The sequence below is a fragment of the Physella acuta genome, unplaced genomic scaffold (genome assembly GCF_028476545.2).
Source record: "Physella acuta isolate Inbredline_101_S28 unplaced genomic scaffold, ASM2847654v3 ptg000001l, whole genome shotgun sequence".
Lineage (NCBI taxonomy): Eukaryota > Metazoa > Mollusca > Gastropoda > Physidae > Physella > Physella acuta.
This window is the reverse complement of record NW_026731521.1, coordinates 49476-121564: the sequence shown is the minus strand read 5'-3', so window position 1 is coordinate 121564 and position 72089 is coordinate 49476. Positions and strand designations below refer to the sequence as shown.

At 34.3% G+C, this 72089-nt stretch overlaps 2 protein-coding genes across 2 annotated transcripts; one reads left to right on the top strand and one right to left on the bottom strand.

Annotated features, from left to right (window-relative positions):
* Positions 1 to 26466: 26466 nt before the first annotated feature.
* LOC131947469 (uncharacterized) lies at positions 26467 to 61352 on the top strand. Its single transcript, XM_059312375.1, has 11 exons — positions 26467 to 26585; positions 37883 to 37959; positions 41111 to 41153; positions 42205 to 42281; positions 45428 to 45470; positions 46526 to 46602; positions 49753 to 49795; positions 50841 to 50917; positions 54809 to 54851; positions 55039 to 55179; positions 58383 to 61352. Exons 1-11 carry the CDS (start codon positions 26583 to 26585, stop codon positions 59532 to 59534), a joined length of 1776 nt encoding a protein of 591 aa, XP_059168358.1. The 5' UTR covers positions 26467 to 26582; the 3' UTR covers positions 59535 to 61352.
* Positions 61353 to 66235: 4883 nt separating this feature from the next.
* LOC131939177 (uncharacterized) lies at positions 66236 to 68827 on the bottom strand. The gene is made up of 3 exons (XM_059297755.1): positions 68794 to 68827; positions 68069 to 68216; positions 66236 to 67841 (listed from the first exon to the last, which is right to left on the bottom strand). Exons 2-3 carry the CDS (start codon positions 68168 to 68170, stop codon positions 66684 to 66686), a joined length of 1260 nt encoding a protein of 419 aa, XP_059153738.1. The 5' UTR covers positions 68171 to 68216; positions 68794 to 68827; the 3' UTR covers positions 66236 to 66683.
* Positions 68828 to 72089: the final 3262 nt, after the last annotated feature.

Sequence of the window (72089 nt, the reverse complement as noted above, 5' to 3'; positions counted from 1 at the left end):
CTCTTAGCAGGTAAGCTGTAACTTATTTATATGAGATCCAATGGTGTCTGAAACAGTTTTCAATCGGTAAATGAGATATATCATGTAATATCAACAACTATAAAAATTACGCAGAATTAGAGGGGTTAAAATGTAGTTTTTAATAGTACCAAGTATATTACTATACGAGCCCTTTTTATTATGGAATGTATGAAGTGGAAAGCTACTATATTTGGGCGAAAACAGCTTTTTTTTTCGGCCGTTTGACATACTTAAATTAGTGCTCAGTTTCGTTCTAAGACTGATATTCCTAATTCCAATGAGCAGTATTATAAATATAAAATTAAAATATACGTGACAAGATACATTTTTTGTACATTAAATACAATATTCACTCTATTTTTGAAGTAGAGCTACATGAACAAATGTTTTTAAAATCTGCCTATTGTTCTTTAAGGCGCACATACGGCCAGAATCATTAAAAAAAACGTGTTTTTCGAATACCGTTAAATAGTTAATGGTACGTCATTTAGAATGCATTTTTCTATCAGTCCGTATGCATTAATTAGACTTGGGTTACGTAGTTTTTTAGTTATTAGGATATAAAGAGGGTAGGGGTAGTCCGTCAGAATGTCAAAAACGTGGAAAATTACGGACGGCAAGCCGTTTTCAACACTCGGTATCGAAACGATATATAAGAATAAGTATAAAGAATAAATGCTCCTTATTGAATAAGAATAATTAGCTACTCCCTAGAAAGGTTACTTCCGATTAAATATTATTGTATTATGAATTACAACAATTTTTCATTCAACTTTTGACGTATTATCTGTCGTTACTATTTTGATCTACCGAAATTTGCTAAAACTAACCCTAGTATAGAAATTGGGTATTCTAGAAAAAAAGCCATAGATTATAATCATTATAATGCAAACAACAGGGCAGGCTAGCTAGATTCCCAATACAATTATAAAATCATCAAAAAGTTTGTTTACATTTGGTAACCAGGTGGACACACCCACAAAGTCAAAATTACAAAAATATTATACACTGATTCAGACTCATTATAAACAAGGATACATAGGAAATATTGTTTTTAGAGGTGATTCTGAAGTTGAAGAAGGTTGCAAATGAAATTGATCTAAATCAAGACATAAAAATCAAGTTAATCAACTATAAAACTATTTTATTGCACTCATGGCTCATTTCTGTAACTGTTTAGAAATGAACTAGCCAGTGCAATTATAATTGTACTAATACAGACTCTAACAGTAAGTCTACTTGCTCCTAACCACCTCAGATAGCTGTAGGTAATTTAATTGTAAACAATATAAAAACAGATGAAATCCACTTGCGATGCAAAGCGTAGGTGCGGACGGATCAGAATATGTCTTTTTGTTATGGATGGACTTAAATTAAGTAAAAACGCCAAAGCTAGTTGGCATACACATATAGAACACATAATAATTACCATCCTGCAGTCATAGAAGCTCTCTAAGACCATTCTGAAGAAGACATTTCGAAGAAATAGAAATATGCTAATAAAGTGTCTGGTTAGCTACACCCAAAGCCAGAATGAGTCACTCAACAACATCAACATGATAAGGAACTGATTCCCAAATAAAAGGAATCATTCTTTAATATTAGGAGACTTATGTAGCAATGGCAGCAGCTATCTTTAATAATAAAACAATAAACTGGTGGCTTGCTTAGGATGAGAGACATTCATCTAATGACACCTGCGAATCCTCTCAACTGTCATGTTAAAAAAATTAACCAAAAAACGACATTTTTGGCTTCCAAGATTCTTTGTCAGGTCAGAAAGAAGAAGAAACTAGGTGATGATTGAAAAGAAGCTGAAAAAGAGGGCCATCCATACCAAATTGAAATGTATATGCTGATTTCATGCAAAGAAAATAACCTTTTTAGTACGCAAAAAGTTGTCGAAAAAATGACAAATTTGCAAATGTTCTTCCAGTTTTTTACAACTATTGTTAGATTGTGGTAAATTTTGTGTACATATTCCCTGATGTATGGACTATAATCCAAAATGTTTTATACTTTCTTAGATATGAAGGGCTATGTTTTTCCATTTTCTCAAACTTTTAGCCCATTTTTTAAAAATGTGTCATGGACTAATCATAATGGTTAGCAACATGAGACTGGTTCAAACTATTGCCATACATGTGTTTTAGATGGATGGAAAGTATAGCTGTGTACTTAATACTTTGGTTTAGACTTGTCCTACAGTTAGGTCATATTTTGTATTGTGGATGGTTTAATTTTTTTTATTTTAAATTTTAAAGAAATCTTTATACATAGCACAAACTTATGACACTATATTTTCCATATAATGGAACATGTAAGCTATACTTTTACCAAATTTGGCATCTGTAGTTCTAATAGTCTTTTTTTAATTAATCTTTTTAGAAAGAAATGAAACTATGTCCTGGCCGTATGTACCCACTTAATTAAATTAATTACTTTTTGTTTAAAAGTTAAGCTAAATTTACATTTTTTTTTTCTTTTAAGCGAACCTGATTTTCTTTTAAACAAAAAAGTCAGTCTTTTATCGCTTCTCATCATACAATAATAAGCTAATATAACTTGCTCTAGAAAACACTTGAGCAAGACTGTCATTCTTTATTGCTAGTTGTATAGATTGTGTTTCAGCGACAAAGGATTTATTTTTCCTTCTTTTGTTAGAACGATTAGTACTGTTAGAACGATTAGTACTGTTAGAACGATCAGTACTGACATATCCCCTAATGTAGTCCTTAGAAAGTAAACCCACTTCTTCTAGCTTTTGGTCTACAGATGTACTTTTACTGCTAAAATGTTGAAGAACTTTTTGCCAAAGTTCGTCATCACCTTCTAAATTGAGTCCATTAAATTTGTTGAGCTCTTTTTTCGGAATCTTAAAAACAACAATTGCATATTCTTTTTTTCCCCCCTGACTACAAAAGTGTTTTGCATATTCAAGTGTTTCTGATACATAAAACGCTTTCGAATCATCATTAGAAAAATTGCCAGTATGGGAACCTCTTTCTATGTCAATACCGAACTTAGCCATCCCCAGAGCATCACAGTGAGAGCGAGTTCCATGAAAAAAAACATAAAAATCTTTATTAACACATTTGTGTTTTTCAACAATTGTATTTGTAATAGCTAAATTAGTTATATGGATGATTTCAATGGGAACAGATTTTTTATTTTCTTCACCACAGAGTGTTTTGCACTTCACAAATTCGTTCTCTATACCACCAGTATACGATTTCAAATCAAATGGACACAATATCATACTTATACACTCAAAAATAACTTTCGCAAATTGAATAAATATCTTTGCTGTGACATCATATGCATAGAGCTGTAGTAGCTTACTCAGTTTGACAACAATGAGCTGGAAAAAAAAAATTCAGTGTAACAAAATCAAGCTTATCGGTGTATGTAATTGGTATTTACAGATCAGATGAGCTGTTAGTTGTTAGTTCAACCTAAATTTTAGCAATAATTATTATACACTTACTTAGCTAATAATATTTTTTAAAGTTTGCATGTTTTCATTTTCTGTGAATGGAGAATGTGTGAGAGCAATTATAAATAGGAAACTACTGAAATCCTAGTACTGAAACATATTAAACCAGGGGTCGGCAACCTGCGGCTCGCGAGCCGCATGCGGCTCTTTTGATGTCAAGTTGCGGCTCTTCAGCTCCATGCTCAAATATTACAGATTATTTTATTTTATTTTTAAAACTCATAAAAAATACTAGTCGGCAACACTCGGTAATGAACTATATAATAATAAATATAAACAATAAACACTCGCTAATCTATTAGAATGTTTAGTTACTCCATTTTTCAATGTACTACCTTGTTTTTTAAAACTGAGTTATTTAAATGTAAACAATGCCTGTGCTTGAATCATATTTATCGGGGCACGGGTTTACCTACACTACGACCCAGCGCGCCATAGGGCGTTCTGAATCACTCACCGTAATATCACCGTTATTCACTCACCGCCTAAGTGTCGAAGACGGAGAGTGGCGCACTTGTGAACCCGATTACACAATCGCATGGGCGTCACGTTTAGCTCCTATATCGGTTTAATCATTGAATGTCGCGGGCCGCATTATCATTATTGTAGGGTGCTCCTTAAAACTGACGTAGGCGAGTAGTGGTCGCGGGATAGCCCTGGGCGCCAAATTGCACTCTGCAGAGACGCCGGAGGACTCGCCCGTTTCGATTAAGTTATCGACTACAGTAACCCATTGTATCGAAAATGAACATGGTGCTCACGGGTAAGCCCGGGGCGCCAAATCGCCCCATGCAGGGGCGACGGAGGGAGCGCCTGATTCGATTAAGTCAACGATTATTGTTGCTTATCGTGCCTTTAGTGTATAACCTTTTTTAAAACTAACGCAGGCGTCATAGTGCTCGCAGGTGAGCCTGGGGCTCTTTGGGTTGCGCAATCGACGAGGTGCCGGCGGCTGCGCCTGTTGCAGTTTTGCCGCTGGATATAGTAGCACCCCTTACCCGCTATGTAGGACGCCGATTAAAGTATGCCAAGTGCTAACATATCCGCTCTGGAACTCTGGGCGACAAACCTTGTATTGACGAAAATCGTACCCTCGCATAAATCTTCTCGGGAGCATTCTTATTTACTCTCCAAAGTTTCATGGCACTTGGATGAACGGTGTCGAGCCGCATCCGACTTTTCTTTTTCTTTTTATACCGCACCCTCCCTGGGCGCCGCCCTTGCGAAATTAATAAACTTTTTTTTTGCAGAAACCTCTCCTGGAGTGTTATCAACTTCTCAGTTTCATGGCGATCGGATGAACGTTGTCAATCCGCAATCGACTTTTATTTTTATAAACCGAATCGCTCCCTTCCAGGGCGCCAACTTGGCGAATTAGACTTTTTTTGCAGATACCTCCCCAGGAGTATTCTCAACAACTTCCTAAAGTTTCATGTCGATCTAATGAAAGGTGTAGTAAAGAATAAAAGACAATAAGACACACACACCTATATATATATATATATATATATATATATATATATATATATATATATATATATATAATCCTAATCAAAGATCGTAATATTGAAATTAAAATGTTTGTGGCTCTTTAAAAGCTGGGAAATTTAGTAAGTTGTAACTTTTGGCTCTTCTGTCTCAAATGGTTGCCGACCCCTGTATTAAATGGATCAATGTCAAATAATATTTTCGCTTAAATTCCAAGAACAAATGGATATACATTTTATTAACAGTAGGGTAAAAAAATAATTACTTAAAATAAAATTATATATGCCAGGAGAGGTAATTTAAAAAGAAATTCAACTCACGAAAATAAAAAAAAAGTGTGAATGGTGATTCCGCGGACGTCCGTGGGGGCCTTATTGTTGGAATAATATAATAAGCATGGATTGATAATCTGCAATATGGATATTATAAACTAGCCCGTGCTTCGCCACGGTGTGGATATGGATATTACCTCAACGTCCCCGCATTGGGGCGGATATTTTTTTAGCGCACCAATCTGCGTGCGGGTGTCGGAATCCTCACTTCGCGCTTCGCGACGGTGTGGATATGGTCCCTGCATTTGGGGCGAATATTCCTTCGTTAGCCCTTTGGTGCGAATATGGATATTCGCAAAAATGAAGCTACCGTAAAAAAAAAAAATTGAGAGCCAACGCTCTCACGATCGTCCGCCCAGACATCTCTCCTCCCCGAACCCAAGGCGTAATTTAAACCGCCGCCGAACAACACGCTTTCCCGCCCGTCCGCGCCTATAGCGATGACAGAAGGAAGGACTGACACACGCTCAGCCCGCTTATATTATAGACTAGCTGCATCCCGTGCTCCGCCACGGTAAATCTTTTTTAAATGTACCAACTTGGGAACAGAACAAAACTAAACACAACACAAACGAACGCAAAAAAAAACAACGAAAAAACAAACACAACACTCATAACATAAACACAATATAAATGCAATCATAAAGGCATTTTGCTCACAGTCTAGCCCGTAACGCCAAAATCGCGCCCTTTCCGGGGATTTGCACCCCCTAAAACTTTCGATTTCCACCCCCCCCCCTCGCAAATTTTTTTCCAATGCACTTTGGCGCCCCCTAAGGTCGGCACCCGGGGACATATGCCCCCCCCCCTCGCTACGCCTCTCCTATAAAACCCGAAAGATAGAATAATAATTAGAAAACAGTATAAATAATAGGCAGTATTTAAAATATCCGTGTTTTACCTACAATATTTCACTTTATCCATTCACGCATTTTTTTCCAGTACTTTAAATTTAAAAAAATTACAATAGAGTTTCATAACTAAAACCATTGCGCACCTAATGAACGTGATGACGCGTCTATAATAGAGCTGAATAGTTGATTAAAAATTATAAGTAATAAACAGTAGGGCCTACATTCAGTGAATAAAATAAATAAAAGATTGCCTTTTATCAATCCATGCTAATTATAATTTTCTAACAATAATTTCCTCTTACACATCCGAATAATTTGCATTCACATTTTGCTAATTATATTATTGCAACACTAATTCCTTCTATGACGAACGTATATTTGCATTTACATTTTTTATTAGCGTGAGTTTAATGTATTTTTAAATTACCTCCTTTGTCAAAATTAGAAAAGAGTTAAATTAATTTGATTTTTCTACCGTACTGTTATTATCTTATTAAAATGTACCCACTTTTTCTGGGAACCTAAACGAAAATGATATTTGACATTAATCTTTTTAATACGTTTTAGCAGTTTGCGTGTATTTAATATTTTCTTGACGTTATGCGAAAGAGTAAAAACCGTGGCAATTATAAAATAGCTCTATGCCGCTATATAAACAAACCCTACTCTAATACTTATAATAAGACACTGCGGTGCACTGAAAAGCACAGCATGGTGCGAATGTTTACTTTTATGGTTCAAAAATCTATATCGATGACGGAAGGAAGGAAGGACTGACACACTACCAGCAGCGTTATATTATAGACTAGCTGCATCCCGTGCTCCGCCAGGGTAAATCTTTTTTAAATGTACCAACTTGGGAACAGAACAAAACTAAATACAACACAAACGAACGCAAAAAAAAAACACAAACGAAAAAACAAACACAACACTCATAACATAAACACAATTTAAATGCAATCATAAAGGCATATTGCTCACAGTCTAGACCGTAGCGCCAAATCGCGCCCTTTCCGGTGATTTGCACCCCCCTCAAACTTTCGATTTGCACCCCTGTCCCCCCCCCCCCGCCCTAAAACTTTCGATTTCCACCCCCCCCCCTCGCAAATTTTTTCCAACCCACTTTGGCGCCCCTTAAGGTCGGCACCCGGGGACATATGCCCCCCCCCCCCCTCGCTACGCCTCTCCTATAAAACCCGAAAGATAGAATAATAATTAGAAAACAGTATAAATAATAGGCAGTATTTAAAATACCGTGTTTTACCTACACTATTTCACTTTATCCATTCACGCATTTTTTTTCCAGTACTTTAAATTTTAAAAATTTACAAAAGAGTTTCATAACTAAAACCATTGCGCACCTAATGAACGTGATGACGCGTCTATAATAGTGCTGAATAGTTGATTAAAAATTATAAGTAATAAACAGTAGGGCCTACATTCAGTGAATAAAATAAATAAAAGATTGCCTTTTATCAATCCATGCTAATTATAATTTTCTAACAATAATTTCCTCTTACACATCCGAATAATTTGCATTCACATTTTGCTAATTATATTATTGCAACACTAATTCCTTCTATGACGAACGTATATTTGCATTCACATTTTTTATTAGCGTGAGTTTAATGTATTTTTAAATTACCTCCTTTGTCAAAATTCGAAAAAAAGAGTTAAATTAATTTGATTTTTCTACCGTACTGTTATTATGTTATTAAAATGTATCCACTTTTTCTAGGAATATTAACGAAAACTATATTTGACATTGATCCTTTTAATATGTTTTAGCAATGTGCGTGTATTTAATATTTTCTTTACGTTATGCAAAATTGTACAAACAGTGGAAATTATAAAATAGCTCTATGCCACTATATAAACAAACCCTACTCTAATACTTATAATAAGACACTGCGGTGCACTGAAAAGCACTGCGTGGTGCGAATGTTTACTTTTATGGTTCTAAAAGCTATAGCGATGACGGAAGGAAGGAAGGACTGACACACTACTTGCCCGCTTATATTATAGATACTGCGTTTTATTCGTTTTATATACTGAACGTACTCTTTACTAATTATTATTTTTAATCAATAGCTATAACAGTTTTAAAACCGCTTCTAAATCTCCTCTATGTTTACTTATTATAGGCCTACTTATGTCTTTCGGTTGTAATAGTTGTACACTAAACTGAATCAGGCGTGTCCGCCGGCGCCCGGACAGGGTTCGATTTCGCACCCTGAGCTGTCCTGTGAGCGCTAAGGTGCATACTTGCGTTTTAAAGAGTGCGATAAGCTGTGGTTAAAAAGGTTAAAATAGTCGTTCACTACATTGAAACCATGACGTACCCGGCGCCCTGACACGGTGCTATTTGGCGCCTTGCCCTTCCTGTGAGCGCTGTCGCCCGCTTTTTCTATATAAGATTTGCAATATACGGATAGTGTAACGTCAAAACGAGTGACAGACGATTGAGTGTTACAGTTTGTTTTTTGTGAGATCGGCAAACATATGAAAAGTTACGGTGACAGCATGACAACATATTGCAACTTTTTTTTATTAAAAAAAACAACAAATTCCACCTCCGCTGGATGCCCCCCCCCCCCCCCAGTGGTGGATGCACCTAAATTCATTTTAAAGAGCACCCTACACTAGGGACACTGTCATAAGGTAGATAGATAGAAATAAGACTAGACTGGTAGAGATGAACAAGGACGGTGTAAACTTGAGTTGGTATTGATGGTAGACGATTTGGTTCGAGAGTATTTGCGCGTGTTTTTAATAAAATATGTGTAGCGTAAGAATGACATGAGTGTGACGCGACAACGTTAGCGGTGACGTAAGACACAGGAGTGAAGATAGTTGGGGGTTTAGCCATTGTAGAGAAAGGACGTGTTTTATATTTTGCAGTGTAGATCTAGTTTCTTATATTAGTCGTTGATAATTAAAGTTCAAGTTAAATTTCATGATCGAGCTTATTGATATTATTGTCGTCGGAAATAAGAGTGTTCACGTCCTCATCACATGTCTATAGTTGTAGTGATAGTAATAGAGTAGTTCATCATATATAACATACATTTCCCCCCTTTCCCCCCATCACAGACACGGTGGGCCACTATATTCCATGACTAAACCAGAGGTCGCGCCTTGAGCGGTCAACTAGGGGTGTTCTGCTTCACTATTATGGAGGGTGATGAACGTGCACTTTCATACAGCACGCCATGGGGCGTCTGGGCGGTAGTGTGACCAAAATCGCACCCCAACAACTCAGATCCAAGAAATACAGCACTGGCTTTGTTTTCATTTAAATAACTCAATTTTAGAAAACAAGGTCACACTTCTAAAAATACACATTTGGTGATCATTGATAAAATCCTTATAAAATATTTAGTCACTCTGATTTGTAGGACTAGATTGCAGCAACAAGAAAACAGGTATACTTTTTTATAAACGAGGAAAGCACAATGGTATACTTTTTAACCTTCCTATTATAATTATAGTATTTATAGCTAAGCGAAAGAATGGCAAGAATTACTAGATCACAAGTTAGCTATGTTAATCCATACCTGCATTTTTTTAGTTTTATTGTGTATTAATATCATATTATTTTCTGACTGTTACAAGTACGGGTAGAAATCTGGAAACTCTGTAAAAAAAGAGAATAAATATAAGTTAATATAAAACTTTTAAAATATCAAGCATTTAAAATGCGATAAATTAAAATATGATAATAAACATGTTGGCGTTTGTAAAAACAAGTTAATAAAAAGTCTAGCGACAATTTAAGCGCAATTTCCTTATGTTATCTAAAAATAGTGATCACAAAGACGTATAATGCTGGGGTGCGTTCAAGCTAGGAGAACGATCGGTTTGTAGGTGTTTATGTAAATTTTTTTAAAAATTTGTGACCGAACGAAAGGATATTTTTGAAAACTTTCTTCGGAAATATTGTTCTAAATTATGGCAGGAATCGATTGGTAAATGTTTCAAGTCGCTAAGTGGTCTGGTTGCCGAAATATGGGCCAAAAACTGCATTTTTTCGAGTTTTTTTTTTTTTGCTTTTCCGGGAAATCCAGGAAGGTAATCCGGGAATTTTTTTAGCCCACAATCATCCTCGGAACTTGCTTAACATATTTGCTTTTGGAACTAGTCCTCGATATTGCTTCGTTGAGGAGGAGTTTCGACTTAAACCTGCGGACACATATCCATACATCCAGAAATTTCGAGGTTTTTTTGGCTTTTCCGGGAAATCCAGGAAAGAATTCCGGGATTTTTTTTGGCCCACAATCATCCTCCGAACTTGCTTAACATATTTGCTTTTGGAACTAGTCCTCGATATTGCTTCGTTGAGGAGGAGATACGACTTAAAGCTGCGGTAAAGCTGAGAACGCACATCCATTCATTCATTCATTCATTCATCCATCCATCCAGAAATGACGAGAGTTAATAATCGCAATTGTCCGTATGGAAATTGCGCTAAAAAGAAGTGTTTGCGTTAATAAAAATGCCGAATAGTGTTATTTTTGCTGTAGAGGATTAAGTATAGCTGCAGATTATTTATTAATCTTTGTCTTTTCTTTTTCGCCAATTAATAATCAAATGTTTTACAGATACGTTATTCTTGATAACATATATAGTATTTTATTTAGAACTGTTGTTTGAATATATATATATATATATATATATATATATATATATATATATATATATATATATATATATATATATATATATATATATATATATATATATATACATATATCTATATAAATCTATATGTATATCTATATATATCTATACATATCTATACATATATGTATATATATATATATATATATATATATATATATATATATATATATATATATATATATATATATATATGGTGACCGGAAAGAAGCGCAACGGAGTAAAGCGCAACGGAAAAAGCGCAAAACAAAAAGCGCAACGGAAAAAGGCGCACACGGAAAAAAGCGCACACAGAAAAAAGCGCACATAGAAAAAAGCGGAAACGGAAAAAAGCGCAAACAGAAAAAAACGCAAACAGAAAAATGCGCAAACAGAAAAATGAGCAACCAGAAAAAACAACGAAAAATGTACAAAAGAGAAATTTAGCACAAAGGCCATATGGACTAGATGACACCTTTATACATGGCTGTTAGGGCTGCTGTGAGAGTGTCGTGTTTGATCACGTGATCTACTACCATTTAAAGCGTACCGCTACAATGTGCATTCCCATCACCACGATATAGGCGATAGTTGCTTTACACAATGCTTATTATTTTCTTGGTCAATAATTATTCAACTACTATTCTCGTATAAATAAACATAAAACTATCGACATTACACGAAGTATCTTTCACATTCTCCCTAGTCCGAACTACCTAGCTTGCATACCATAATAACCCGTTGCTATGGCAAAACTTCACTCTCTTTCTTCCGCGTCATCAAACATGCATTCGTCATATCTTTCGCAACAACATTCATTCGCACCAAAATAACAATTATGTATTTATTATTTTTTTCACATCATGACTCACCTACCTACCTACCTACTACCCACCTACCTACCTACCCTCCTACACACCTACCTACATACCTACTCATTTACCCACCTACCCATTTTACCCACTTTACCTACTTACCCACCTACCCACCAAAAAAGTATCGACGAAGTTTGTTAGTTTCGTAAACTGTACGAGACATCTTTTTTTTAATGAAAATTCATTGACATCATTGACATATGTTACATATATGTTACATTTTGCGACAACCTTAATTAGTGCGTTGGTCTTGTATGAAAACTCACTTCGAACTAACTCAATTACATGCTATTTATTTTAACATTACACGGTAAGCGTCACCCAACTGTTGTGATGTGAGGACAGGTTCGACAATAAACCAAAACGAAAGTACGAAAGAGACATAGACTGCCTATTAGAGAATAGACCCCTTAACTTTTCTAACCCCACCATTTATTATACCCTACCTAACCTCTAAATTTCCTGCGCTAAATGTCACTTCCCTCCCAATCATTCCTATTCTACAGAATTGTGTGTACTGTTTATTTACATTCTTTAATCTCAATATAACTAAAATAGACTTTTGTTTGAAGGGTAATGAAAACATGTAAACAAAAGGGACGCTACTCTAAATCTATGCGAATACTTATATGTAACAATCCTAACCCCAACCAAAACATGTACTGAACAGCATAATGGACTGCATGTGGCAAGAATTTCTTCCAGGCATCTCTTTTACCGCCCCCCACCTCCAAACGAAATGGAATTTATAAAGTAAACATATACTTTTACTAGTTTCCACCCCCCCCCCCCCCCAAAAAAAAATAATTAAATGTTGAAGTTTTATAATAACATCAGGCTTTGAATTACTCCTACTCCAATGGCATCTACATTGTTAAACTGATTAACTATGTAATGTAGGGCTCAACAGGATCAATGAACTAACCTTACGCCAGACCAGTTTGAAATTTCGAGTTTTCTAGCACTGTTATTAAGCTAGCAAAATGTATGTTTGTGTGTCTGTCTGTCCTTTATGCATTACTACACCTCTCATCACATCGCCGTGAAACTTTGGGAAGTCGTTGAGAATATTCCTGGGGAGGTTTCTGCGAAAAAAAATATTTCAAATTCGCAGGGGTGGCGACCCGACAGGGCGCGATTTGTTTTTCTCTATATACGGTTTATAAAAATAAAAGTCTGTTTCGGTTACACACCGTTCATTCGTGTACCATGAAACTTTGGGGAGATGATTAGATCACTCAATAGTAGGGTTCTGCAAAAAAATATATTGTTTAATATTGCAAGGGCGGCGCCCTCGGGGGTGGGGGGCGATTTTTTTTTCTCTATACACGGTATATAAAAAATAAAACTCGGATGCGGTTCATCCGAGTGCCATGAAACTTTAGGGAGTAGATGAGAATACTCCCGAGAATATTTCTCCGAAAAAGAAAACTAAAGTTTCTTATGGGCGGAGCCATATAGAGTACAACTTTCGTCAATACACGGTTTGGCGCCCAGAGTTTTAGAGCGACTATGTTGGCACTTGGCATCCGTTAATCGAGCGTCCTGCATAGCGAGTAAGGGGTACTACTATATTTAGCGGTAAAACTACAACAGGCTTCTAAAAATAACTTTGTAAGGCGAGGAAATCCTTCTGTACAGTTCCGTCACCTTGCCAAAGATGAAAAAATAACTTTTTGAATATGAGGAGCCTACCGTAGAGTTTCGTCACTTTGCGAATGAATCAATAAGCATCTATTATTAGACAATCCAGTCAGAAATTAAGATCGAGCATCTAATAATAGACTATTAGTAACGCTAGCATGTTGCATCAGTCACACTGATGTTTAAAACACATCAAATACTTTTTTTAAGTGTTAAAGAAAAAAATCCTGTTCATTTGTGTCACTTTAGCGAATGACGAAATCTGCATCATTATTAACAGGATGCTATTTGGCACGATGGCGCCTATTAGTTTTAAGGAGCCAGGGGTCGTACGCCGCGCCTATGCGGTAGTGTAATCGGGGGAGGGGGGTGGGGGCCCTGAGAGCGCCCCTCTACGTCTCTGACACATGGGCGGTCACCGAAGTGTGTTCTACCATATTATTTCGGTGAGTAATTAATGTACACTCAATGTTTTCATGCGGTAGTGTAGGTAAACCCGTGTCCTGATATTGATGATCCAAGCGCAGGCATTGTTTACATTTAAATAACTCACTTTTAGAAAAGACGGTCACGCGTCTAAGAACATATGATTGGTAACGCGTTGGTGAAATCGTTCTAATACATTTCGTCAAACTTTCTTCTACCCCCGCGGAAACGCGCGGGGGACGGGTACGCTAGTATATATATATATATATATATATATATATATATATATATATATATATATATATATATATATATATATATATATATATATATATATATATATATATATATATATATATATATATATATATATATATATGTGTGTGTCTATTTGCCTTGTGTACATTACTACACCTTTTATCCGATCACCATGAAAAACAACTTTGCGAAGTTGTTCAGAATTCTCATGGAGAGGAATCTGCGAAAAAGAAAATGAAAATGTGCAGGGGTGGCGCTCCAGTAGGGCGCGATTTGATTCTTCTCTATAAACGGCATAAAAAATACAAGTTCATCCAATCGTATTGAAACTCTAGTGAGTCGATAAGAACACTCCATGGGAGGCTTCTGCATAAAAAATGCTTTTAATATCTCAAGGGCGGCGTTTCGGGAAGTTCTTTTTTATGTATACATGCTTTTTCACAATTTTCCTCCCTTGCATGAGAGGGTTAATGGTGTGTGTGTGTGTGTGTGTGTGTGTGTGTGTGTGTGTGTGTGAATGTGTGTGTGTGTGTGTGTGTGTGTGTGTGTGTGTGTGTGTGTGTGTGTGTGTGTGTGTGAAAACCCTCTTACGTGGTCCCTAGTTATAACAATAAAAATCATTTTGTAACCTCTCAATAGTTTGTGCTGTTTAAACCCACTTTAAGTGTTAGCAGCTATCACTAGGTCTCATAGAATCCGGTCTGCAAGGTAAAATAGTCCACATTTTACATAATATAGTAAACATTTATTAGCAGGAAATAAGCTGTTCTTGAATTTAGAAAGGGGTGTGTCTAACTAAATTGCATTCTTGATATGCCCTGATAAGTCATGTGTGCTATTAACAATATAATATAACATGACATCGAGGTTAGAAATATTAAGGTGAGAGCAGTGGTACAAATTGAGGGCCATAAATTACATAAGACATTCTATCACTGTTTGGCTGAGATTGAGATTTAAGGAGAGAAATTTTGAGGGGAGGTCAGTGGTACTGATTTATAGTGGGAATGGGTTAGAAAAAGGTGAGGCTGGGTATTATTCTATTAAGAGGTGAGTAATGTTAAGGGAAGAGCAGTGGTATTAATGTCTGATCTCTTTATTACTGGAAATTGACGGTCATAAATTACATAACATGCCACCCTTGCTTGGCTGAGATCTAAGAACAGTAATCCCTGTTACCTACAAAGAGATTAGAAGTTTTATGTTTGTTAGAGACAGGTGGGGGCTGAGTTGGTTGTATTGCCCTTTAGGGGAAATAAGCAAGCATATCATTTTAAAAATTATCTGGCTTACATCAGATGTCTTAATTATTGCTTTATTGCAGGTTAGAATTTTATTTAAATCATTGGGACATAAGCCTGTTTAGCAATTGCAACATTTTGTGAAAACGTTTCCTATACCAGTGTCATATTCAGTGGTGTATTATCTATCATATATATGTAACTAGTGTAGTTACAAAAACAACGTAATAGTGTCTGTCAACTAGGACAAGGTCGAGGCCAGAACTGAAGTGATTAATTTATAGTTATTAAGAAACTGATGCGACGTAGATGGTGTTACTAAAATAGAATTTGTCTTGTAAACTTAAAGACAAATGGACAAGCTATTAATAGAGACTTTGCAATAGGGGGGAACCGAAATAGAATAGTTTGACCATGATAGACATTGTTGACAACACCGGATGTACATGTGGGTGTGAGTGGGTATATATTATAAGGAGCGACACTTTTGGGTATGAGTGGAGACAGAAGGTGTTAGCTGGGCGAGACAGATGTATGCAGGAACAAGATCAAAGATGTGAGCAGAGAGACAGATGTATGAGGGAGCCAGACAGAAGATGTGAGAGACAGAAGATGTGCGTTTATAAACGAAGATGGAACAATTTGGGGGTTGGAATGAAGAGAGATATAGAATTTATTGAATGTAGATACAAGGATTAGTAGATTGAGATGCGGAGTGATATCGTGTGTAAACCTGATACATTGGAGGTCTGTTGAGATTCACCTAATAATCTAAACTGTGATTATTCATAAAGGAATAAAGTGTTGTAATATTGAACCGGCGGGCAGTGTGCTTCGTTATATCAGGTGGGTGGATCTGTGCCAAATGAGGTGCCTAGAGGCGGGAATTCCTAGGCCGCTGGCAAATACCTACAGACAGGAGGTTGTACATGCCCCTGTCGCATTTGCATGCCGTGAGGAAGGGGTCGCAAAAAGCCTAACAAAGAAGGTCACACATGCTGCTGCCGCACTTGGTCACATATATATCTAAATCTATATATATATATATATATATATATATATATATATATATATATATATATATATATATATATATATATATATATATATATATATATATAAAGCAAAGTGGTCAAGTGCCCGACAGGGCCCTTCCCGGCACCGCAGGCGCTTCAAATTTGGCAGGATTCATGCCTTGGGGCATAAGAACACGAAAGCTGCTGCTGGTTAGCCGCAAAGTCCACGGAGAAAGGGGGGGGGGGGGTCAAAACTGACCTCTACTGTTCGGCACTTGATATGGGCTATATCATGAAAAAAACTTGCCGAACGACCCCCATTGATATTTTTAAGGTGGTAGGAGAACGCCTAGGGGTGTCAGAAAAAAACTCGCCACATCCGGGAAAATTCTGCAAATGGGTAAAAACTGACCAGTCGTATTTCCCTATATAATCTTTGTATTTTATGGGAAAAACAAATGGTAATCTCAACACGGATTTGAAGGCACTTACCCTCTGTACATCTGGCTAATTTTTTGCATGGTCATAGGTAAATGGATATCTCGTAAGGTCAAGAATATTTGTTTTGAAATATTGATGTAATGACGCGATGACTCTTTATTTGTACGGTGATTGACTAAGAAGACAGAGAAAAAAAAACTAATGGAATTAGTTTAAAAAAACTAATAGAATTAGATTTTTAACCGAGGGGGGGGGGGAGGAGATGTCATAGCGTAGATATATAGAATTAGACTAGACTAGTAGAGGTTACTAAGGACGGTACGAACTTGACGGTAGACGATTAGGTGCGAGAGTATTGTGCGCGTGTTCAATAAAATATTTGCGACGTGAGTGTGGCGTAAGCATGACGCGACAATGTACCGATGACGTAAGACGCAGCAGTGAAGTTAGTTGGGGGTTAGCCATAGTAGAAGACGGACGTATTTCGATATTGTGTAATAGATCTATTAGTGTCTGATAATAAAGTTAATGTTATTTTCATTAATGAAGTTGTTAAAGTCGTTAATTAGTGTCTGCGGAAAGATAAGAGTGTTCCTGTCCTCCTTCACAAGCTTTTAGTTGCACTGTTAATAATAGTAGTATTCAGAATATAGATATACGAGATAAATGGCCCGTTGAGGAAGGATACAACGGGTGCTAGGTTGATAGTGTTGTCGTTTCCTCTAAATCGAAACTAAAACAAAATCACCATCTCAAATTTAATTTTAACCGGAAACGAAAAATGTCATTAAAAATAATAGATTTCTGACCAGAATCGGCATTATAACCGGAATTAAGCTTGATATTCGCGTAGTTACTGCATATTGATACTAAACATAGTCGAAGTCATACCCCTAATCCTTGCGCCTAATCTCAAACACAACATAGTACGCATTTAGGGGGTGGGGGGGGGGGGCTCCGCCCGCGCACCACCCCCACCCCACCATAAAGCACGTCTACGTCCCATTCAACGAAATATACTTTTTTTTATAGAAACCATATTTTTACCTGTGTCCGCCCCCTTTCTAAAAACTTAGTCCACCCTCACCCCCGAAAATTTCAAGATGGGGAGGCATAACTCTGAAAGAAACACTGGTTGGATTTGTAGCTCATAAAAACTAAAGGTAGAGCCTACTTTTATAATATAGACCTGTTTCCTACTTTCGACCGATAAATTTTACTCACTCAGTGTTCGTTTCAGGCTTTTTTCCGGGGGTGGGGCACTTCAATTTTTGCAGGGCCGAATTAATTTCGACGGGTCGGGGGAGGACGACACTAATAAAAGTATATATTTTCTCTATAAATTACATTACGCTTTTTTTTTGGGGGGGGGGGGGGGAAATAGACGTTCTACCGTGGGGGTGGGGGTGGGGAGTAAAGGGGCTCTTCAGGGAAAACACTTATAACAATAGACACATTACATTAATTAGGCCGTAATGTCAGTGTTTTTATTATAAATTATCGATGACGTCATTTCTTTTGAGGGGGGGGGGGGGGGCTGCAAAAACGATCTTAGGGGGGGGGGGCTTTGCCCCTTACCCGAAGAATCGCATGAAAGAAACTCTTTACGCAAACCACTTTTAAGATTAGACAAAATTGGCTTTTCAATTCAATGTTTACTCTAGAATCAATGACGTCATATTACTGTGTTCACTCTCAGGCTTTTGACTATTTTCTACTAAATGCTCTATGTGACGTCACGATTTTTACTCTGCTTGTGTTTTCTCTATAGCGTTCTTGTCAGAGAGACAGACAGCGAAACTATTAGTATAGACGAGAAAAATGGCCCGTTGAGGAAGGATACAACGGGCGCTAGGCTGATAGTGCTGTCTCTTTTCTCTAAACTAAAACCACCCCACAACCCCCCCCACACACCCCCCCCCCCCCCCCCCCACCCCCACCCCCCCCCCCCCCCCCCCCCACCCCCCGAAAAAACATGTCTCGTTGAGGAAGGATACAACGGGCGCTAGGCTGATAGTGCTGTCTCTTTTCTCTAAACTAAAACCCCCCACCCACCCCCCACACACACACACCACCCCCCCCCCCCACACACACACACACCACCCCCCACCCCCCCCCCCAAAAAAAACATGTCTCGTTGAGGAAGGATACAACGGGCGCTAGGCTAATAGTGCTGTCTCTTTCCTCTAAACTAAAACCACCCCACCCCCCCCCCCCAACACACACCACCCACCCCCCCCACCCCCACCCCCAAAAAAAACATGTCTCGTTGAGGAAGGATACAACGGGCGCTAGGCTGATAGTGCTCTCTTTTCTCTAAACTAAACCCCCCCCCCCACCCCCCACCCCCCACCCCCCACCCCCACCACCCCACCCCCCCAAAAAAACATGTCTACCGTCCCATTCAACGAAATATAATTATATACTTTTTCCAGTGTCCCCGAAAATTCTACCCCCGCCCCCGAAAATTTCAAGTACCCCCACCCCTCTCTGGGGAGGAAAAAGTCTGAAAGAAACACTGGTGTCGCGCTTAGCCACTACCCGAAGAATTGCATTAAAGAAATTGCAAGAAAAACACTTTTTAGATTAGACACATTAATTAGGCGGTAATTTTATTATAGCGTATCGATGAAGAAATTTCTTTTGAGTTGGGGAGGGGGGGGGGGGGGGCTCAGACGTTCTTAAGCAGGGATGGGGCTTCGCCCCTACCCGAAGAATTGTATGCAAGAAACTCTTCACGCAAACCATTTAGATTAGACAAAATTGCCTTTTTATTCAATGTTTACTCGAGAATCAATGACGTCATATTACTGTGTACACTCTCCGGCTTGAGATTATTTTCTACTCTATGCTAAATGTGACGACGTCATAATTCGTTTTCGTTTCACTGTGCAAGTTTTTAATTTCCTTGTGTTTTCTCTATAGCGTTCTTGTCAGATAGACAGACTTGCTTGTGTTTTCTCTAGAGCGTTCTTGTCAGATAGATACATACACAGACAGCGAAACTATTATTATAGATTAACAGCGAAACTATTATTATAGATTACATTTGACTTCATTATTTATATTTATATTAATATGTTGTTTTTTTTTTTAGATCTACTAATTTAAATCTACTATTATATTTATTCTTGTTTCCTTTTGTCGATTAAACTTTAAAAAATTAAAACAATAATTTACTACAATCGACTTTCAATTTATTTATATTTCAATGGTCAAATAAACCATGGTTTACCGTAACTCTAGTTACCGAAACTCAACAAACATTACCCGATAATATCCGACGCTAAACTAAGGTTTTACCCAAAAGTTTTTGAGATCTTTGATGTACATACATACATAGCCTTCATTTCAATTGAAATTAAAGATAAGAAGACGGCCCTCTGTCCTACTTTTATTAAACAAGACAGGTATGTATATTAAACAACAAAGTCAATACAATATACATACGAATAGACATTTTTATCAAGGGAAACTACTCTAAATTTTATTTGGAAAGATGGCCGCTGTTTTTATCTAGATCTACTAATAGTACTAAAACGATAGATTACCCAGCCAATTATAAATAATATTTTATTAAAATATACGAAAATAAACTCATATTTAAAGACATATTCATTAATTCACTCTTTCCCACATTACTAGTTTTGGCCGAATTTACGACGCTAAACTAAGGTTTTACCTAATTATTACTAACGAGCCGGCCCGCGGCATAACATACGCCGCTATTTAGTTGTTTCTAATTTTCAATAATTCATAATTTGTGAATTCGACAGTACCAACGCTGACACTGAAAATATTTCTTTAAAACACTATAAGTAGCTCGTTAAGGACCATAACCCCCCCCCTTCCTTCCCTCCCCCCCCCTCCTCCTCCCCCCCCCCCCCCCCCCCCCCCCCCCCCTCTACGTTTAAAATCGTTGGCTCTGCTTGTAAACATTTAGAGTGAACACAGCTCACTAAAACCATGTAGGGGTGGGGAGGTAGGGAGAGCGTTTGCAGCTTGTTTTCTAACGGCTCGAAGAAGAGAATTATATATATAGATTATTCAATTATATTTAGTATTTTAGTAAAATATGCAAAAATATAATCACTCATATTTAAGCCAGTGGTGTAGCTAGGATTTTTGGGCCCCTATACAAAAATTATCTGTGGGCCCCTTCGTCAGCCGTCAGGCTACATAGAGTTAAACGTAGAAATCAACTGCTACTTATGATGGAGGATTTTAAATAGTATAAATATTCTGTACGTTTTATATTTATACGTCCTGATTGTGAATTTATACTATATTATTATGTAGTTTTGTTATACCAGGGTAACAAAACAATTTGTAAGGGTTTCATCAACTCGTTACCTATTGTGTATTTTAGTCGTGTGACCTTGTTTTCTAAAACTGATATAGGTTTAGTTAAAATATTAAAATGTAATCAACGCCACTGCTATTTTTTTCGGATTTTTGTTGCAGGGGTACTACAGCTCAGACACCCTTGGGCGTGCTGTATGAAAGCATAGAGCGTACGTTAATCATCTTCTGTATTAGTGAGGTTGAATACCATTCGGCGACCATCTACGTGTCAGGGTCGTCGCGGGAAAGACTGGTTACATCACCGTAGGTAACCAGATGAACACTGGCTCGGTTTAGGCATCGAACGTAGAGACCCAACGAGTTCCCATTGTAGAATACTGGTGTGATTGGTGTCATCCGTACGTTGGGGGCGTCAAAGGCTGGGGTGAACCGGGTTACACGACCGCCGGGGTGCCGGCTGATGTGTTCTTGCAATTTGACAGCTGAATCAAGTCGTAACGCTGACCCGCTGCTACAGATACCCAATAAACAGACACCAGGTGCAAAGATAGCCACTGGGAAACTCTGGGTGGCAAAACTGCACCGCCTTACTGCTGGGGCGCCGCTCTCAGAAATAAAATAAACATTTAATAGCAGAAACCTTTCCAAAAGTCAGCGTTTCTTTCATGCACCTTTTCAAGAAAAATGTCTGGGGGAAAACCCCTTCCTTTGGAGTATTCTCTACGACTTCCCAAAGTTTCTTGGCGATTGGATGAAAACCAAAAACTTAAGCTTTAGTAACGCCATATTGATTAAAGACTAATTAGATCAACAAATGGAATGTCATTAAGGTAAGAAAAACATTTTAAAATGTTGGACTCAGCAGGTTGTGAAAACACTGTCCATGGTTATTTTTTTTTAAATGGCTCAGTTTTTATCATGGGTGTTTAGTAAGATGGAATTTAGTGGAGGGCAGACAGTTGGGAGGGAGATGCAGGTATGTGGGGAGTGGTATGGAATTTTACAGTTATTTGAGGTTTGCAGCGATGCATGTAAATGAGCTGCTGCTGAATGCCCATCTCAAAGTTCAAGTTTATTTATAGGCTAAATCTCTCAATGGCTTGCACGACCATGCGGCAACGCCTGTAGTGATATTACGGATGGGTCCTGTTTGACCCCTCCCCCCCCCCCCCCAACTGAATCCAACTGCTTGTAAAGTAATGTAAAGTTAGAAAGGACTGTGTGCCTTTTTGGAACTTTTCATTATTTCTACAATAGAAAAGAAACTGGATTTTCATTTTTTAAATTATTTACATTAAACAAATATTAAAATTCCGATGTAAAAGTTTTAATCTTTTTAAAGAGGGAAAAGGGCCCCTTAAGTGCCCTGGGCCCCTATGCATTGCTTATGCTAGCTTTACGGTTGCTACGCCACTGATTTACGCCATATTTATTAGTTACCTTATCCCTACATTACTAGCGACGGCCGAATTGATTACGCTAAAACGATAGATTACCGATCTAGTCTCGGTCGATTTTACGTAGGCCCTACCTAAAACTAAAACGATAGATTACCATCACTGACAGTTAATGTCATAATCTAGCAAGAACAGCCAGAAAAACACAAAGAGAATTTAATTTTCACTCTAGGCCTAGAATTTAGATCTAGATTCTAGAGATCTAGATCTAGATTCTAGATCCGAAATCTAGTTCTAGAATCTAGTTCTAGATCTCTAAATTATAAATCTATTCTAGATCTAGATCTATATTAGAATCTATATAGATTCTAGATCAAGAGATATTTACTTACATACAAAAGCAATAGGTTTACTAGACATTAGTCATTAGTATACAAGCTTTGAAGCTAGATCTATTATTCAGGCAGCCCTGGTCTTTTCTTTTTTTTTTTTTTTTTGGCGCGGAATTCTTGAATTCTATGATTAACTACATAACTAGGGCCTATGATTCTATTTTTAGATCAAGTTCTACTAAGCTGGCCAGCCGATCCTACTTGATTCTCAACGACACTGAGTCTCTCATCGACTGTGTCGGTATAGAGTAAGGCTATACAATTTTCGAGGGTTAGGGTTAGGGCTAGGGTTAGGTATAGGATTAGGGATAGGGTTAAGGATAGGATTAGGGTTGGTATTAGGGTTCTGCGGTTGTAAACACACGCATGCGCAGTACCATCGAAAACATCGCCGCTAAGGCAAGTCGTAGTTTCTCTCCATTGCGCATGCGTATCGCATGCGTATCTTATTCCGACTAGAATCGGCCATACATTTTTTCTCATTTGATTCTGTCGTTGAGACTCTAATTATAAACTGTACATACTAGTTAACGGAATAAAACCATTTCGATTAATTAATCGCTTAAAAAATTTAATGTAAGACAAATTAAACAACCATTTATTTTACAGAGCTATTAGTCATTAACATTAATATTATAAAAATGTATCTTCTCAGGGGCGGAACTACCATACCGCCAGACCCGGGGGGGGGGGGGGGGGGGGGCAGGCCGTTTAGAGGCCCAAAATCCGACCAACAATCAATGACTTTGTATTCCTAAATTACGTTTTCGTGCACCTTAATAATGGTTTTGTAAAAAAAAAAAAAAACTTCTACAGTAGTGATTTTCTACAGTAGCTAACACACGCAGTAGCGTGCAGAGCCATGTAGATGCCCGGGGCAAACCCAAGGGAAGATGCCCCCATAAATTATATATATATATATATATATATATATATATATATATATATATATATATATATATATATATATATATATATATATATATATATATAATATCATACGGTGTTAAAAGTGTTAGTAGCCCTACAATTGACGATAAATTATAACAAACATTATGTTATTAAACAGAATACAAATAGAAAAGCATTTTTAAAAATTGACTTAGCTAAACTTGAGAAGACTCCATGCGAATATATCCAAAGAAATGACTGACTCAATAAATATTATACTGGATGGAATTTCGGGGAGCGGATGTTGGGGTGGGGTGGGGAGAAAGGGGCTATATGCCAAGCCCAACAAAAGAGTTTCCAGTTTCCATTACCCTACCGGGTCGGGCTGCGGTCACAGTTGAATTAAATTGAAAAAAAAAAACTAAAAGGTCAAAGGTCGCCATTGTTTATTGCTACAACTGAGGCCACGGTTGATGTTAGACCTAGTGAATTCGCTCTCTCTCTCTCTCTCCCCCCCCCCCCCCAGCTGAACTTGAACAATGCTGTATTTTAAAGGAAGACATTAGTGTCACACCTTATGTGTCGCCTGATGATTGTTTTACCTGAGGTGGTTGGCGATGGGTCCACTGAGTGAGCCCTCCCCCCTCCGCCTCCACACCCGTGTACCTGGTATGTATATTTGGGAAAAAGACGTAATTTGATACCCTATTGTATTCGGACCAGTTTTTTTTTTGGATGCCTGTACGGACCTTAGAAATGCTAGTCTTGTCTCGTACGTCGAAGTAGGCGGATACGTAGGAATAAAGCGTCTCGTCTAACTCGATACATTGAGAAAATATCGATACTAGTCATAGAGAACAACGATTTCTACTTGTGCGCTTTGTCGATCTTTAATATAATTTTGGAATCGCTAAAGACACAACAGACAAAGATATTTAGCTTGACTGCCAGCAGTACTCGAGAAATATGGCATAGAGATTGGTGAATGTCGAGACCAGAGATATAATAGTGGAGCTAATATGAAAGCAAAACAATATTATAATTATATCGTCGTCATATATTAATTCGCTTTGAGCAGAAGAAAAAATTCTACTTTTCCAAATTGGAAGAAAAGGTTACGACCAATTAGTCCCTAAATTCGTACTCTGCTTCCCTAGTTTGATACAGCCTCGCTGTACATGTTTAAGATAACGATGGTAAACTTGGGCTCCGCGCTATGGTCGGCTCTAGGCCCCGAGTATTCTTATGCCAGCCCTGTGTGGGAATTAATCCAGTAACGGCTACCAGGACCGTTATAACTACCACAATTCATTAAATCAACGTGGACTCACTTACTTTACAGATGGCTCTACTATTTATAACATCAGTTCTATTTAAGAGCCCATTTACTTTACAGATAGCTCTACTTTGCTTTAAAATACTTTTACACAACTTTTAGCATGCCCTACAATTCATAAAAAAATAATATGGGCACATTTGTTTGAAATGATATCACTACAATGTATCTTAAAAAAATCTATTGATGCATATTCTTGAGGGTGTCCTTACAGTGTCTCAGAAACAATACGAACATTCTTATTCTTTAGTATATTTATATGCATAAAACCGAATAAATTCTCTAGGGTGCCCCTACAATTTATAAAAAAAATAATACGGGCTTACTTCATCTGCAAATGCCCTTAAATTTATTTTACAAAAAATTCCCCCCAAAAATTTTAAGGATGCCCTTAAAATGTATTATAATGAATATATTATACATAAATACTTTAAAGATGCCCCCAACAATAAAATAAATAAATAAAATAATGATGGGTATAGTTAATGTATGGATGCCCTTTAAATACAACAAACCAATATAAGCTTAATAACTTCAAAGATGCCCCTGCAGTCTGCAGTGTATAAATATAAATATATGGATATAATAATTATTACTCTAAGGTTCTCATTAAAAAGTAGTAAAACGAATATGGACAAAATTACTTTAAATACTTTAAAAAGATGCCCCCATCAGTGCCTAGGAATTAAATGGGCAAAAAGTATTCTAAATGATGCCCCCTAGACTATACAAAATAAATATCAGATACACACTTTAATATAAAGACTGCATTTATTAAAGAAACTTTAAAGCCCGCTTTTTCCATAAAAGTTGTGCTATACAGATATAATGTCATAACGAATGATAGACGATTGAGAATGACAATGTGTTTTTTGGGTGGGGTTGGTAAAAAAATGAAATCAGTCAGCAATTGTTGTTGAGGCAGATGAATACGTATTATGACTCAAAGACACAATTTCCAAAAAAAAAAAAAAAAAAAAAAAATTAAATTCACTCCATCGGATGCCCCCTCAAAGTGGATGCCCGGGGCCTGGGCCCCGTCCGCCCCCCCCCCCCCTCTGCACGCCACTGAACACACGCTGTTGCGTAAAAGAAAATCAAAAGTGACACACAGGTTTGCAAAACAGACTAATTTACTTAAACAAATGACTTGTTGTAATTTTTTTGAATTGAAAATAAAAGTATTATACGTTTTTTTAAACAATTTGAAGGAAATACGCGTGTTGTTTATTTTGTCACCCTGAAAAATTGCAACAGGAAAAAAAACCAGGTCAATTCTATTTTGGTTTCTAGGCTAAAATACGCATGCGCATTTAAATGTACTTGACACGCAATCGATCTTTTACGCATGCGCTAATATTCACGCATGCGCAAATGCATGTAAAGAAGGTAGTCGCTGAAGGCAACAGCCATTTTTAGGCTTTGTGGGCACTTACAAAAATTCATATAGATCTAGATCTACAGTCCTAGCTCTAGTCGACGTTTGTTTGTCTTACCTGAATACTTTAAAATGGTAAATAACTCTAATATAAAAGTATGACAACACTTTTATAAATACGAGAGAAAGATTTGAATTTAGTTTAGTAATCGGCCGACGCTAGTTAGTAGTTACTTACTAGATTCTAGATCTAGTTACTAGATCTAGATCTAGATTCTAGTTAGGCTAGGCAAATAAGGGAAGGAGGTGGTGATCTAGATCTAGAATCTAGACTAGATCTATCTATTATCTTGACTCCTAGATCTAAAATGGTGCTAGATATCGTTTTTGTTGTACGCCAAATGCCAAATGGACACAAGCGAGAAAAGTCTCAAAGGTATTTGAGAGGTGTATAAATTAATTTAAAATTCTTGCACGGCGTAGTTAAAATTAATATGGTTATAAAATCCTGGGTAAAATCTTAGTTTAGCGTCGTAAATTCCAACGTAGCTAGTAATGTGCGATGAAGGTAACTAATTAATATTTCTTTCATTTGGCCATATTTATGTCATATTTTACATAATATAACAGATAATTGAATAACAAATCACAATCCAAGACCAAACCAGTCATAAATATCCTGGAATAAACTTTAAACTACCCCGTTCGAGACAACAATGAGTAAACACAAGAGCGGCCATGTTTCATAAACAATAATAGAGTAGTTTTCCTTGAAAAATTGTCTATTCGCATGTCTTTTGTGTTGATTTTGTGGTTTAATGTGATTGTTTTGTATTGTTTTAATATATGCCTGGGGGTCGTCCATAAATGACGTCACACTCGTAGGGGGAGGGGGGTCCGTAATTTTGTGACGGTGTGTGATGAAGGCGAGGGGGGGGGGGGAGGGTTCAGATGGTGCGACGTCACACTTTTGCATTATAAAAACGAATTTTAGACGTTATTTTGCGTTTTAGAAAACTGTTTTAATACATTGCAATAACAATTGATTAAAATACTCTATTTTGACAGAGTTCAGACAAGATTTTGGAAAAGTATAGCTGTTTAAAAAAAAATTCAACTGCGATTTTGAGGGGGGTTGTAGGCTGAGGTATGACGTCATTTTAGGGGGGGTCTGGCTTTTTGTGACGTGTGACGGAGGGGATGGGGGGGAGGTAAAAATCGTCAAAAAAGCGTGACGTCATTTATGGATGACCCCCTGTATAGTAATTTTTCTTTTTTTTCAATATAGTTGACATGAATGACTAATAGACATTTTCAGACTTGATAGTGTGCATCCAAGACCACAACAATTGTTGGGAGGTCGAACTTTTGAACACTTTATTTGCAGTAAGCAAATCAATATTAGATCGCTCATAAATGACGTGGCTCTTAAGATAATAATGACAGCGTGCATTATTACAGAACAAACATATGAACATATTGTTTCAGATAGAAATTGTGATTTGTGGTGGGGAAAGGTTGAGTAGAACTCAGCGATGTGATTTTGGAGACGGGTCAGGTGATTTGTTCTCGTGAAAACAGGGGATGGTTGTGGGAGAAAGACCAGCTGTAGAAGTATGACGCGTCATTCATTGGTGATCCATTTTCTCAGTGGGGATGATAGAACTATTAAGAAGGGTCAAGAAATGTAAAAAGCTTGCTGAGTCGCATTTCTTGAACCCCACCTTTTTCATTCCCCCACTTAGCACATCGTCACCGAGTTAACGCTCGCACGTGACGTCATGTACCGGTACCGCCGACCGTTAGGCTAATTTTATAGAAAAAAAAACAACAAGCACTGCCGTTTTGACGCTTATGCGACGTTTAATTTGATACCAAAAATTGGTGTTCATTAAACAGCCCCTAACACATCTATCACTCGTCCATTTAAACGTACGTGGTTATTTCTGCAAGCTTGCTGTCTTGAGACTTTCGGCCCTTTAAAAATGTATTAAGCTCTCACCGTATAGAACTAGACTACCCATATAAGCTCCAAAAGAAGCTTGGTGAAAACAGGATGGCCGTCCGATTTGGAAGCTGCTCTGCGCTTTATAAAAAGCACAATAAACGATAAGATGACACTTATATTAAAGTAAATTATAGTTCTGAATCTTGATACATTAAAAGTGATATTAAGAGTGAAATTAAGAGCCAGACAGTCAACATGATATTTCAATTTAAGTCCAAGAAAATAAATTTCCTCAAACGATGGAACATTACTAAATTTTCGCGCAGTTTAGCGAAATTGAATTTAAGTTTTTACGTCATCTTACAAAGCGCGATAGCCTACTGGTGCTCTAACGCGGCCCATGCTAATGACCGTATTCCTAACGCCCCGCATTAGACGCGGCTTATTCGTCGGCAGGCATTTGGTGGCAAGCCTTTTTGACGGGGATAATGTGTTGAGGCTGTTTTGTCAAATGTCTTAAACTAGCAGGCTTGCAACATTTGTGCTGATTCGTTTTAAGCAAGGTATACGTATACTAATGCTTATTTATCGTTTTTTTTATTGAACAAAGCATTATAGAGGTTCTCCATCAACCACCTAGGTATTTTCCCCCGTTCACCTCCTTTCATAAGACCGACACGTCATAAATTGCGGAGCCACCTGAGTTGACGTCACAAATCTTCACTCACTCCTATAGCAAATCATATGTGACATCATTTATGGACAACCCCTTAGCACTCACTTGGGTACTTGTTATTGACAATTTGACAACAAAGAATGACCAAATGTGTCTGGCAGATGGAGACTTGCGATCAACCATAATGACAACACGCACTTAAGGGTTGGACTGGCTCATTGTTTTAGATAATGTTTTTTAGGACATGACGGAGGCTGGGGTTTAATTAAGGTAAAGAGAAGTAAAAAAAACGTCATAAGTTACGATAGAATCACTAATTGATGAAAAGAAAAACCTGAAATGAAAATAGTGAACATTCAAACAATAAGAAAAAACTCAAACTAGATCTATATAGTAATAGTAAGATCAAATATACAGTAAAAAAATCGTGATTTAATACATGGATACAACGCTTCTAGAATTAATAAAGTTGTTTGTTAGGAAATTCAGTTTTTAAAGAGCAGAATTAAAAAAAAAATGCTTTGTAATACGGACTATACAACAAAACAATCATATTTAAATACATTTTCATACGAATAGAAATGAAAGGGAAGCTACTCTAAAAAACATTTTCTTAAGATGGCTGCTGTTTTTAATAGCAAATTTACTATCTCGAACAGGGTTGATAAAAATTAATTTCAGGATATCTAAATTGATTTAACCATAAATGGTGATCTATTATTCAATTATTTATAATATTTTATCAAAATATATGAAAATATACTCATATTTAATGACATATTCATTAATTCACTCTCTCCTACATTACTAGTTTTGGCCGAATTTACGACGCTAAACTAAGATTTTACCAAATCCTGTCTGTCTGGTTTTTTTCGGACTTTACTAAAGATTGGACGTATTTGATGTTTTTAATATTTTCGGTAACTAAATAAAAATTAAAAAAAAAGCAAAAACAATTTGGTTTTCACGTGTAATGGCGACATAAACAATGGCATCCTGCTATTGGATAGGCCGACAAAAATTTTATTGTACACATTGTAAGCTAAAAATAGAAAACTAGGTCATGGGGTTTTTAACTTGCATTGTTATTTAAAAACTTGATCTGCAAAGTTTTGTAAACAAATAGAATCTAGTTATCGATCACTAAGTTACTGTACAGCCAATCAATATTTGTCTTACGAAAGTGAAACATCCGGTTATAACTTAGGCTTGATGAAAATAAATAGAAATGTAGCCTTAAACTCAACAAATTATTTTCTAGTTCTCTGGATTTGCAACTTTTATAGCATTTATTCTAAAAATATAAAATTTCTAAATTAATTTTAGGCTTAAGTTTTTATTTTTTATTTTTTTTTACGGTCTAAATCTAAAAAGCACGTTTTTATTCCATGACAACAACACTATGGAAGGAATCTCGTCAACTCGCTTGTCTCCATTGGCCGCGGCTAGATGTTAAAAAATGTTGCTTCAGGTAAAATCTTAGTTTAGCGTCGTAAATTCCAACATAGCTAGTCTAGTAATGTGCGATGAAGGTAACTAATGAATATTTCTTTCATCTGGACATATTATTTATGTCTTATTTTACATAATATAACAGGTAATTGAATAAAAAATCACAACCCATGACCAAACCAGTCATAAATATCCTGGAATAAACTTTAAACTACCCCGTTCGAGACAACAATGAGTAAATAGTAGGCCCTAAATACAAGCAGCGGCCATTTTCAAAAACAATAATAGTTTCCCTTGGAAAATTGTCTATTCGCATGTCTTTTGTATTGATTTTGTGGTTTTATATGATTGTTTTGTATTGTTTTAATATTTGCCTGTATAGTAATTTTTCTTTATTTTCAATATAGTTGACATGAATGACTAATAGACCTTTTCAGACTTAATAGTGTGCATCCAAGACCACAACAATTGTTGGGAAGTCGAACTTTTGAACACTATTTGCAGTAATCAAATCAACAATATTAGATCGCTCATAAATGACGTCGCTCTTAATTATAGTAATGACAGCGTGCATTATTACAGAACAAACATATGAACATATTGTTTTAGATAGAAATTGTGATTTGTGGTGGGGAGAGGTTGAGTAGAACTCAGCGATGTGATTTTGGAGACGGGTCAGGTTTTTTTTTTCTTCTGAAAACGGGATGGTTGTGGAAGAAACATCAGCTGTAGCGTAATTCATTGGCGATCCATTTTCTCAGTGGGGACGATAGAACTATTAAGAAGGGTCAAGAAATGTAAAAAGCTTGCCGTCGCATTTCTTGAACCCCACCTTTTTCATTCCCCCATTTAGTACATCGTTAACGCTCGCGCGTGACGTCATGTACGGGTACCGCCGACCGTTAGGCTAATTTTATAGAAAAAAAAACAAGCACTGCCGTTTTGACGGGGATAATGTGTTGAGGCCGTTTTGCCAAATGTCTTAAACTAGCAGGCTTGCAACATTTGTGATGATTCGTTTTGAGCAAGGTATACATATACTAATGCTTATTTATCGTTATTTTGATTCAACAAAGCATTATAGAGGTTCTCTATCAACCACCTAGGTATTTTCCCCCGTTCACCCCCTTTCATGAGACCGACACATAAATTGCGGAGCCGCCTGAGTTGACGTCACAAATCTTCACTCACTCCCGTAGCAAATCATATGTGACATCATTTATGGACGACCCCATATCACTCACTTGGGTACTTGATATTGACAATTTGACAACAAAGGATAACCAAAATGTGTCTGGCAGGTGGAGACTTGCGATCGACCATAATTGACAACACGCACTTAAGGGGTGGACTGGCTCATTGTTTTAGATGATATTTTACGATGGAAGCTGGTGGATAATACATTTTGTCTCTCTGTATATATAAATGATGACAAATATTTAATGTTGTCAAAATTATGGTTAGAGATCTTAGATAAGGCAGTGAAGCGTAATTTTTTACATTATGACTTGTTGTGACATTGACAACAAAAATATGACGGAGGTTGGGGTTTAATTAAGGTAAAGAGAAGTAAAAAAAAATTCATAAGTTAAGATAGAATCACTAAAGGGTCATCCATAAATGACGTCACGCTTTTTTGACGATTTTTACATCCTTCTCCCCTCCGTCACACGTCGTCACAAAAAGCCAGACCCCCCCCTAAATTGACGTCCCACCTCAACCTGCAACCCCCCTCAAAATTGCAGTTAAATTTTTTTTAAACATCGATATTTTTCTAAAATCTTGTCTAAACTATTACAATTTATTAAAACAGTTATCTAAAACGCGAAATATCGTCTAAAATTCGTTTTCTAACATTGCTTTTTTATAATGCAAAAGTGTGGCGTCGCAACATCTGAACCCCCCCTCCCCCTCATCACACATCGTCACAAAATTACGTATCCCCCCTACGAGTGTGACGTCATTTATGGATGACCCCTAATTGATGAAAAAAAAAACCTGAAATGAAACTAGTGAAGATTCAAACAATAAGAAAAAAACTCAAACATTATAGTAATAGTAAGATCAAATAAACTTTAGTAAAAAAAACGTGATTTAATACATGGATAAAAGTGGCATCTCACAATGCTTCTAGAATTAATACAGTTGTGTGTTAGGAAATTCAGTTTTTAAAGGGCAGAATTAAAAACAAATGCTTTGTAATACGGACTATACAAGACAATCATATTTAAATACATTTTTATACGAATAGAAATGAAAGGGAAGCTACTCTAAAATTAATAGCAAATTTACTATCTCGAACAGGGTTGATAAAAGTTAATTTCAGGATATTTAAATTGATTTAACCATAAATGGTGATTTATTTTTCAGTTATCTATAATATTTTATCAAAATATACTAAAATATACTTATATTTAATGACATATTCATTAATTCACTCTCTCCCACATTACTAGTTTTGGCCGAATTACGACGCTAAACTAAGATTTTACCTTGCTTCATATTTACAACTTGAATAGAAAGGTTAAAACCTTAGTTTAGCGTCGTAAATTCCAACGAAGCTAGTTATGTGCGTTGCAGGTAACTAATGTAGGCATTCCATAAAAAAAAATTAAAATTGTCTAATTAAATGTTTGAGCATTGCAAAAATATTGTGCTTGATGTAACTAGAATGACACTGAAAAAGTTTTCTTTCTAGCTTCAGTATTTTTTTTATGAATTTTTACTTAATGGGTGAATGTCCACTCTAACAGGGTTGATAAAAATTAATTTCAGGATGTTTAAATTGATTTAACCATAAATGGTGATCTATTATTCAATTATTTATAATATTTTATCAAAATATACGAAAATATACTCATATTTAATGTTATATTCATTAATTCACTCTCTCCTACATGACTAGTTTTGGCCGAATTTACTACACTAAACTAAGATTTTACCAGAGTGGCTTCCCCCTGAATCTCGCGCTATAAGTTTTGGAAAAAGATGGCTACTACTATAGTAAATGAGCATGGTTACACCTGTTGGAAACATCGCTGGCCTAATTTATTACTGAAAATTTTTAATTCAATTGTTTAAAAACAGGTACATAAATGAAACGAGAAAATTTTTTTTGTATTTTTCAAGACATAAATCCTCCTCAAAATGTGAAATAATTATTAAAAGGAGTCACCTGTTTTTCACATTCCTAGTCGCGGGCGATTTTACGTACCTAAAACTATAGATTACCAAAAAGGGTTTGCTCACTTATTTGGCTTTTAGAGCTTTTACATTGGAGCCAATGGCAACACAACAATATTGTTAAACCTAAATTTGATCACGAATCTATCTAGTGATCTAATTCTATAAAGGAAATAAAAACAAGATAAATATGTAAATTAAATCGTTAGTCCACTATTGGAGACTGATAAGAGGCCGAGTGGTCACTGGTGTAGTTTGTAATTGAACAACTGAACATTTAGACAAAAGACTGCATCGTAAAAAGGACTGATTGTTGAAGGGAAAGGGTCAAAATAAGGTCAAGATGGCAGTTGTTGGTTAAAATGGAAAGCGGGGGGAAAATATAACATATTCTCCTAATATTTTAATAACAAGGGCTCGGTGCAGCGCGCTGTGACTTGTCTGGCTTAGCAGCGAACTGCACGAGCCACAACATAGATTCTATACATAAGACATTGGTTGAATGGGGCGGGCTTTGGGAGTGTGGGATAAACGTTTTAACTATAAAAACAGTAACACAATACAGGTTTCCCACGCAGCCGGGAAAAAACGAAATTTCGAAATTTAATTTCCCGGCCGATGAATAGCCGGGAAATATCTTTTAAAACCGGGAAATCTTTCTTTTCAGGGTGGTTTTGTTTTCCTTTCGGGTTTCGCGAGATTTGAACCGGGTATAGTCCTATCCAATCGCTAGTCTCGCCGCGTCTCATGATCTAGTTTTGATGCACAAAACTAGTCTGCCGGTTCTCATGGTGCCTTTTTTATCTGTTTTCCGCCATCACGCATGCGTATATGGTACATCTATTAGGGTTACCCAACATTGCCGTGACGTCATTTTCTTTTTTCAGGATTGGTTTAAAATTTAGTGTAGGCTACACATTTTTTTTTTGGCTTATTTGAACTCGCGGTGTATTCTAGAGATTTACCTAAATAAAAAACTTTATTAAAGGACAATGATGGAGCGAGTACAGTCTTGTTTAATATTATCACATAGTTTTAGGATATCCGTTCTAGCAGACTATTTCACGGTTAATCAATGCTACTGTATTTGGAAGAAACACAGATTTAAAAAAAAAAAAAATTTGCAAAAGCCAGCTTTTCTTGCGTTATTTTTAACAATAATTATAATGTTTAAAATGTTTATAATATTTAAAAATCGCGATAGCCAATGTTTTTTAAAAAAAATTTAAAATAGGTTTCCCTTGAAATAGGTTTGCAAAATGTATTCTCAATTTCTTGTTAGAATATGAAACAAAATTGGTTAAGATATTTAATTATCATTACATATTGGTGCAGACGGGTTCATTTATATTAAAGAAGATTGAAAACGTACCTCTTTTCTGAAGCAAATATTCAAGTTGAAAACAAAAAAAATGTTTGCATTGGGTAATGGGCAAATATCCTATCTTTGTAAAAATGTGGCTGTTGGGCGGAAGCAGAACTTGCATTATTTTAATTAATAAGAGTGCTATGCTAAAAAAGAAAAAAAAAACTCTTGCAATCTTGAGCAGAGAGGTTTTTTCCAATTCGGTTACCTCCCTTGACACTTCGTCTACATCCTAATATATAAAAGCCCATATGCACACTTCGCTCTCAGTCTGCAAAATATTTTCATAGGCTATGAAATCAGTATCTTCAGCAATATATGGAGATCTTGATAAAGACTTTTGTTGAAAATAATATGCTGGGTGTTTAAAATATATAAACTAAATTTTATTTAAAGAGGGAAAGAAAAAATAAAGGCGTATTCAAGTGTAGAAACACACTTTTAATTATGCATTTTGAAAAATGTATATGGTTGTGACAAGAATGCAAAAAAAAACAATGACACCACATGTTTAAACTATGGACAGTACATAAACACTAATGGCGTAATCTTCCAATTTTAGAATATAAAGAAATAAACTATTTCATTCAAATATCATTTAGATCAATATGGGACATATGCTTAGTGTTTCTTCCAGACTTTTTTCTCCCGGGGCAAAAGATTTTTTTTTTAATATAAATTCCATTTTGTTTGGGGGGGGTAGGGCTGGATGAAACAAGCGTGCACTATGAAATGTATACAATTTTCTCTGCCAAAAGTAATACAAAATACTTTTAAAAAAACAGAAATAAAGGAATCATTTAATTCTCTTAATCAGTGTGTTTATGTAATATGGTGTTGAGTTGACTAATAATGTATATAATTTGTTTTTTTTAATAGGTATTGGTAGCCTATGTTATTTTAAATGTGTTAAATTTTTAGCTATTTAGTTATTTCTTTACGTTGTCACAAAAATCATTCAACATGTAGTAAAGCACATAGCGTTTTGACCAATAACTTTTATACAATATTTGTTCAAACAAGTTTAACATTAAAATATATAGATTTATAATTCACATGTAACGGGTACCATCGGCTAGTACTACTATAGGCCTACATACTGTGTTTGAGACAACTATATGAGTGATAGTAATACAATCAATACAATGACTCATCATTGATTGGTTACTATCAAAAAAGGCTATGGCTATAGGCCTATATACATATAATTTAGAGTAGTTGATTTTTGTTGTCAAATGAGGTTGTCTTTAAACTTTTTATTCATATTTCTAGATCCTAATATTTAATAAACCCCTTTGTGAAATTGAATTGTGTGTAATTATCATAAGAGACATGGCCATGACCTCCCCCCCCCCCCCCCCTGATGCCCTGGTGGATTTAGAGCAAAAAACTAAACATAGGCCCTCATTTAATTTTAGCAATAACATTTACTAAAGAGAAAAATCCAACTATACAAAAAAGGAAGTTGCAAAAAGTAAAAATGTTTGGTGTCTTTCTGCCTTTAGAAATAAGCAGATAAAGTCTTCTAAATTCAATACTTACACTTCTGCTTCTTTAAAACCCCATCATCTTCAACTTGTTCACAAAAATTCAAAGTTGAAAGTTTCTTTGACTTGGAGAGCATAGTTTAACACCCATGCTTTAACCCCTTTAAAACTGTCATCATTTTAATCCTGTTCCCACAATATTTTTAGCTAAATGAGGGAAGATGGTAGAGTCATATATCACAGGTCACATAACCTATATTAGAATCTAGATTTTGAAATGATATTCAACAAATCTGCTTAGAGTAATCCCTGTGATTGGTCGCTCATGTTTTCTTGTTAGAGGGAGAAAAATCCTGATACACACATTCAAGTGGTTACTTATTTCACATTGGTTTAGATATCAGTTGTGTCGGCCTTTATCATGTCATAATTTCTCATAGTTAGAACAATTCCTGTTTAAGATTTATCGCCCTACATTCTGAATTTCACAATATTTTTTTATAAATATTAGTCACTTTCTTAAAATTAAAAGTAGGCTGTAAAGTAATGTAGGCGATTTTCATAATTAAGCCAAGTTTTGCGCTAAAAGAAATTGGTCTTATTCACATTGTCTTAAAAATATGCAAAGATATTCTAAAAGTTATGAACAGTATCAAATTATTGCAGAAAATCCTTTCTTGCCTAAAATATATTCGCAATGGGTAGGCAACCTTATATATGTATGTGTATATATATATATATATATATATATATATATATATATATATATATACACATATATGCATATACATGTATAAATGTGTATGTATGTATAAGTATATATGCATATATATATAAGTATATATGCATGCATGTATAAGTATATACACATGTATGTATAAGTATGCACATGTATGTATAAGTGTATACGCATGTATGTATAAGTGTATACGCATGTATGTATAAGTGTATACCTATGTATGTATAAGTGTATACCTATGTATGTATAAGTGTATACCTATGTATGTATAAGTGTATACCTATGTATGTATAAGTGTATACCTATGTATGTATAAGTGTATACCTATGTATGTATAAGTGTATACCTATGTATGTATAAGTGTATACCTATGTATGTATAAGTGTATACCTATGTATGTATAAGTGTATACCTATGTATGTATAAGTGTATACCTATGTATGTATAAGTGTATACGTATGTATGTATTAGTATATATGTATGTATAAGTGTATATGTATAGATGTATATTTATATACATGGTGCGATTTTCTTATAACAACTAATAGAAAATTTTTTTTACTTCGAATTTCTAATTATAGATGCAAGGGCCAGCAATTTCAAAGGTGGTTCAGAGACGAAAGTCAAAAAGGCATGCTTCCATACGTTCACAAAAAAAGTAAGATGTTTTATTTTTACCTCAAATAGAAAACAGTAATTTGTATTTACATTTTTGAGGCGGCAACTAAAATAAACAGAATTAATTATTAGGCATAACAACAGAATTATCTTCATCTACTTTCCTTTGTAAATTTAATGATTTATGTTTAAATAGACGTCTATATCTTTTTTAATTAGTAGTTGTATTAAGAATCTGTTGTTTTTTTAAAAGACTTATCTCCCTTTTTATAAGCCTTGCAGCACGAAAAATATTACAGAGCATGGACAGTACATTATTAAAGTTACAATACATATACAGCACATAACAAAGTTATTTATAATATCTAAATCAATTTAGAATTGACAGGCTTATTCTGTTTGCAATTTTAGAAAACCTGGACCTGAATATTTTATTGCTCTATGTAATAATCACTTAATTATTTTTTTAAATTTACAATTCCAGGAATTCAACTATAAATTTGTAAGAAAAATGTTCTCCTCTTGAACAACTGCCACTTGATTTATTAATAATCGACATATTTTAAAGCTAACAAGAAATATTACCACAGATATTAGTACCGGCTTTAATAAGAAGTAAAATGCTTAACCCAATTTATAAATTTAAGTAATTGAATCGGACTTAATTTTATTAAGTATGTGAGATATTATGAACTAGTAGAATTTTATTTACTTAACTAAGTAGACTCATTTCTATAACTATAACAATATATAATATAAAAAGTGGTAATTTAGGCGTATTTGTCCTAAACATTAGCCTAGGCATAGCCAATTGTGGTAGGAGAATATTTTTATTTTCAACTAGCTTGCTCGATGTGTATTGATGCTATCTTAGAATGGAAATTGAAGGAGCCTTGTGATTTAAAAATACCTGCATGATGTTTCAGAAAAAAGCCAGACCTATTAGCATAATACATGGAAAATGGAAACATTCATTATACAAAAGATTTTAAAGGACCTGGTGAAGAACAATGTCATATAATTTACTTGGACCTCACTTTTGTGTCGAATGCCATTCAAATATCAAAGTATTAAGTTGGAGTTATCAACCACCCCACCCGGCAGGTTGCTTAGAACTTATTTTCTAAATGGAAACATTTAAGCCAGTAGCGTACGCAGGGGGGGGGGGGGGGGTGAGCAGGGGGAGCGGCCACTCCTCCTCTGGCCGTTTTCATCAAAGTGGTGCCTTTTTGGAAACTTTTTAAACTCAAAGTTTTAAACAATGATTTTTGCTAAAAAATATTTTTGGTCAGCACATCTATGTAAATCACAAGATTTCTTTTCATGCAGCAATTAAGCATTATTGTACTAGTCTAGTAGTGTCTACGTTTACAACACGTATTAACAGCTGCATCAGTTTGCCATTCTAAAAATAACCATTACGATGCATTGCAATGTTTAAAAAATCCTCTACGGGTAGTACCACTTGGCAAGAGGGGTGTTAAGTTTAAGGCAACTGTATAATGTATTTGCTTACGAATAATTGAATTAGAAAATGTTATACATAAAACTTCACACATAATTACTTTATATATACAGTTTGAATCGTGTGATTATTTTTTTAAAAATTACAATACAGAAACAAATACAACTGATGTGGTACTTCTATTTAAATTTACTTATGAGCAAACTGCGTAGTGGTGGGGAAATTTTGACATGGTCAACAACATCATCACGATGAAGTAGTAGTATTCTTACAGTTTGGGCGATAGTGATTACGATTACAAATTATATGAAACAGTTACAACCCCCTCCCCCATGGACCCCTCTGTAAAAAAAAATATTGTCATAATACCACTGCTACTTATTTAAATCTATTTCTTTAATATATATTTGTGTAATATATATATTTGTGTAATATATATGTAAGTTTAGAACAGTCATCTAAAACCTGACGCTATGTTCACTCTGAGTTGGTTATCCCCCCCACCCTCCACCCCCACCTCACCACCACAATTGTGTAGAGCGACATTAATGTCACACCTAGGTATACACTGGGTTGGATAATTGACCTAAAGTGATTATTTCCCCTATTTCACTTGTCTTAAATAATTTCCCATGAATTATTATGTAAGAATTTTTTTTTACAAGAATTACAAAACAGATTGTATTACGTTCATTGTTTTTGGTTGTAGTGTGTGTATATAGTTTCTTTTTTTTTTGTTTAGATTGATACAACGTTTGTTTTGTCGGCCTACATTGTGTGTTTTTTCTTATTTCTTCAGAGTGCTACTTTCAATTTATGTTACATCATAGCGAAGTAATGACATAAAGCTAGTAATTATATGTATATTATATATATATATATATATTTATAATACACGTATATAGAACGTGTTAAAAATTCGGCACCTTTTTTGCTCTTTTCGCTCCCCCTACAACGGAAACCTGGATACGCCTCTGATTTAAGCACTACATTTTTCGAATCTTATTTGTTGGGACCGCGCATGGTGTGCTGGAAGATGCGTGTGGTTAAGTTTAACCATTCATATAAGTATTGACAATCATCCTCTATGTTAAGAAAGCTGCTGGATGCTACTGCTCTCCAATGCTAAGAAGTTTTCAAAGTCTGTAGAATGTACACAACAACCTCCCAAAGTTGCATGGTAATCAGATGAATGGTAGTGTAATGCTACTTTTAAGACAGTGAGACTTACTTTCTTTATAAGGATGTATAGAGAGATAAAAACATACATCAACCTAAATGACAGATTTGGTGATAATATATTTTAAAACCCTTTGTCATTCCAACATGTTAGTGTGATTATTCATCAAAATCTTTTACTCATGTGATTGTCTGCAATTCTTCTGCATGTATCACAGTGAAATTCACTTGAGAGAAAAAAACTTGAAATAATATTTAAGGAAAAGAAACACTGCAAAAAAAAATGGATTCAATGCACAAATATTTAAGTAGAAAGTCTAAAGCATTTTTCAAGAATATGTCATTATTAATACAGATTTTTACTTAGCTGGAGTCATTTCTGAGTCTGAAATGGTTTTCAATTATGTGCAAAAATGTGACATATTTGAAGCTGGATTGATAATCTTTCAACTGTCCTAAGCATGAAGTCAGTACAACTGTTATTTAAATTTGTTGCCAGACAGGCATGTTTTGATTGAATTATTTTATATTTATATTTTTTTTCCAGGGATGTACAAAATTCTGTACTTAACAATCTTCAGAAGTCTTTGGTAAGTGTTAAAAAGATTTTTCGGCCTTTCAATATGCATTGCACACTTTCTTCAAACGATGTTTGATTTTAAACACATAACTTTGTAAACAGGATACACATTTTAAAAAATCAGGTGTAGCAGCTATTGCGTTATTTCTCAGGCATCATTTTGATAACAAAATTCTGATTTTTATATTTTTATCAAGCTCAATCAAAAATATATTACGGAGCAAATACGGAATTTGAACGTGTTTCTGTATCAACTTCTACCTTTTCACGATGAAGCAATAGATACAGTCTGCATTTCACAATATTTTTTTATAAATATTAGTCACTTTCTTAAAATTAAAAGTAGGCTGTAAAGTAATGTAGGCGATTTTCATAATTAAGCCAAGTTTTGCGCTAAAAGAAATTGGTCTTATTCACATTGTCTTAAAAATATGCAAAGATATTCTAAAAGTTATGAACAGTATCAAATTATTGCAGAAAATCCTTTCTTGCCTAAAATATATTCGCAATGGGTAGGCAACCTTATATATGTATGTGTGTATATATATATATATATATATATATATATATATATATATACACATATATGCATATACATGTATAAATGTGTATGTATGTATAAGTATATATGCATATATATATAAGTATATATGCATGCATGTATAAGTATATACACATGTATGTATAAGTATGCACATGTATGTATAAGTATATACGCATGTATGTATAAGTGTATACGCATGTATGTATAAGTGTATACGCATGTATGTATAAGTGTATACCTATGTATGTATAAGTGTATACCTATGTATGTATAAGTGTATACCTATGTATGTATAAGTGTATACCTATGTATGTATAAGTGTATACCTATGTATGTATAAGTGTATACCTATGTATGTATAAGTGTATACCTATGTATGTATAAGTGTATACCTATGTATGTATTAGTATATATGTATGTATAAGTGTATATGTATAGATGTATATTTATATACATGGTGTGATTTTCTTATAACAACTAATAGAAAATTTTTTTTACTTCGAATTTCTAATTATAGATGCAAGGGCCAGCAATTTCAAAGGTGGTTCAGAGACGAAAGTCAAAAAGGCATGCTTCCATACGTTCACAAAAAAAGTAAGATGTTTTATTTTTACCTCAAATAGAAAACAGTAATTTGTATTTACATTTTTGAGGCGGCAACTAAAATAAACAGAATTAATTATTAGGCATAACAACAGAATTATCTTCATCTACTTTCCTTTGTAAATTTAATGATTTATGTTTAAATAGACGTCTATATCTTTTTTAATTAGTAGTTGTATTAAGAATCTGTTGTTTTTTTAAAAGACTTATCTCCCTTTTTATAAGCCTTGCAGCACGAAAAATATTACAGAGCATGGACAGTACATTATTAAAGTTACAATACATATACAGCACATAACAAAGTTATTTATAATATCTAAATCAATTTAGAATTGACAGGCTTATTCTGTTTGCAATTTTAGAAAACCTGGACCTGAATATTTTATTGCTCTATGTAATAATCACTTAATTATTTTTTTAAATTTACAATTCCAGGAATTCAACTATAAATTTGTAAGAAAAATGTTCTCCTCTTGAACAACTGCCACTTGATTTATTAATAATCGACATATTTTAAAGCTAACAAGAAATATTACCACAGATATTAGTACCGGCTTTAATAAGAAGTAAAATGCTTAACCCAATTTATAAATTTAAGTAATTGAATCGGACTTAATTTTATTAAGTATGTGAGATATTATGAACTAGTAGAATTTTATTTACTTAACTAAGTAGACTCATTTCTATAACTATAACAATATATAATATAAAAAGTGGTAATTTAGGCGTATTTGTCCTAAACATTAGCCTAGGCATAGCCAATTGTGGTAGGAGAATATTTTTATTTTCAACTAGCTTGCTCGATGTGTATTGATGCTATCTTAGAATGGAAATTGAAGGAGCCTTGTGATTTAAAAATACCTGCATGATGTTTCAGAAAAAAGCCAGACCTATTAGCATAATACATGGAAAATGGAAACATTCATTATACAAAAGATTTTAAAGGACCTGGTGAAGAACAATGTCATATAATTTACTTGGACCTCACTTTTGTGTCGAATGCCATTCAAATATCAAAGTATTAAGTTGGAGTTATCAACCACCCCACCCGGCAGGTTGCTTAGAACTTATTTTCTAAATGGAAACATTTAAGCCAGTAGCGTACGCAGGGGGGGGGGGGAGCAGGGGGAGCGGCCACTCCTCCTCTGGCCGTTTTCATCAAAGTGGTGCCTTTTTGGAAACTTTTTAAACTCAAAGTTTTAAACAATGATTTTTGCTAAAAAATATTTTTGGTCAGCACATCTATGTAAATCACAAGATTTCTTTTCATGCAGCAATTAAGCATTATTGTACTAGTCTAGTAGTGTCTACGTTTACAACACGTATTAACAGCTGCATCAGTTTGCCATTCTAAAAATAACCATTACGATGCATTGCAATGTTTAAAAAATCCTCTACAGGTAGTACCACTTGGCAAGAGGGGTGTTAAGTTTAAGGCAACTGTATAATGTATTTGCTTACGAATAATTGAATTAGAAAATGTTATACATAAAACTTCACACATAATTACTTTATATATACAGTTTGAATCGTGTGATTATTTTTTTAAAAATTACAATACAGAAACAAATACAACTGATGTGGTACTTCTATTTAAATTTACTTATGAGCAAACTGCGTAGTGGTGGGGAAATTTTGACATGGTCAACAACATCATCACGATGAAGTAGTAGTATTCTTACAGTTTGGGCGATAGTGATTACGATTACAAATTATATGAAACAGTTACAACCCCCTCCCCCATGGACCCCTCTGTAAAAAAAAATATTGTCATAATACCACTGCTACTTATTTAAATCTATTTCTTTAATATATATTTGTGTAATATATATATTTGTGTAATATATATGTAAGTTTAGAACAGTCATCTAAAACCTGACGCTATGTTCACTCTGAGTTGGTTATCCCCCCCACCCTCCACCCCCACCTCACCACCACAATTGTGTAGAGCGACATTAATGTCACACCTAGGTATACACTGGGTTGGATAATTGACCTAAAGTGATTATTTCCCCTATTTCACTTGTCTTAAATAATTTCCCATGAATTATTATGTAAGAATTTTTTTTTACAAGAATTACAAAACAGATTGTATTACGTTCATTGTTTTTGGTTGTAGTGTGTGTATATAGTTTCTTTTTTTTTTTGTTTAGATTGATACAACGTTTGTTTTGTCGGCCTACATTGTGTGTTTTTTCTTATTTCTTCAGAGTGCTACTTTCAATTTATGTTACATCATAGCGAAGTAATGACATAAAGCTAGTAATTATATGTATATTATATATATATATATATATTTATAATACACGTATATAGAACGTGTTAAAAATTCGGCACCTTTTTTGCTCTTTTCGCTCCCCCTACAACGGAAACCTGGATACGCCTCTGATTTAAGCACTACATTTTTCGAATCTTATTTGTTGGGACCGCGCATGGTGTGCTGGAAGATGCGTGTGGTTAAGTTTAACCATTCATATAAGTATTGACAATCATCCTCTATGTTAAGAAAGCTGCTGGATGCTACTGCTCTCCAATGCTAAGAAGTTTTCAAAGTCTGTAGAATGTACACAACAACCTCCCAAAGTTGCATGGTAATCAGATGAATGGTAGTGTAATGCTACTTTTAAGACAGTGAGACTTACTTTCTTTATAAGGATGTATAGAGAGATAAAAACATACATCAACCTAAATGACAGATTTGGTGATAATATATTTTAAAACCCTTTGTCATTCCAACATGTTAGTGTGATTATTCATCAAAATCTTTTACTCATGTGATTGTCTGCAATTCTTCTGCATGTATCACAGTGAAATTCACTTGAGAGAAAAAAACTTGAAATAATATTTAAGGAAAAGAAACACTGCAAAAAAAAATGGATTCAATGCACAAATATTTAAGTAGAAAGTCTAAAGCATTTTTCAAGAATATGTCATTATTAATACAGATTTTTACTTAGCTGGAGTCATTTCTGAGTCTGAAATGGTTTTCAATTATGTGCAAAAATGTGACATATTTGAAGCTGGATTGATAATCTTTCAACTGTCCTAAGCATGAAGTCAGTACAACTGTTATTTAAATTTGTTGCCAGACAGGCATGTTTTGATTGAATTATTTTATATTTATATTTTTTTTCCAGGGATGTACAAAATTCTGTACTTAACAATCTTCAGAAGTCTTTGGTAAGTGTTAAAAAGATTTTTCGGCCTTTCAATATGCATTGCACACTTTCTTCAAACGATGTTTGATTTTAAACACATAACTTTGTAAACAGGATACACATTTTAAAAAATCAGGTGTAGCAGCTATTGCGTTATTTCTCAGGCATCATTTTGATAACAAAATTCTGATTTTTATATTTTTATCAAGCTCAATCAAAAATATATTACGGAGCAAATACGGAATTTGAACGTGTTTCTGTATCAACTTCTACCTTTTCACGATGAAGCAATAGATACAGTCTGCATTTCACAATATTTTGTTATAAATATTAGTCACTTTCTTAAAATTAAAAGTAGGCTGTAAAGTAATGTAGGCGATTTTCATAATTAAGCCAAGTTTTGCGCTAAAAGAAATTGGTCTTATTCACATTGTCTTAAAAATATGCAAAGATATTCTAAAAGTTATGAACAGTATCAAATTATTGCAGAAAATCCTTTCTTGCCTAAAATATATTCGCAATGGGTAGGCAACCTTATATATGTATGTGTGTATATATATATATATATATATATATATATATATATATATATATACACATATATGCATATACATGTATAAATGTGTATGTATGTATAAGTATATATGCATATATATATAAGTATATATGCATGCATGTATAAGTATATACACATGTATGTATAAGTATGCACATGTATGTATAAGTATATACGCATGTATGTATAAGTGTATACGCATGTATGTATAAGTGTATACGCATGTATGTATAAGTGTATACCTATGTATGTATAAGTGTATACCTATGTATGTATAAGTGTATACCTATGTATGTATAAGTGTATACCTATGTATGTATAAGTGTATACCTATGTATGTATAAGTGTATACCTATGTATGTATAAGTGTATACCTATGTATGTATAAGTGTATACGTATGTATGTATTAGTATATATGTATGTATAAGTGTATATGTATAGATGTATATTTATATACATGGTGTGATTTTCTTATAACAACTAATAGAAAATTTTTTTTACTTCGAATTTCTAATTATAGATGCAAGGGCCAGCAATTTCAAAGGTGGTTCAGAGACGAAAGTCAAAAAGGCATGCTTCCATACGTTCACAAAAAAAGTAAGATGTTTTATTTTTACCTCAAATAGAAAACAGTAATTTGTATTTACATTTTTGAGGCGGCAACTAAAATAAACAGAATTAATTATTAGGCATAACAACAGAATTATCTTCATCTACTTTCCTTTGTAAATTTAATGATTTATGTTTAAATAGACGTCTATATCTTTTTTAATTAGTAGTTGTATTAAGAATCTGTTGTTTTTTTAAAAGACTTATCTCCCTTTTTATAAGCCTTGCAGCACGAAAAATATTACAGAGCATGGACAGTACATTATTAAAGTTACAATACATATACAGCACATAACAAAGTTATTTATAATATCTAAATCAATTTAGAATTGACAGGCTTATTCTGTTTGCAATTTTAGAAAACCTGGACCTGAATATTTTATTGCTCTATGTAATAATCACTTAATTATTTTTTTAAATTTACAATTCCAGGAATTCAACTATAAATTTATAAGAAAAATGTTCTCCTCTTGAACAACTGCCACTTGATTTATTAATAATCGACATATTTTAAAGCTAACAAGAAATATTACCACAGATATTAGTACCGGCTTTAATAAGAAGTAAAATGCTTAACCCAATTTATAAATTTAAGTAATTGAATCGGACTTAATTTTATTAAGTATGTGAGATATTATGAACTAGTAGAATTTTATTTACTTAACTAAGTAGACTCATTTCTATAACTATAACAATATATAATATAAAAAGTGGTAATTTAGGCGTATTTGTCCTAAACATTAGCCTAGGCATAGCCAATTGTGGTAGGAGAATATTTTTATTTTCAACTAGCTTGCTCGATGTGTATTGATGCTATCTTAGAATGGAAATTGAAGGAGCCTTGTGATTTAAAAATACCTGCATGATGTTTCAGAAAAAAGCCAGACCTATTAGCATAATACATGGAAAATGGAAACATTCATTATACAAAAGATTTTAAAGGACCTGGTGAAGAACAATGTCATATAATTTACTTGGACCTCACTTTTGTGTCGAATGCCATTCAAATATCAAAGTATTAAGTTGGAGTTATCAACCACCCCACCCGGCAGGTTGCTTAGAACTTATTTTCTAAATGGAAACATTTAAGCCAGTAGCGTACGCAGGGGGGGGGGGGGGGGAGCAGGGGGAGCGGCCACTCCTCCTCTGGCCGTTTTCATCAAAGTGGTGCCTTTTTGGAAACTTTTTAAACTCAAAGTTTTAAACAATGATTTTTGCTAAAAAATATTTTTGGTCAGCACATCTATGTAAATCACAAGATTTCTTTTCATGCAGCAATTAAGCATTATTGTACTAGTCTAGTAGTGTCTACGTTTACAACACGTATTAACAGCTGCATCAGTTTGCCATTCTAAAAATAACCATTACGATGCATTGCAATGTTTAAAAAATCCTCTACAGGTAGTACCACTTGGCAAGAGGGGTGTTAAGTTTAAGGCAACTGTATAATGTATTTGCTTACGAATAATTGAATTAGAAAATGTTATACATAAAACTTCACACATAATTACTTTATATATACAGTTTGAATCGTGTGATTATTTTTTTAAAAATTACAATACAGAAACAAATACAACTGATGTGGTACTTCTATTTAAATTTACTTATGAGCAAACTGCGTAGTGGTGGGGAAATTTTGACATGGTCAACAACATCATCACGATGAAGTAGTAGTATTCTTACAGTTTGGGCGATAGTGATTACGATTACAAATTATATGAAACAGTTACAACCCCCTCCCCCATGGACCCCTCTGTAAAAAAAAATATTGTCATAATACCACTGCTACTTATTTAAATCTATTTCTTTAATATATATTTGTGTAATATATATATTTGTGTAATATATATGTAAGTTTAGAACAGTCATCTAAAACCTGACGCTATGTTCACTCTGAGTTGGTTATCCCCCCCACCCTCCACCCCCACCTCACCACCACAATTGTGTAGAGCGACATTAATGTTACACCTAGGTATACACTGGGTTGGATAATTGACCTAAAGTGATTATTTCCCCTATTTCACTTGTCTTAAATAATTTCCCATGAATTATTATGTAAGAATTTTTTTTTACAAGAATTACAAAACAGATTGTATTACGTTCATTGTTTTTGGTTGTAGTGTGTGTATATAGTTTCTTTTTTTTTTTGTTTAGATTGATACAACGTTTGTTTTGTCGGCCTACATTGTGTGTTTTTTCTTATTTCTTCAGAGTGCTACTTTCAATTTATGTTACATCATAGCGAAGTAATGACATAAAGCTAGTAATTATATGTATATTATATATATATATATATATTTATAATACACGTATATAGAACGTGTTAAAAATTCGGCACCTTTTTTGCTCTTTTCGCTCCCCCTACAACGGAAACCTGGATACGCCTCTGATTTAAGCACTACATTTTTCGAATCTTATTTGTTGGGACCGCGCATGGTGTGCTGGAAGATGCGTGTGGTTAAGTTTAACCATTCATATAAGTATTGACAATCATCCTCTATGTTAAGAAAGCTGCTGGATGCTACTGCTCTCCAATGCTAAGAAGTTTTCAAAGTCTGTAGAATGTACACAACAACCTCCCAAAGTTGCATGGTAATCAGATGAATGGTAGTGTAATGCTACTTTTAAGACAGTGAGACTTACTTTCTTTATAAGGATGTATAGAGAGATAAAAACATACATCAACCTAAATGACAGATTTGGTGATAATATATTTTAAAACCCTTTGTCATTCCAACATGTTAGTGTGATTATTCATCAAAATCTTTTACTCATGTGATTGTCTGCAATTCTTCTGCATGTATCACAGTGAAATTCACTTGAGAGAAAAAAACTTGAAATAATATTTAAGGAAAAGAAACACTGCAAAAAAAAATGGATTCAATGCACAAATATTTAAGTAGAAAGTCTAAAGCATTTTTCAAGAATATGTCATTATTAATACAGATTTTTACTTAGCTGGAGTCATTTCTGAGTCTGAAATGGTTTTCAATTATGTGCAAAAATGTGACATATTTGAAGCTGGATTGATAATCTTTCAACTGTCCTAAGCATGAAGTCAGTACAACTGTTATTTAAATTTGTTGCCAGACAGGCATGTTTTGATTGAATTATTTTATATTTATATTTTTTTTCCAGGGATGTACAAAATTCTGTACTTAACAATCTTCAGAAGTCTTTGGTAAGTGTTAAAAAGATTTTTCGGCCTTTCAATATGCATTGCACACTTTCTTCAAACTATGTTTGATTTTAAACACATAACTTTGTAAACAGGATACACATTTTAAAAAATCAGGTGTAGCAGCTATTGCGTTATTTCTCAGGCATCATTTTGATAACAAAATTCTGATTTTTATATTTTTATCAAGCTCAATCAAAAATATATTACGGAGCAAATACGGAATTTGAACGTGTTTCTGTATCAACTTCTACCTTTTCACGATGAAGCAATAGATACAGTCTGCATTTCACAATATTTTTTTATAAATATTAGTCACTTTCTTAAAATTAAAAGTAGGCTGTAAAGTAATGTAGGCGATTTTCATAATTAAGCCAAGTTTTGCGCTAAAAGAAATTGGTCATATTCACATTGTCTTAAAAATATGCAAAGATATTCTAAAAGTTATGAACAGTATCAAATTATTGCAGAAAATCCTTTCTTGCCTAAAATATATTCTCAATGGGTAGGCAACCTTATATATATACATATATATGTGTGTGTGTGTAAGTGTGTGTATATATATATATATATATATATATATATAAATATATATATACATACACATATATGCATATACATGTATAAATGTGTATGTATGTATAAGTATATATGCATATAAGTATATATGCATGCATGTATAAGTATATACACATGTATGTATAAGTATGCACATGTATGTATAAGTATATACGCATGTATGTATAAGTATATACACATGTATGTATAAGTGTATACGCATGTATGTATAAGTGTATACGCATGTATGTATAAGTGTATACGCATGTATGTATAAGTGTATACGCATGTGTGTATACGCATGTATGTATAAGTGTATACGCATGTATGTATAAGTGTATACGCATGTATGTATTAGTATATACGTATGTATAAGTATATATGCAAATATGTATAAGTGTATATGTATAGATGTATATTTATATACATGGTGTGATTTTCTTATAACAACTAATAGAAAAAATTTTTTACTTCGAATTTCTAATTATAGATGCAAGGGCCAGCAATTTCAAAGGTGGTTCAGAGACGAAAGTCAGAAAGGCGTGCTTCCATACGTACACAAAAAAAGTAAGATGTTTTATTTTTACCTAAAATAGAAAACAGTAATTAATTTGTATTTACATTTTTGAGGCGGCAACTAAAATAAACAGAATTAATTATTAGGCATAACAACAGAATTATCTTCATCTACTTTCCTTTGTAAATTTAATGATTTATGTTTAAATAGACGTCTATATTTTTTTTAATTAGTAGTTGTATTAAGAATCAGTTGTTTTTTTAAAAGACTTATCTCCCTTTTTATAAGCCTTGCAGCACGAAAAATATTACAGAGCATGGACAGTACATTATTAAAGTTACAATACATATACAGCACATAACAAAGTTATTTATAATATCTAAATCAATTTAGAATTGACAGGCTTATTCTGTTTGCAATTTTAGAAAACCTGGACCTGAATATTTTATTGCTCTATGTAATAATCACTTAATTATTTTTTTAAATTTACAATTCCAGGAATTCAACTATAAATTTGTAAGAAAAATGTTCTCCTCTTGAACAACTGCCACTTGATTTATTAATAATCGACATATTTTAAAGCTAACAAGAAATATTACCACAGATATTAGTACCGGCTTTAATAAGAAGTAAAATGCTTAACCCAATTTATAAATTTAAGTAATTGAATCGGACTTAATTTTATTAAGTATGTGAGATATTATGAACTAGTAGAATTTTATTTACTGAACTAAGTAGACCCATTTCTATAACTATAACAATATATAACATAAAAAGTGGTAATTTAGGCGTATTTGTCCTAAAGATTAGCCTAGGCATAGCCAATTGTGGTAGGAGAATATTTTTATTTTCAACTAGCTTGCTCGATGTGTATTGATGCTATCTTAGAATGGAAATTTAAGGAGCCTTGTGATTTAAAAATACCTGCATGATGTTTCAGAAAAAAGCCAGACCTATTAGCATAATACATGGAAAATGGAAACATTCAGTATACAAAAGATTTTAAAGGACCTGGTGAAGAACAATGTCATATAATTTACTTGGACCTCACTTTTGTGTCGAATGCCATTCAAATATCAAACTATTAAGTTGGAGTTATCAACCACCCCACCCGGCAGGTTGCTTAGAACTTATTTTCTAAATGGAAACATTTAAGCCAGTAGCGTACGCAGGGGGGAGCAGGGGGAGCGGCCACTCCTCCTCTGGCCGTTTTCAGCAAAGTGGTGCCTTTTTGGAAACTTTTTAAACTCAAAGTTTTAAACAATGATTTTTGCTAAAAAAATATTTTTGGTCAGCACATCTATGTAAATCACAAGATTTCTTTTCATGCAGCAATTAAGCATTATTGTACTAGTCTAGTAGTGTCTACGTTTACAACACGTATTAACAGCTGCATCAGTTTGCCATTCTAAAAATAACCATTACGATGCATTGCAATGTTTAAAAAAATCCTCTACGGGTAGTACCACTTGGCAAGAGGGGTTTTAAGTTTAAGGGGGAAGGCTCCGGTAAAAAAAAACTTTTTTAATACTCGTTAGAAAACAGTTATTTCTTTACAGCTTTATTAAGATACATCCGCATATGCTTTTCCACTAAAAATTTTTTTTGAAAATATCTTGGTAACTATGACAACGGCGGCCATCTTGAAAAATTAACCCCTTCGTAGGTTTTCCACCATTCACAAAATATTACATTTTAAGCCCAATAAACAATCAATTCATAATCTTCTTCCATATTTTGGGGTAATCAGCTAAAAATTTTAAGTGTATATCTTCAAACTAATTTTTTATGAATTTTTAAAATTTGTGTCCGTTCAAAACACTAGTTTTAATGCCCCAAAATTCCCCAAAGTTAAGTGTTTTGAACGGACACAAATTTTGAAAATTCATAAAAAATTAGTTTGAAGATATGCACTTAAAATTTTTAGCTGATTACCCCAAAATATGGAAGAATATTATGAATTGATTGTTTATTGGGCTTAAAGTGTAATATTTTATGAATGGTGGAAAACCTACGAAGGGGTTAATTTTTCAAGATGGCCGCCGTTGTCATAGTTACCAAGATATTTTCAAAAAATTTTTTTAGTGGAAAAGCATATGCGGATGTATCTTAATAAAGCTGTAAAGAAATAACTGTTTTCTAACGAGTATTAAAAAAGTTTTTTTTTACCGGAGCCTTCCCCCTTAAGGCAACTGTATAATGTATTTGCTTACGAATAATTGAATTAGAAAATGTTATACATAAAACTTCACACATAATTACTTTATATATACAGTTTGAATCGTGTGATTAATTTTTTTAAAATTACAATACAGAAACAAATATAACTGATGTGGTACTTCTATTTAAATTTACTTATGAGCAAACTGCGTAGTGGTGGGGAAATTTTGACATGGTCAACAACATCATCACGATGAAGTAGTAGTATTCTTACAGTTTGGGCGATAGTGATTACGATTACAAATTATATGAAACAGTTACAACCCCCTCCCCCATGGACCCCTCTGTAAAAAAAAATATTGTCATAATACCACTGCTACTTATTTAAATCTATTTCTTTAATATATATTTGTGTAATATATATATTTGTGTAATATATATGTAAGTTTAGAACAGTCATCTAAAACCTGACGCTATGTTCACTCTGAGTTGGTTATCCCCCCCACCCTCCACCCCCACCTCACCACCACAATTGTGTAGAGCGACATTAATGTCACACCTAGGTATACACTGGGTTGGATAATTGACCTAAAGTGATTATTTCCCCTATTTCACTTGTCTTAAATAATTTCCCATGAATTATTATGTAAGAATTTTTTTTACAAGAATTACAAAACAGATTGTGTTACTGTTCATTGTTTATGGTTGTAGTGTGTGTATATAGTTTCTTTTTTTTTTTTGTTTAGATTGATACAACTTTTGTTTTGTTGGCCTACATTGTGTGTTTTTTCTTATTTCTTCAGAGTGCTACTTTCAATTTATTTTACATCATAGCAAAGTAATGACATAAAGCTAGTAATTATATATATTATATATATTATATATATTATATATATATATATATATATATATATATATATATATATATATATATATATATAATACACGTATATAGAACGTGTTTAAAATTCGGCACCTTTTTTTGCTCTTTTCGCTCCCCCTACAATGAAAACCTGGATACGCCTCTGATTTAAGCACTACATTTTTCGTATCTTATTTGTTGGGACCGCGCATGGTGTGCTGGAAGATGCGTGTGGTTAAGTTTAACCATTCATATAAGTATTGACAATCATCCTCTATGTTAAGAAAGCTGCTGGATGCTACTGCTCTCCAATGCTAAGAAGTTTTCAAAGTCTGTAGAATGTACACAACAACCTCCCAAAGTTGCATGGTAATCAGATGAATGGTAGTGTAATGCTACTTTTAAGACAGTGAGACTTACTTTCTTTATAAGTATGTATAGAGAGATAAAAACATACATCAACCTAAATGACAGATTTGGTGATAATATATTTTAAAACCCTTTGTCATTCCAACATGTTAGTGTGATTATTCATCAAAATCTTTTACTCATGTGATTGTCTGCAATTCTTCTGCTTGTATCACAGTGAAATTCACTCGAGAGAAAAAAAAACTTGAAATAATATTTAAGGAAAAGAAACACAGCAAAAAAAAAATGGATTCAATGCACAAATATTTAAGTAGAAAGTCTAAAGCATTTTTCAAGAATATGTCATTATTAATACAGATTTTTACTTAGCTGGAGTCATTTCTGAGTCTGAAATGGTTTTCATTTATGTGCAAAAATGTGACATATTTGAAGCTAGATTGATAATCTTTCAACTGTCCTAAGCATGAAGTCAGTACAACTGTTATTTAAATTTTTTGCCAGACAGGCATGTTTTGATTGAATTATTTTATATTTATATTTTTTTTTCCAGGGATGTACAAAATGCTGTACTTAACAATCTTCAGAAGTCTTTGGTAAGTGTTAAAAAGATTTTTCGGCCTTTCAATATGCATTGCACACTTTCTTCAAACGATGTTTGATTTTAAACACATAACTTTGTAAACAGGATACACATTTTAAAAAATCAGGTGTAGCAGCTATTGCGTTATTTCTCAGGCATCATTTTGATAACAAAATTCTGATTTTTATATTTTTATCAAGCTCAATCAAAAATATATTACGGAGCAAATACGGAATTTGAACGTGTTTCTGTATCAACTTCTACCTTTTCACGATGAAGCAATAGATACAGTCAACTTGTTGAAAGAAAAACTTCTTTTTCTGTTGTATTGTTTGAAAAAGGTGAGGTAAAATTATGGGTTATGCACGTTAATTAATAGTAACTAAACCCAATTTTTACTAACAGCTTTAGGCTATTGAGTATGCAAAAACAACCTCAAACTTGTTTTTGTATCACAAAAGCTAAAATACAAGTTAAGTGAGAAGTTCCTATGTGGCCTATTCAAGTAGGTTTTTTCTTCAAGTTTTTTATTTTTTAAAGATACAATATTGTAAATTTTGTGTTTCCTGAAATTTCATTTAACCATTAATGACCCGTAACGCCCACTGCCGCCCGCTACCAATGATGGCCTGTAATGCCCACTGCCGCCCGTTTACAATATGCATCGAAAAATTAAATTTGTTTCATAAAAATTTAGCCTAAAAATCCTCATTTTTTTTACTAAACAGGAAGTTGGATAGTTCCAGCATCTGTTTCCTGTTTACAAATTTCAATCAGGATTTTGAAAGATACATAATATTAGTCTCTTTCCATCCCAAAACTTTTAGTTTTAGACTCAACTGTCCTATTTTCAGTTGATTTTAGATTAAAAATCAAATAAAAACATGCTCTAAAAAGCGAGAGCAATTCCTCGAATTGATTTTATTTAATTTTAATTCATTAAAAAATATTTATTCAGCTTTAGCCCTTCCAGAAGAAACCATGAGATTTCCGCATACACTTCTTTTCTGGCTGATTTTTAAAAGCATAAACAGTAAACAGATCAATGAAGTTTTCAGATTTGTTTTTGTGTTGTTGAACACTGACTTCGTTAAAGAACAAATTTGAATAATATATATTTATTTATACACATATATATTATTATATATACAGATATTTTCATCAGTGTTATTAACAATTTCATAGTAACAGAAACTTCTTTTATTTTAGATATTTGCTATATTAAGGTTTTAATTTATACAATAGTAGATTGATGGGGGATTTTCGTTTTTAAGTAAAATATTTGCTGTCTACAGTGTTTTGGTTGCCCGAATTACTTCACACAAACTCTGCAAGCAAACCACTTTTAAGATTAGATACATGACTTAGGCTGTAATGTCAGTGTGTTTATTATAGAGTATCGATGATGTCACTTTTTTTAGGGGGGTGGGGTGGCTTTAACGTTCTTAAGGGGAGGGGGTGAGGGGTGGGGCTTAGCCCCATCCCGAAGAATTGCATGAAAGAAACTGCACGCACAACACGTTTAAGATTTGATACATTAATTAGGCAGTAATGTCAGTGTTTAATTATAGTTATATAGTATCGATGACGTCATTTCTTTTGAGGGGTGCTTAGACGTTCTTAAGGGAGGGGTGCCTTACCTGAAGAATTGCATTAAAGAAACTCTTTTCGCAAACCACTCTAAACATACATACACAGATAGATAGACAGACAGCGAAACCATCTATAACGAGATAAATGGCCAGTTGAGGAAGGATACAACCGGCGCTAAGTTTGATAGTGTTTTTATTTTTTTCTCTAAATCAAAACCAAATCAACCACCCACCCCACACACAAACCCTTAAGCACGTCTACCGTCGAAATATACTTTTTATAGAAAACATATTTTCACCTGTGTCCGCCCCCTTACAAAAAATTTAGTCCACCCTCACCCCCGAAAATTTCAAGAACCCCCCCCCCCCCCCCAGTAGGGATAACTCTAAAAGAAACAGTGGTCGCATTTGTAGCTCAAACAAACTAAAGGTAGAGCCTACTTCTATAATATAGGCCTGTTTTCTACTTCCGACCGATACATTTTACTCACGCAGACAGTGTTTGTTTCAGGCTTTTTTTCCGGGGGTGGGGCATTTGAATTTTTGCAGGGGCGAATACATTTCGATGGTTCATATTTTCTATATAAGTTATATTTCACCTTTTTTTTGGGGGGGGGGGGATCAAATGTTCTACCGTGGGGGAGGAGGGGAACAAAAGAGGCTTTGCCCCTACCAGAAGAGAAACTTTTCACGCTAAACACTAATAACAATAAACACATAATTTAGGCTGTAATTTCAGTTTTTTTATTATGGAGTATCGATGACGTCATTACTTTGAAAGGGCAACCCCCCCCCCCCCCCTCTTAATTCATGTTTAAGATTAGGTGCAAGGTTTAGGGATATGACTTCGACTATGTTTAGTATCAATATGCAGTAACTACACGTAGATCAAGCTTAATACCGGTTTAAATGCAGATTCTGGTCAGAAATCCGTTTTCAATGACATTTTTTGTTTCCTGTTAAATTTGAAGTTGAGGAGGTAATTTTCTATTTGATTTCGATTTAGAGAAAAAGACCTATCAACCTAGCGCCTGTTGTATCTCTCCCTCAACGGGCCATTTATCTCACCTATAATATCAGTTTCGCTGTCGGGAACGCTTTTAGTATAGAGAAAACACAGAGTAAAAACATACATAGTAATACAAAAAACAACATTTTAGGTGGTGACTTTTAGCACCCGTTGTATCCTTCCTCGACTGGACTTTTATCTCGTTATTATAGACTAACACAAAACAGGTTGTTTTGTATTTGGGACCAAGATGAGTCAACTATTTTCTTTATATGCACAATCCTTGAAATATTAATTTTTGTTTAAAGATTGTAATGTATAAAATAACATAGTATGAATCAAATGTCTTGAAAAATAACTATTGTCACATTTTATTTTTCTTTAAATTCTGACTGGACATAAAGTTTTAGAGTTTAAAAATTTCAGTTTTGTGATCAAATTTTGGGATATGATTCATATTAAAAATGATGAGTGCGACCCCTCCCCCCCTAAAAGATGTCAGCTTTTTTTGTGGTTTAATAAAATTAAATTCGGCAAACTTATGTTCAATGGTTATGCGCGTTGAAATGTATATGAATAATGGTAGGGAATTTCTTTGAAAAGCAGGAGATTTTCTGGTCCTAAAATTGTTGAAACTCTGTTTTTAATAGTGTGGGGGTCGCGGGACAATTAGCTTTTATAAAATTGGGTTACCGCTAGAAAAAGTTTTGCAACCTGTGATTTAGGTTTTTGAAAAAAAAATTAAATAACATTTAAAATTTAACTATTTGAGATGTTTGATTACTTTGAACACATATATTATCAAGACATTACAGTCTTGAGACCATTTAAAAAAAAATCAGTTTAATTTAGTGTACCTACTTTAATTATTTAACAATGATTAAATATTTACCATTTTAGATTTAATGTTTTGAATTGATAAATTATTTATTTTCAATTTTAGTCTGTCCATCAAAGAAAACAAGGCGAAAATGGATTGTCTGATGAGCTTAAGAAATTGTTTAAAGATCTTCTATTTCAGCCCAATTTTGATAAATTGCCCATTGTGAAATATGCATCAGTTAAATTTGATGAGTCTCTGATGGAATTCATTGGTGATACCATTTCTTTTAAAAACACAGTTCATGTTATGTGTGAGTTTTTAGGTTTAGCTCCAGAATTGCGTGATAATTTTAAGAAAATTGAAGAAGAATTTCAGTACCACATTCCCTATGAAGGTTGGATTAAAAAACTTTTTTATGACAACTATTGTGACTTAAGCATTAATGCAGAGGAAGATCTAGCATCAAGTTTAATGAAATTAGGATACACTGAAGAGAAATCAAACATAATAGCTAGCTTAGTACCCGAAGATCTGCGCCAAGTACACTCTCCATACTTTTGGGCTTTAAGGTATTTGGACTACTCATTTTACAATGAAGGCCTGCTGTTGGAAATACCAAAGTTCCATTTCCAGTCTGATATGGTAAATGAATGGTTTAAACAATATTGTAGCTACGATGATGATGGCAACAGCTGCAAAGAGGTAAAAATGATAAACTTGTCAAGTAAGAAGGTCGAGGAAGAAAAAGTCCTACCTTTACTTGTTGAATCTGAGGACTGTGTATTTCTTTATCACGGAACAACTTACCAGAGTTGTCTTAACTTGATTAGAAATGGAATTAAGCTAGGCAGAGGTAGCGCTAATCAAGATTTCTCAAGCAGAAAAGGATTTTACTTGTCTGAAGATCTGGAGGAAGCCAAGAGATGGGGAAGTGCTGGGCGTGGGGACACTTATGCTGTTTTAGTTTATAAAGTGAGTCGAGACTTTATGGATGCTGAACAGCAACATGGACTGAATTTAACAGACTATGATCAGTGGAATAGTGTTGTTAAATATTGTAGGAGTGGCTATAAAGTTAAATTAGATTCTTCTATAAGCCTAGAAAATGTGTCTTTCATTCGTGGACCAACAGCTGCTGGCAAAGCATTCACAAACAGTCATCTTGGCGGTAACTTTCAAATGGGAGACTCTACTCAGATATGCATCAGAGATCAAAAGTTTGCAACAAAATTTGGAGACTTTCACAATGTATTTTTTGCTCTTTTCTTCTAAGTAAGCAAATGTTGTTTTTCCATACATAGGTTTCTTTTACGTATGTACAAACCTATACCATACTGCTGTACCAAAAATTTCTCTTTAAAAAAATTAGATCTTACACTTTTGACCTGTAACCTTATTTAAATAAATTTGCAGATTCAGAAGAAACAAAGACAATACAATAATTTATTAATTCTAGGTTGACATATTATCAAACAAATTGTTAGATACTAGTGTTAGGTGTATTGTGTAATTATAACATGTTAAGAGTATAACTGGTTATTTTTTTAAAAAATACACTGTCAAATTTATTTCTTTTTTGGTCGTAGCAGTAGGCTGTTCAATGTTTCATGGATAAAATGCATCTTGTTCAGGAAACCAAAGAGATTGTTCGTAAAACAAATCACTTTATTTGAAGAATAGGAGATGGATGCTTGGAAGCATGATAAATTGAAAATATATTTTAAATAGAATTCTTACATCACTTTAATGGTTTTACTTTTTTTTTATTGTAGAATTTAAAATAATTTCTCCTAATATGTAATAATAATAATTAATCGATGCACATTGTGTTTAACTAGACCAATTATTTTAGAAATAGTCATTTTCAAATATTTGGAATTTGGGGGATCATAATCTCAACTTAAGTATGAGGTCATTTAGGTAAATAGGGCTTTATTTAAGGCTGTCCCGTGAAGGTGGGTCTAATTGAATGGACAATACTACATCATAATTTATTACTGATTAACCACTGGACCAATTGCTTTGAGATTCTAGATACGATACCTACACATATAATGCTTGCTTTCTACACAAAAATAATGTTAAATTTTACACGTGTGCATGAGGGTGAGCCAATTTAGGTTCACTATACCTCTTCCTCCTAACATGGTTCAAATTGACCAATATACAATTTATATAGCAAAAAAATTTTCAGAAAGTGACGGCGAAAATGTTACAAATCTATACAAGTCTCAAACAACTCCCTTTGGGCTAAACATTTTGTGCTCCTTAAATTTATCCCTCCTTGGCTTGCTAAAGACAACAATTTTAAACTTTCTTTTACAAAGCACAATCTTTTTTTCAACATTGTTGTCATGTTTTAATGAACCATATTCTGAAAATCAATGATATAGAGAATAACTAATGTATCAATCTGTGATAACTTTTTACTGTACTTTGAACTATTTTTTTGCTACTAATCTGTGTCTTGTATGCATATTGATGCAAGAATGATGGACCCCAAAAAGGAAAGGCTGCATAATGAAATCATTAAATTATGACTCTTGCAATATGCCCCAAATGGTCAAAGAAAGAGGTAGCTAATGATCACAATTTACAATATTTTAGAAATCACATTTAAATTAAATTTGTAACTAATGTTAAAAATATGTTAAAACTGTTGTTATTGGGCAAAAAAAACCTTGTAAAATCACTCACTGAGTGTTGGGCCCAACAGGTTAGATCTATTTGTCAAATATATAGTTTATTTCTCTTTACTGTGCATTCTGTGCTAACTGATAAAAATTGTGATTAAGTTTTCTTGCAAATGAAAAATTAATTGGTTGTAAAATACAAGTTTTTATGTAATTAGTAATAAAACAGATAGTATTAGTTACCTCACAAGTTAAAGACAAGTACTATGGACGTTTCGACCCAAGGTCTTCGTCAGCACACAACAGTGTGATTACAGATTAGACAAATAAAGACAAACAGTAACACATTTTTTGACTTAGCTCGACAGTGAAAACACGTCTTGTCTGCTAGCCACGATATCCAAAAGAAAAGACGCGTGAGAAGGACGCTTGGACACCGTATAGGGGTGGGGTTGGGGGCGTGGTGTATGCGGGAGGGGGGGGGGGGTTGTTAGGTGAAAGATATCTGTTCATATCTTTCACCTAACAACCCCCCCCCCCCCCTCCCGCATACACCACGCCCCCACCCCTATACGGTGTCCAAGCGTCCTTCTCACGCGTCTTTTCTTTTGGATATCGTGGCTAGCAGACAAGACGTGTTTTCACTGTCGAGCTAAGTCAAAAAATGTGTTACTGTTTGTCTTTATTTGTCTAATCTGTAATCACACTGTTGTGTGCTGACGAAGACCTTGGGTCGAAACGTCCATGGTACTTGTAACTGTCTTTAACTTGTGAGGTAACTAATACTATCTGTTTTATTACTAATTACATTAACCTCACTGCAGCTACCATTTGTTTTTTTAAGTTTTTATGTATTTTAATGTACTTATGTCTAAAATGTCTATATATATATATATAAACTATAATTTTAGTTACCCATGTATCATTAAAATAATAGTTATGGTATAAAAATATACAAATGCCACAATAGATTTTTATAATACTTATATAAACCCATCATGTCATCTTGTATTCGAATACAGTGAAGCAGGGTTGTATTTAGGGATAAGGTTAAAATGTTTTGTATAATTTTTTTCCCGTTCGTGTCCAAGACACTGGCAGATGAAGTAAAATTTACCTGTTTCACTGGCATCGGCATACGAATGATAGTATGGTCAGTACTATTGTCCTAGTTTGAGTTAGGTATCCATCAGAGCTGGGTGGACTCTTAGTCATTCTACTGACTTAAACCCTGCTTCGTACTCGAGGTTAGCAGTCTAGCTCTCGACCGCTAGGCCACACCGTCCCATAAAATGTTTATATGGTCACTGGCAACTGGGTTGCAAACACCTGTGCACATTTTGAAAGGAGTAATTTGTAAACTGGCTTCTAGAAATATGCTACTTGTTGTTGATTGTGGAGGTATTGTGATTCATACTCTGGTTACACAGTTTAAATATGACATTCTACTAAAGGCATTTTGGTAACAAAATTATCAAACTATTGAGATAGGAAAATTTACAGCTCAGAGAGTAGCATAGTTCTTACATAAAATTAAAATAACTTTTTTGTTTTTCAATTTCTGGCAGGTGCTTTTTATTTTCTTTGCCAAAATATAAAATACAATATTTTCAACATGTGACTGTATGTAACTCCGCTCATTGTGATGCTATTAAAACAGAATAATAAAACTGAAGCAGTTGTTTGTTGTCAATACAAAATAGCAACAAAATACTAATAATTAATAATGAAAATAAATTTATTACTTCTGAATATTGTTTATTTAACTACATGTCATTATATTGCACAAGCCAACACCTGGTAAGAATTTGGAACAGTTTTACTTAAATTTTAAGTTAAATATTTTTTAGGTTACAACACAGAAATTTAGAATGGTTGTGTAGGCTCCCGGAAAAATGCGGGGAAAAAATTAGCAACTAGAAAAGTATGCAAAGAGAAAAATGTGCAAACATAGGGGTAAGTCTGGTAAGTTTAAGTCTGTAGGATATAGGTGGTAAGTTTAAGATTAGGGTTAGAGCTACCATTAATATTAATGGGCATTGAATCTGGAGGCAGTCCATTAGTAACATCTCAGTTTAGGATTGGATGTTATCAATTTTGTGACAAGGAGTGGCTCACAGAAAAGGACGCGTAATAAGAACGGTTGAGGAGATAGAAGTTACCCCCCTCCCCCACACCTTTCGCTACTGTCACTACTGTCAGATTTAGTACTCATGTGATAAAACCACACTTACCCTGTGGGTCTAGGACTTCACCACCAGTTAATTATCCCCTCCCCCCCCCCGTCATTACCCCTTCCATTAACCAATCTCTCAAATACTTATAGCAATAATACATAATGGATTTGGTAAAGTAAAATACCAGGCATCTTATATAAAAGTGCGGACAGAGTATGTGAATAAATTGTTCTTATGTTTACTAGCAGTCTATTAACTACAAAACAGGGCAACCAAAAAAGTATGGATTAAGTTTATTCCCTCCATGTAGCTTTCAGATTAAAAAATATGTATAGACCTAAACATTTTTCTTTTATATATTTGAAGCCAAACTTTTATATAGTAGCAATTTACAATTTGTATGTATTAGCCATTCCCACTCATTGTAATCACAAATACTGCTACTAACAATTTTAACGCTAATGTTTCAGTTAAAATATATAGTGAAGATAAGGTTTAGAATTGTTATCGGCGATGCAAGGTACCATATAGCATATCTTTATTTACTTTTAGATAAAGCTAAATTAAATGTAGGTAAAATAAGGATGTGCAACTAAATACCAACTTCAATTTGAATGTGTATTGATATTTTACTAAAAAGTGATTGAAACGTCATGACACATTTACTCAAGAAGTTCTTGTACAAAATACCATAGTGTACATTACATTACCATATTTAACAGTTTTAAATTATATCAATAGAATTAGCTAGTACAGCACAGATCATCCAATAAAATCAGTGCAGTGGCTAGTTTTAATGTATATAGAAGTGAAAAGGAATGGTCAGTTTTAAAAACATGTATCAACTATTTGTGGATTTTCTTTTTTTATCTAAAAAATGATCAAACTAAAAATATGGCCAAATGAGGAAACACAGGGATGTGACTTTTCCGAATTTTAGCGGAAATCCGATTTTTCCGTTTCAGCTGCAATTTTCCTCCGCTGATTTAATTTTTGCCGAATTTTTCCGCCGATCTTCGATTTTTGCCGAAGTTTTAAAAAATTAGGAAAAAAACAACGAAAATGACATCTACGGAAACGGCCGACTTGCGCATTCCATATATTAGTATTTAAATCGAGAATTACAGTACTTAGGTCAAATATGCACATTTCTTTTTAATTAGACGATTGCGCTAGGTCTGACGGTGCTAGATTAACATGAAATATTGATCTAGGTCAAGATTCAGAATTTCAGTATTTTTCAGAACGCAAATATTTGGTCCAAATTTTCCGCTGATATCAGTTGAATATTTATCAAAAAACGCGGGAAAAGTAATCTAAAATAATGCCTTTCTTCAAATGAAACTCGAATCTCACAATTCTGGTATTCTAGCTATCGATATAGCCTAATTTACCTTTCTGTATTTTAACCCACCCAAATCTACAGTCTCTCTCTGATTTTATTTTATTTAGCTATCTAAAATTTTAAATTAATATTAAAATCCTTGCAAAAGGTGACTATGAAGACTAGACTAAGCCCCCCCCCCCCCCCCCCCTGTAGCAACCGTGGCTCTTGTGACCTCACCTTGACCCCCAAGTACGTGTTTGGTACTGCTTGTGGGGAAAAAAAAATAAAATGACGTCACAGTAATTTCAAATAGATCTAGCTGTTCCTGCAATACCTATGCTATAGGCCTACAGATTAAAAAAAAAAAACTGAACTCAACGTGACTCAGAAGAAAAAAATACGATATGGACTGTTTTTAATAAGGGGTCTTCCATAAATAACGTCACACTCGGGGGGGGGGGTCCGTAATTTTGTAACGTGTAGGCTAATGAGGGGGAGGGGGTCAGATAGTGTGACGTCATTTTTTTATTTTAAAAACGTTATGTTAGAAACTGAATTTTAGCCGCTATTACGCGTTTTAGAAAACCTTTTAAAATTGTAATATAAATTAATTAAAATACCCTATGTTGGTTGAGCTCAGTCAATATTTTAGAAGAAAAAATTCGATGTTTAAAAAAAAATTCAAATTCAATTTTGAGGAGGGGGGGAGTGGTTGTTGGCTAGGTGTGACGTCATTTTAGGGGGGGGGGTCTGTCTTTTGTGATGGAGAGGAGAGGGGAGGTAAAAATCGTAAAAAAAAAACGTGACGTCATTTATGGATGACCTCAAACAATTTACAGCCATTCTAAAAACAAAAATAACCATGTGGTTTGGCTATCGAAATGGTTAACTTTGGTTCACATATCAGACCCTTTCTAATTTCAGCTAATCTGGTCAATTTCATTTTCCTACACCTGAACCCAAAACTTTCAAATTACAATTAATCTGAATCTAGGCATTTTACAGTTGAAGACTAACATTTTTACCATGCCAATCTTTAAAAGAATATAAGGCATAATTTAAAATTGAAAACAAAAGTGTAACTAGACTAGATTAGTACACTTTAAATTAACTAAATGTTGAACTTATTTGCCACTTTTGTTACATTGCAAATGTAATTTTTTTTAAAAAAAGTTGTTTATAAGTTAAACATTAAATTGCAATTAGCCAAGACTTTCAATGTCAATATAGAGTAACATAAACTTCTTTTATTTATAATATTAGCTATATTAAACGATTAATTAGAACAGTAATGGCGTGAGACTACTTTAACTGCGATAAAAAAAATAGATAAAACAAATTGAGTTCTTGGCCAAAGAAAATTTCCTAATTTTTTTTCCTGGTCTGGTCACATCCCTGGAAACAGTATTGCTGCAGTACAATAATAGACCTCTGCTTGGGGATAGAGTGGTCTAGTGGTAGAGAGATAAACTACAAACCTGTAAGTGTCGAGTTCAAATCCGAGTCAAAGTCAGTAGACCATCCATAGGTACCTAATTTACATTAGGGAAATTAAAGACAACTGGGCACACTATCCATTCATATACCGAGGTCACAGAAACAGGTGAACTCTACTTCACTTGTCATATAGACCGTCAGGTTTGGAAGGGGACTTTACTTACTTATTACGCTGGTATCAATATCATTAAGTGATTAAAACTATAATCCATGCAGGAATACAAAATGATTACAGAACAATACAATTATTTACATTCTTTAATAATGGAATTTTACATTCTAAATCAATTTTTTTTAAAAATGAGTACAACTTTTCTTTGTGAGGTTGACTTTCTACAGCTGTAATTATAATCATGTTGTTTGGAAAGAGGGGAGATAACCGTGGTGCAATTCATGGTATGATGAATTATGTCAGCAAACATGCAGACTATCTAGATTTTTTATTATTCAAATTTTTTCAAAGACTTAGTTTTTATAGTGAGGTAGGTTTTACAATACAGAAAAAGTGTGACGTGGACCTTACAATGTAATACAAAAGTTAATAATGTGGGGAAATTTTACACTGTAATTAGTTCAGTACTGAAAATAAATTATAATACTTAAAGTATAAAAAATGTGAATTTACAATGTACCAGGTAATACAAAACGCAAACAAAGTGGGGAACATCTTATACAGTAAAACAGAAAGTAAAAAAAATATGAGATAGATTTTACTATGTAACACAGATAGTGTGAAAACTGAGATAAATTTTACTTTTACAATTTAATGGAAGCTGTTAAATCATATTCAGTAGAAAAGCACACAAAATACATTTTCAATGTCTCCAAATTTTTCGGCAAATGTTTGATCTCTGATGCATATCTGGATAGAGTCTCCCATATTAAAGTCTCGTCCAAGATGACTATCTAAGAAAGCTTGACCAGTAGCTGTAGGACCTCGAATGAAAGAAACATTTTCCAAGGGTACTGAAGGATATAATTCAATCTCACAGCCACTCCTAAAATACTTTACGACACTATTCCATTGATCATACTCAGTTAAATCTAGTCCATGTTGTTTTTCAGCATCCACAAAGTCTCGTCTCACTTTATAAACTAAAACAGCATAACTGTCCCCACGCCCAGCACTTCCCCATCTCTTGGCATCCTCCAGGTCTTCAGACAAGTAAAACCCTTTCCAGCTGGAGAAATCTTGTTTAGCACTACCAGAGCCCAATATAATTCCATTTCTGATCAAGTCTATACAACTCTCATAGGTAGTTCCATGATAAAGGTGAACATAGTCATCTGAATCAAGAAGTAATGGAAGAACTTTTTCTTTTTCAGAGTCCACTGTTGTCAAATTGATCATTTTTACCATCTTACAGCTGTTGTCGTCATCATCATGGTCACAATACTGATCAAACCATTCGTTTATTTTATCAGATTGGAATAGGAACTTTGGTACACACAACAGAAGACTGTCATAGTAAAATGAGTAGTGCAAGTACCGCAATGCCCAGAACAAAGGTGAGTGCAGGTGGCACAAGTCTTCATGCACCAAGCCGCCGATGTATTTTGATCTTTCTTCAGTGTAACCTATTTTACTCAAACTGAGTGCTAGATCTTGATGCTCATTAAATGTCTTTAAAAATTTTAAATGTTTGTTCTCAAGAAATTTTCCAATCCAAACTTTGTAGGAGAAGTGATATTTAAATAAATCATCCAATGCCTTGAAACGATCACGCACCTTCGGAACTATTCCAAGGAAGTTGCACATAACATGTACGTAGTTCTCAAAAGAAATGTAACTCTCACTGAATTTTACAATAGACTTGTGTAGGTCAACAGACGGAGAATCAGTTTGTGGCACCAGATCCAGTTTGGGTTGAAGTAGAAGATCCCTGAACAAAACTTCAAGATCCTTATACATACTGCATGGTTCTTGTTCTGTTTCATACACAGGCTAGAAGCAAAGGGGTAAAACATAAGTTAAACAATACCACAGGTAAAAAGAGTTACAACTTTTATGAAAATCAATACAAATTGTATGTGTTTGTCTTGTATGATTCCTCCAACATTTTACAGATTAAGTACAAAGAAGTGACAATAATACAAATTAAATAAAGTTACTCTTGTTAAGCTAATGTTACGCGCAGTTAATAAAAACAGGTAACTTAGATTCAGACCCACCTTGTTCAAACAATACAAAAGGAAAATCAGTCTTTCTTTTAACAAGAGAATTGTTTGACGTGCATCTGCTGTCATAATGTGGAAACTGGTACAGAACAACATTCCAGCTGCTAATTAGCTTCTCCACTGATCCTCGTTTAAATGTTATCTTGAGTCAGAAAATATTTAAACATACATATACGAGACAAAACTTGCCACATTTTTTTTTTTTTTGACAAGAAGGAAACTAGGGCCAGATTCCAATTGTAAACCTAAAAAAGTAAGTAAAGTTCCCTTTTCAAACCTGACTGTCGCTTTATGGGGCAAGTGAAGTAGAGTTCATTTCTGTGACCTCGGAATATGAAGAGATAGGTGTGGTCAGCACTATGCCCAGCCGCCTTTACTTTCCCTAACGTGAGTTAGGTAGAGTTGGGTCTACTGACTTGAACCCGGATTTGAACTCGAGACTTACGGTTAGCAGTCCAGCCCTCTACCGCTAGACCACTCTGTCCCCTATTGTGAACCTATCTCTCTACATATATTCTAGTTTTAATGCTATCCAAGAAGTAAAAAAACTGTTTAAGACATTAACAGACATTATATGTTATAATTTTAGTTCTGAAAATATTTTATTTAATTTAAGATTGCAGTAGAAAATAAATTCAAGCTTTATAATATTCTACACTAAACATATTGATGTTTAGTATTGACTATGAAGAGAAGAAAAATATTATTAAAGCACTAACCAAATGTTTGCCCAATTGATCAGATGGATGAGGTTTTGTCTTTCTTGACTGCCAACTATGAAGATTAAAAAAAAACAAAGTTAAATACAAAACTCAAATTACAGCAATCACAAAAAACATGTGTGCAATTGAGGTGTCAGTAAAGTGGCGTCAAGCTACACCTTTATTTATATAATTCCCTTAATAGCTTGCACAAGAATATCTGTTGTTTTATTAATATGGGTGGGACTATGCAGCAAACAGGGTTCCACCTGTCCTCATCTACCTCTGCATACCACTGCCTGTGCACTAGGGGCCTTTCATAGATTTTAAAATATTTTCTACAGCCGATAAGAAAGATGGTTTCCCATTTTCTTTTTAAAATTATTTATATAAAACAAATATTAAAATTCCAATGTAAAATTTGTAATTTTTCAAAGCGGGAAAAGGGTCCCTATGTTTAGTAGGCCGTTGTGTCTCATTTATGCTAGCTTTAAGGTAGCTACTCTGCTGGTCTAAAGATCAAGTATGCAACTTTATTAAGCTGGTGTCACACTATATTAAGCTAGTGTCACACTTTATTAAGCTAGTGCCACACTTTAATAGTGTCAAACTAAGTTTTCTTTAATGTAAACCAATAGGTTTTAACATCTCTGTTTGTTCATGTTATTAAGAAATTATTAATTGTTATTAGGTGAGTAACTTATACATCTTAGTTTATTGTTTAAACAGTTTATAGTTTTACCAGACAATGGGCAGCACAAAAGATAAAAATGTCAGCGCTACCCCCAAAAATGTCATTATCAACTCTCTACCAGTCATCCAGATAAAAAATGCAATACCTAAAAAATTTCCGATCTGCAGAAAATGTTCCTGATCTCTTCTCTTTTCTGTAAAATTCAGCTCCACTAGATTTATCAGATCTCTTTCTTTTCTTCTATAACACAAGAAAACAAGTTAATTAAAAAAGTCTAGTGACATTTGTGCGCAATTTCCTTATGTTATCTAAAAATAGCTCTGACGTATAATGTTGGGGTGCGTTCAAGCTAGAAGAACGATCGGTTTGTAGGTGTTTATGTAATTTTAAAATTTGTGACCGAACGAGAGGATATTTTTGAAAACTTTCTTCGGCAATATTGTTCTAAATTATGACAGGAATCGATTGGTACATGTTTCAAGTCGCTAAGTGGTCTGGTTGCCGAGATATGGGCCAAAAACTGATTTTTTTCAAGGTTTTTTGGCTTTTCCGGGAAATACATGAAAGAAACCCGGAATTTTTATGGCCTATGCTCATTCTCGTAACTTGCTTAACATAATTGCTTTTGGAACTAGTCATCAATATTGCTTCGTTGAGGAGGAGATACGACTTAAAGCCCGGACACACATTCATCCATACATTCATTCATTCATTCATCCATCCATTCCCAGAAATGACGAGTTAATAAACGCAATTCTCCAGAATGGAAATTGCGCTAAAAATGAACACTCAATGCATGATCAAGACATGATACACATTTTCTTCTAGGCATTTCTCCAGGAAGGGCAATGCTTTACCTTTCACCCCCCCCCCCCCCCCCCAGCTTATTCAAATGTTAATTTATGCAAAAAGTCAACCCGCAGGTGAATTATCTAAATGATGCCACCCTCCCCCATGGAGAAAAAGAAACACTGACTTGATAGGTCTCCCAATTAGCAGGCTAGGCTATTATGATATGTATGGAATTTTAACATTTATCATTGCACTTTCAAAACAGAGCAATAGCAAATATCACAAATGTTGGATTAGGAATTAGCTAGTTAAGCTAGGCCTACAAATTAAGATTATGTAACTCAAATTATGACATAAGGTCCCTATCCCTTTGGGTTGCTCTATTATTACTATTAACTCTATACATACTACATACTCTATAGGCTAATAATCTATTTAGTATTTTTTTTTACTATTTAGGGGGGGGCCTAACTTAGGGTAACTAAATTACTTAACTAAGTCATGAACAGTGTGTTGAGTTTTAATTTAAGTGCTCATTACTAATTTTAAAAAACAAAAAAAAGTATGATAAAGCTGGCTAATAGACTAGATCTAGATCTTGATCTGACTCTATTACTAGTAGATCTATAAATCAATAATATAGAGTCTCTATCAGAGGCGTAGCTAGGGGAGGGCGGGGAGGGCGGCCGCCCCGGGCGCCGACCCTAGGGGGGCGCCAAAAAGGGTAGAATTTTTTTTTTAAAAGCTCATTTTAAGCTGCAGTTTTTAATTATAAACAGTCAAAGTAAAGAAAGTTAACGGCTGAGAGCCTTTGCATACTGATTTAACTGTTTTCTACCTTGATTGTGTAAATATAAAACATTTATGCTTAAGAAACAGTGACCGGAAAAACCGCTTTCCAGTTTTCCTAGATAGGTAAGGGGGGGGGGGCGCTTTTTCGAAGACTAAAATCGGAAAAATTCACACCGGATTAAGGAATAAATAACCGACATCACTCAGAAAAGAAACCCATCGAGCTAAAGCGTATTTTACGATTGTGTTACATAAAAAAAGAGTTGACAAAATCCGATCGTGAATCATGTGAGTCGGCTGTGTCTTGACCTACGCGGAAGCCCTGAGACTGAATTACCGAACCTCTCGGGTTCGATGGAACTCACTGTTCTAAGCTCTTTTGATTTTCTTCTTTTTATTTGATTCGGCTTTATAAGGAACATAGGCGTAGGCAACACTTCGTCAACTCATTTTTATGAAGATCGAACCCTAATAATCCAGCCTCACCCTTCTCTATTTCAAAGGATTTCCTTGAGAACTTATTTAGTCTTTTTTTCTTCCACTTTCCCCATGGACTTCACACAAGCACCTGCATAATGATGTTATTTTTTGTCTTCCTCATATTGTGTCCTAACCACCACCTTTTCATTCTCCACTGTCTTTAACCCAGCCCCGAGCCATACAGTAAAAGAGAAATCATATTCAGCTATAGATCCTGATTGAATTTTTTTGACAATGCAGTTGAATTCCACATCGACTTAGAATGTTGACACGCATTTTATCGCTGCTGATTCTAATCTGAACGTCATGGGCGTCAGCTACTATCATTAAACCGGTTATTACTGCTTCTTCAACAAGTACAATTAGTTCTGCATTTGTTGTTGACTGTGTGCGAGAAGGCAGCGCACATCTGATAAATCCAAGACTTCGAGCTGTTGTGTCCATTAGATTCCAGTTTGTTTCCTCTAGCTTGTTTCATTATACAATCAACCAGTCAACGAAATACCCATATCGTATTCCAATGTGAACAATAATTTTCTATTGTATGTCAATTGTA

Bases quoted from the DNA above. Each gene is read 5' to 3' on its own strand.
- LOC131947469 (XM_059312375.1), top strand. The intron at 41,154-42,204 runs GTAAGTGTTAAA...TTCTAATTATAG, and splicing joins ACAATCTTCAGAAGTCTTTG to ATGCAAGGGCCAGCAATTTC. The intron at 45,471-46,525 runs GTAAGTGTTAAA...TTCTAATTATAG, and splicing joins ACAATCTTCAGAAGTCTTTG to ATGCAAGGGCCAGCAATTTC.
- LOC131939177 (XM_059297755.1), bottom strand. From the start codon at position 68,170: ATGTTGTTCTGTACCAGTTTCCACATTATGACAGCAGATGCACGTCAA. The intron at 67,842-68,068 runs GTGGGTCTGAAT...CTTTGCTTCTAG, and splicing joins TTTTGTATTGTTTGAACAAG to CCTGTGTATGAAACAGAACA.